At 45.8% G+C, this 51,825-nt stretch overlaps 1 protein-coding gene and 1 pseudogene across 1 annotated transcript; both read right to left on the reverse strand.

Moving 5' to 3' along the window:
- Nucleotides 1-2,158: 2,158 nt before the first annotated feature.
- TECTB (tectorin beta) lies at nt 2,159-17,961 on the reverse strand. The gene is made up of 10 exons (XM_062215029.1): nt 17,886-17,961; nt 17,046-17,236; nt 15,248-15,390; nt 15,071-15,143; nt 10,079-10,182; nt 9,861-9,944; nt 6,578-6,740; nt 4,460-4,532; nt 3,310-3,342; nt 2,159-2,208 (listed from the first exon to the last, which is right to left on the reverse strand). Exons 1-10 carry the CDS (start codon nt 17,959-17,961, stop codon nt 2,159-2,161), a joined length of 990 nt encoding a protein of 329 aa, XP_062071013.1.
- A 10,109-nt stretch (nt 17,962-28,070) lies between these two features.
- LOC133776350 (large ribosomal subunit protein eL8-like) lies at nt 28,071-29,126 on the reverse strand (annotated as a pseudogene).
- Nucleotides 29,127-51,825: the final 22,699 nt, after the last annotated feature.

The raw sequence follows: 51,825 nt of genomic DNA on the forward strand, positions 1-51,825 counted from the left end.
ATATACACACAGGAACACATATACAACACACACATACTGAGTATACACACACATATCTGGAGAGAGAGAAAGAGAACAAGACAGAGAAGTTTCAGGGATCATAACCATGGATTTTGGTGGAAGCAGTTTCCTACAGTCCATGTCCTGTTTTTTTTCTGTGTCCACCGTGAACACAAGGAAGATTGTTTTGAAAGTATTTTCTCTTCGTTCCTTAATACAGAAGTTTAGAGAAAGAAGGCATCCGAACATCGTGGGGCTAGTGGTTAACATTAACCATTGCTGGCAAGAGACCTGACAGCCTTAGAGACAGGGCTGACCGGAGACACCTTCTCCTCCAGGTGTTACACATGTGGAATGGCTTGGCCTTCCTGGGTGGGAGATCCAGTCCTGGAGCACTTGAGACATTGCAGTAGGATGGGAAGGCTGCGAGTCAGTGGTCTACATGAGCGTCTAAGAAGCTCTACTCGGAAAAGCTCCTGGGGGAGTTGAGGAATTGACTTTCAGCATGATATATTAGCGCTGTAAACTGTAGTCATAGGTTATTTATTTTAAGGCTTTTTATTTATTCCATAGCACCAGGTAGACACAAGATCATAAAACATGTTGACAAAATAAAGCCAAACTAACACAACATTGTTTTACTGTGACAGCCAAGGATTTATGAATATGGCTAGGAATAGGCTATTTAAGAGTTTTGGACTAGAACCAATAAAATATGTTTTCTGTCTTCCTTGACTACAGAAGACGCTGCATTCACAGAAAGCGGGGATCTCAGACTGGTTGGAAAACCAGCTTCGAGAGCAAGTTTAGGCTACGCAAACTATCGCTAAGCCTATCGCTAAGCAAACATGTACTTCATTTCTCCAGACTTGACTAGTAGTTTAATTTCTGAGTTCACTAACCCAAGTTGTAAAAGAACCATGGAACTGCAGATCTTGCAATTTCTCAACACTTTAGAGAGACAGACTGATATGCATTAAAATAAAAAACCCATTAATGAAGTCTAAGACAAGAACTTCTAACTCAGGCCTATTGTCCTGTAGCCAATTCTCCTGCAGGATTGCTTCATTCAATTTTTAGTTTGTTGACAATGCATATTATTGATGTCAGGATATTCTGCATCCCTGGGGTCACCATGATACGAGGAAAGGTTACCATGTGATTTGCATTTGTGCTTCTGAATTTTGGTTGGTTCCATTCTCATGTTTGCAGTAAGTTAATGAGATAAAAACAGATATGGGCTGGGATGTTTAAGTAAAGGCTAGCTGAGGTCGGATCATTTCACACAAATGAAGATCTCACAGCAGAGCAAATGAAGAAGAGCAGTGAGTGCATCAGTCTTAAGATGCGTATGGTAGGGTCAGGTCACTGAATTCAGAGCACTTGGTTGTGGGAGTCCCTCCCTTGTCATGTTGCAAGCAGCGGTCTCATGTAGGCAATGCTACATTATGAGAATTACATGAAAGAACGGTGAGTTTTACTCTTTTTATAGTTTTATTCCTATTACATTTGCAATTTTCTTTTGATTTTAGGAGTACGTATCAACTCTAAAAATAAAAAGCCTATACATATCTAAAGTATGTATATATTTAAGAAACTATAATAAAAAACAGATTAGGTCAGTACTAGGGGCTCTCAAGAATCCATTTCTTTTCTATTAATTAGGTTTGCACAAACTATGGTGTCCTACTCTGATTCCACATCCTGATTTGAAAGATTGGAACCCAGCGGGCTCAGCTCTGGTCCTTAGGTAGAATAGTGCAGCCCCGATGACAAAACCCCTTTTTGGGAAAGTTGCTTATTCTTGTGCATTCTGTATTTAGCATAGACTTTGAGCTTCTGTCCTACATTCTCCCCAGAATGCTTGGGTGGATGTGTTAGTGTTTTAAGACTAGAATAGCTTTCAAAGGAGTCCTGACTTAAGTGTAGGAAAGGGGAGGGACTTGCAGGATCTAAGAGCCACAGGAAGTAACAAGAGAAAGTGGGACAGTACAGCGAAAACCATCAATGAAGTCACAAAAATGACTGGAACATGCAGCTGGCAGGCAACCAGTCTCTGCTTCTCAACAGCGTGGGCTTCTGCTTGCTCTTTTTGGCAGTGAATAGACGTGAGTTGTCATCTGCTGAGGTGGAGGAGCTGCAGTGGCCTGGCTAACTCCTATAACACGGCACAGATCGCCAGCATCGTGACCAGGTGGCAGAGAACAGCTGTGAACCAGAGCAGGCAGAGACGGCACTCAGACACGGTTCTACAAGGGCAAGGCCAACTCCGTGTGAATGAACCAGTCAACTCTAGGGACTTAAGTAACTTTCCATAGACTGTGCCTTTCCTACAAAGTCAGTTTTGGGTCTCTCTGAGGGGTTCTGTAGTTCACACGTATCAGTAAAAAGAGCCTGGTGATAGATTTAGGTTATGGGTCTCTGATGATAAATGGGAATCTGTACTTTCACAATGTAGCGATGGCACATTTCACTGTAGGGCGGTCACTGCAGAGTTTCCTTTAAAAAGGGAAATCTAGGATTGGACTTTTCAAAAGTTAATTTCACGATTTTCCTGGATGATGACAAAGTCTATATCTGTGAGTTTACTGATATGTGGGGCCGTCCTACCCTAGCTCTTCGCATGGTGGCTTCCTTCTCATTATTCTAGTGAAACCTTAGAGGAACTTTTTGTTCCTCTAAGGGGTTCCTTGGCTGCTCTTTAAATCCTGTCACGTCTTCCCCTCATATCTCACACACAGCCGGATGCACAGGGGCCTTGCCTGCTTTGTTGGCTACAGTTGGTACAGTGCCCCAAACAGCACCAGGGACAGTCACCAAAACTGCGGTTGATCCTTAATGGATGTTTGCTCTTAGCTGTAAATAGATAATTCGTACAATAGCCAGATACTAGAGGGGCCGTGATCAGCCCAGTTTTGTAGAGGGATGATGTCATTGCCCAAGGTACTTCAAGTACAGTGAGGGGCAGAGCCACCACAGGGACTCAGATATTTGTTAAATGAACACATCATTGAAAGCCACGTTTCCTAACACAGGAACCCAAGTGAAGAGACCTGGTGATGGCTCTGCTGAGACTTGGGGGGCCGGGGTCCAGTTATGCTTCATCGAGTTGACCCCTAGCTCTTCCCCCCCTCCAGAGCCCAGGGGAGAGACTTCTCTACCCTGGCCCACCTCCTCCCCACCCCAGCTGTGCTTCAAAATGTAGTTTTCAATTTAGCTGGGGCTAAAGTTAAGCTTTTTTTTTTTTAAATGTTGGTCTTGTAAAAGCATTGCGCCATGACATTTTTCAAAGGTGTCTCTTTTCCTTACCTGAGAAGCTATACAGACTCGAAAATCCCCCGCCTGTAGTGAGTGAAGAGAGAGAATGCGGAAGGTTTAAGGACAGCCATGGGAGGAGAAACCCGAGGGCTGTTTCTAAAACACTTCCTCCCCCATCTCCCCCCAAACACCCATCACCCCCACGGACAAGGTCTGTGCCCGGCTTTACAAAGGCTTCATCTCCCACAGTTTTCCCCTTGACTCTCTACAGCTGGGTTGGGAACCTTGCTGGAAAGAATCAGATAGCAAATATTTTCAGCTGTGAGGGCCACAGGGTCTGTCATCCACCCCCCCCCCCCCCCATCCACTAGCCTCTGCGGCGTGAGTCGATGATAACTACACGAATGTCTCTGTGTTCTAAAAACACCTATCATAGGCCCTGGAATTGGCGTTTTATATAATTTTTATGTGTCATAAAATAATGCTTCTCTTTTGTTTGGGGGCGGGGGACCATATGCAAATGGGAAAACGGTTCTTAGCTTACAGGCCATGCGAAATCAGGCGGCAGGTGGGACGGGGCATTTAGCCAGTGCTCAGTAAGGGTGGTCCAAGGTGTAGCTGCTAGAGCCCCCAGCGCCCAGCCCACCCTTAGGTCACACCATGCTTCAGGTGATACAGAGCACCCTCAGCTGATGGGTCTTCCCCAAGCCGGAGCTGTGTTGAGTCCTCTTTCCCCTCCTCCCACCGCAGGCACCCTGCCCACCCCCAGCCAATCTCCCATTCCCTTAGGTTTCGTCAGGTGCACCGTCTCTTTCCTTGCCAGGGGGCGATCTGTTTGAGACACTCCCCAGCCCAGGTCAGGCACAGCGCTAGGTGCTCAGTGATGACTCCCTGACCGGCACCTGGCATGCCCGGGGCCAGGTATCACTTTTGACGGTTATGGCTGCCTGCCTGCTGTTGGAAGCCCAGTCCCTCCTAATTCCTCGGGGACATTTGGAATTAGGGCACAGGGAACTTTTCAGAGAAGCGAACAAACCTCAACTCCTTGGATTGGCTGCTCCCCACCTGGAAGATTCGAGGAGCAGGCGAAGGTTGTGTCCACAGGCACACCTGGTTTGGCAATTCAGTCAAAATGCTCAAACCGGCCGTGCCTGTGGACGCAGCCCAGAGTGTCAGGCATTGGGAAAACAGAGAGGCTTACTCCGCAGCGAGAGCTCCACCACCAGCACGCCCCCTGTCTGCTCCCGCAGGAGGCGCTTCCGCTTGTCGCAGGTCTGCAGACCAAGTGAGTAAAGCAGGGGGAGGGAGGGAGAGGAAGAAACGAGATTCAAAACCAAGCCTGGCGGTGTGCACGCACCCACTTCCCGCAGGGGCTGTCTGGGTCCCATTACTTGCTCGGGCTCCTGAGAGACCCTGGGAGGGATGGTGATGGCTCAGGTCGTGTGGAAGACTGGCACTGAGGTCTGGGCTGCTGGCTTCAGCTTCGCCCAGGCCTGACCATTGCAGGCGTTTGGGGAGTGAACCAACAGATGGACGCTAGATCTATTTTTTTTTTCTATGTCTGATCTATATTTGTACTTCTCAATCCATCAATCAAACAGTAATCTTTTTGGGGAAAAAAAAAAAAAACCACAAAACAAAATCTGGTGCTCCAAAAACAACGGTAAGGTAACTACAGCTGGTGATAAAGAAATGGAAGGCCTAATCATGTGGTATGATTGGTTAATGCTGTGTGTATCTATTGAAATACTGCTCTGCACCCCATAAAAATGTACAGGGATTTCATGTCAATCCAGAAACTTAAAGCATATTTCTGCCAAAAAAAGATTTAAAGGTCACATTTTTAATATAAAACAAAAACAACCAAAATGTTGCAAACTGAATGGAGTCAAAATTCCCCAGGCAACAGAGTTATCTTTTATTTGTAATTTGGAGAGACATGTTTTGTTTCTTCTCCAACTTGAGACAAAGAAGGAGGCTTTGTGCTACGTCCCCGAGTTGGACGAGGCCCTGTGGAAGGAGGTCGGCCCAGGGAAGGGACCCCCAGCCCTTCTGAGGAGGCTTTTAGAGGCAGCTGTTCTCATCACCGTCAGCTGAGAAATGGATGCTCAGTCAACGAGTTCTAGTTCATTTTCTTTTCTTGCTTTTCAAAAATGTGCTGTCTACACTTCGGCTTTGATGAACCTGTCGAAGCCTCTCTCACGCCTTCCCTGGCCCTGCACCCTCCACTTCCTTCCCCCTTTTCTATTTGTGCTCATAATTGTGTTTTCTGGCCAAATGAGTCCATGAAAATAGAGATCACGACCCATTTTGTTGGGTGCTGTAGGCTATATGGGCCGATTACCTCTTTGGAAACGCTGCAGGCTCTCGTCCAGAGAGGATAACGGATTGGGGTTCAGCACTTTTAAGTCGCTCGCACGATGGTTCTTAAGCCGGGGTGTGTCAGGATCACCCAGATGGCTTGTTAAGAGCACAGCTTGAGCGGCCTTCCTCTTACACAAGTGAATCACCTTGGCCTGGTGCCAGGCATCCCTGAAGCACCTCTCTGAGGTCAGAGAGACAGACCCTCAGGCTATCCAATCAAGGCCAAAAAAACCCCACTTTTTGAGTTATTTCCAGACCTGGAAATTCCCTTGTACTTTAACTCTTTCAAAGTATTTGCATGTCTGTTGCCACTTTTTTTTTTTTTTTTTTTTTGACAGAGTGGATAGTGAGAGAGAGAGAGAGAAAGGTCTTCATTTTTGCTGTTGGTTTACCCTCCAATGGCCGCTGTGGCCGGCGCGCTGCAGCCGGCGCCTCACACTCATCTGAAGCCAGGAGCCAGGTGCTTCTCCTGGTCTCCCATGTGGGTGCAGGGCCCAAGCACTTGAGCCATCCTCCACTGCCTTCCTGGGCCATAGCAGAGAGCTGGCCTGGAAGAGGGGCAACCGGGATAGAATCTGGCGCCCCGACTGGGACTAGAACCCGGTGTGCCGGCGCCGCAAGGTGGAGGATTAGCCTGTTAAGCCACGGCGCCGGCCGCCACTTTCTTTTTATCTAACATTGCTCTCTGCAAAGGGCAGGCCATCCTCCCCTGTCACCACTCTGTTCAAAGATGAGAACACCTGGCCCCAGTGTGTCAAGTGACATGCGTCAGGTGGTGGAGGCTGTGGGTGGCGGGGCGGACAGGGCTGACTCTATGCCCAGTGCCTTTTCCTCCAGAAAACCTTCAGCGCATGTCCACATAGGCCTGGCCTGGCCACCACATCCCAGCTTAACAAAAAGCTCAAGTTCCAGTCCCCTGGGGCTACCGTTGTCCTTCCCGAGAAGGACGACTCACCACGGGGCATGAGAGCTTCTCACTGTCACAGATGAACGTCTCACAGTGCAGCCAGACCTTGGACAGTTTGGGAATGTTCTGGAACCGGAAGGCGTTGAACTGGAAGGTAGCCCTGTGGTCCTTTCCATTCTCATGCACGAAGACGGTTTCATCCGTGGGGCACCTGGTGCATATGGAGGCAGGAGAGGGAAGCGACACCTCTAGGAACTCCAGCAGGGGCTCTCGGGCACAAGGGCACCACCCCCAGCTTCTTACATGGGATGTCCTCCCTTCCTGAGCCCTTTCACCGGCAGTACTTCCCTTGGTCCTTGCAACCACAAGGTCAAGTTGAGGAACTCGAAGATGTGATGGTTGTCCCCATGCTACACATAGGATACAACAGGAGGGATTGACATGTGAGACACCTGGTCAGTCACACCTCTGTCCCGAGGGAGAAAGCTCTCCCCAGGACTGGAAGGTTAAAGACCCCCATGGTCACACAAGGTAAAGACAGGGTGCTGTGGGCTGTGTTTACCCTGTGTTGCCATAGCCACCTAAGCTTAAGTCACACCCAACACATTTTGTGTGTTATATATTGAGGTTTTGCCATTGGAAGTCTGAATTTGTCATCATATTTAAGCTATACATATTATATTCATTATTATCTTTGTAAAAAATGTGGTCACATGTTAAATATAAGCACAGACAACAATGACTGAAGGGTGTCATCGGAATGTGTACGTGTGCCAAAGTTGAGGCTGGACCTAAGGAATGCCTGCCCTGGAGTTGGGGAGGGAAATGGGCACAAAGGCCATGCCTGCGGCTCTGGACCGGGAGTCAGCAGTGGCTCATGTTCGTGGTGACCCTGAGCAGTGATGGAGCACTGGGCATTTGCCAGGTTACGAAATAGCTCTGGTGCAGGAGCGTGTGGTCAATGAACCCGAGATCCTCGCACGAACTCAAGGCATGAGACCTTAAAATAGTTCTGTGCAGCCAGAGTGCCCCAAGCCTGGTGTCAACAGTGGAAAATAGTGTAAACTGAGCTCTGTCAGGGGGCGGGGCAGAGATGAATAATGGCAGCCCGGATGCCTTGGCAGCACCGTGTCCTGGCACTGGCTGTGGCACCTGCCCCTCAGTGACTGCTACCTCTGGATAGCGGAGGCTGCCAGGAAGTTTCCACATTATCACCAAACGAATCGTGGATGCCCTTTGGGAGGGGTGCTGTATCGGGTGCACTCAGGTGCGCAGGAACATTCTAGATTACAGAAACTCTTGAATGGTGGGTTTCCCTCAAAAAGACCAGCGTGAGCTAAAGCTATCTGAGAGGCTGAGGGAGCGGACTTCCCAAGTCTCCTTTTTGGCGCTTGTCCTGGTGAGTGCATCCCTAACCAATGTGCTGTGTCAACCAGGCATAATAGAGAAACTGTTCAGGGCTTCAGAAATCTGGCTGTGCTGAAATGTGCATTCCCAGGGACTTTCTAATATGGCTCGCAGTGTGTCCCCAGAGTAACAGCTCCCATGGGTCTGAGGGTACTTCTGAAAGTTCATGGAAATGAGAAGTAAGGAAAAATTATGCATGGGTTTCAAAATGTTTTGCATCTTTTAAATTAATCTTTATGCAAACTCTTCGAGTACCTCCATCCTCTGTGTGTATTGTAGTGTTTGGGGACCTCTTGTAGACACTATGCCAAAGCCACTGGCATTCTTCCTTCTGCCATATTCCATGTGTGTCAGGAGATGCTTCCAAGGGTGACAGGTATGTGTGTACTGCCCGGCTTTGGCCTGAGAGGTTCCCCAGGGACCAGTGGCGATTGCAGGACCCTGTACATCAGTAACGTCTTTCAGAATCCCTGAAGCCATTGCATTGCACCTTTGCCAACAGAAGCCACATGAATCAAATTATCCAGGCATAGTTGTGAAGTAAGCACCCAAACTAAGCTTGTCTCTCAGCAGGGGGCTTTGTGGGTAGTTCAGGTGCAGCCCAGGAGGTCTTGTTGCCTGAGTTTGAAGCCCAGAGCTTCCTTTCGTTAGTTCCAGACTTTGGGCGTGTTTCTGTCTATGCGTCAGTCTTCTCATCTCTAAAATCATGATTGTTACACTACTTTACTTGTGATTTAATGAAATTTAAATAAAATGATGCTTGCCAAGTACCTACCTAGAGCAATGACTGGAATGATAAGTCCGCACGAATGCTTGTTAAATAAAAACGAAGGTTCACAATGACCCCACTTTTGTGATCTCTGTCCCTGGCCCCCATTTCCGCTTGGCCTGATGGGTTCTGGTGTTAACAGGAGCACAGTGGTGTCCTTGGTTGGTGAATGGCCTCCTCGTCGCTGACTGTGAATCGTGTGGATAATGCCACACCCTGCCTCTACATCTACTTTTACCTCTTTCCTAAAGTTACAGTTCCAAGTACCTGTGGACAATCAGCATCTTGCACGTCCGTCCACTCCTGAACTTGGGAGGCTACATATTCTCTTATCCAGAATCCCTCTGCACCAGCGGTCAACAACAAATACTGTTCCCCACCATCCAGAGCACACAGGTGCCACATGCGAAGTCATCCTTGTCAAGTGTTATACACACTTCTTGTGCTTTCCTGCCCTCCGTGCCATACCCAATTAATTCCTGAAATTTTCTCTCTCCTATAGAAGCTTCTTCCTTTTATGACCACTTGGCTACAGTCTCAGTTCAGGTCTTTTCACCTTTGTTGCAACAGCTGTTACAGCTTCCAACCTGGACTTCTACCTCCTGTACACTGTTTGACCTGTAGAATTGCCTTTATGTGGTACAATTCCAATATTTCCATTTTCTACCTGGAATTTTAAGAGCTTTTCTTTATGTCTTGAGTTAATAATAAAAGTAATGATTTTATTTAAATTTACTGGATACTGACTAGGTACTATTTATTAACCTTTTCATATAGATTGTCTAATTTAGAATCCACTGTAGTTCTGGTGTCAGACTGATTGGATTTGAACCCAGTCAGCCTACTGTGAGACCTTACTGAACCTCAGCTGTGCCTGTTTTCTCATCTGTGAAGTGGGGATGATGGTAATGCCTCCTATCTTGTTGTAAGACTTAAAGGAGTTAATATATGATAAGACTCTCAGGATACTAGCTGGTATGCAGAAGCACTATATATTTTTAGTAATGGTTCCTAGCCTGGAGACACAGAGGACATCACTGATATAACCCCAAAGGTCGCCATCTCTCCCTCTCGAGCTATCCCAAGCCACAGCAAAGTCACCCCAGAAATATCTGGCCCCATTGTTCAGCCCCAGCTCCGGAGGGTGGTACCTACCCCTTATTGATCAGCTGCCACTGCAGAGGATACATGAAGTCAGCTGAGGGTGTGGCCCAACAGCTGTTCAAGACCACTTTAAACCTGAGAATGAAAGAAAATGCATTATTTTGAACCCAAAAGTCTCGTGTCTAGAAATATCTTGTTTAGAAAAAAGACTCTTGGCCAGCTTTCCCCCCTTATATTTAAAAATATAAACACAGAGGACATCTACTCACCTAATGCTTAACCCTTTGGCTTCTACTCCTGCAAACAGATCTGAACCGATTTCTGATGCTTCCAGGACAAAGGGGGCTTCTTTCTTGGTGGAGAACTTGGCATTCTTTGGAAGGAAATGGATAGCAGGTGATACACCTTTCAGACTGAGCAGTTGGGTCTTCCAGGAGCAGATGGATTGGGGTGGACTGGGGGTGGGAATCAGCCTCCCAAAACAGGCTTATGTGACTACAGAAAGATACCCTACGGCCAGAGAAACTGCACCTCACTGAATGTTGGGCCATCTTAGAAGGATGAGGACATGCTTTTTCTAGATTTTCTAATCATAGTGAGACACGCGCGTGCACACACACACACTGCATGTCTCATCTATGCCAACAAATTTTGACTGATGGGAAGAAAATGGAATCCAGGGATGTTGCTATGTGCATTTCACTGAATTTACTGATGTATGTGGGCACTGAACATATGTACAGCCCCTCACTGCCCTGGCTCACTTGTCCTTGTTGCCCAAGTTGCTTTAGCCTGGGTTGAGAAGTTTATCATCTGATTTCTGGTATAGTTAATAATGATGACAATAACAAGCACAATTTGTTGAGCACCTGCTATGTGTTGGGCACTGTTTTTTGTGTTTGGAATTGTCTTTATGTCTGTATATTCCATATATTGAGGTACATTGGTGAGCAAAGTAAAATCCTTCTCCAACGATCTGACATTCTGGCAGGGAAGACAGAAGACAACAGGTAAATAATACAGTATGCTAGCACAGAATATAGAATGTTGTACAGACAAGCTATAAAAATGGTAGGACAGGTTGGAGGGTGAGGGAGGCAGGTTATAATTTTAAATACAGTGGATGGAGAGGCTTCGTAAACATGTGGCATTGGAGCAAGACTTGAGAGTGATGACAGGGTCATGTGGCCATCTAGGAAGAATACTTTGGTCAGGCAAAATTCCTGAGAACAGAGTGTGGCCAGCAGGATGGTAAAAAGGCTGGTGAGCTGGCCCTAGTGAGCACAAGGGGAGCTGGAGAGTGAGAACAGGGGCAGGAGATCAGGTTAGAGCGACCGTGAGGGAATATTGAGAAGATTGCATCTTGAGCTCCCAGCATGATGGGGAGTGAGGTTTTGAGCACAGGAATGGCAGGTTCTGATCGCTGGCCTGACTATGTGGGCCTCACCTTCAGTCTTCAGCAGGAGGTTCTGGGTGAGTCATTAGGAATATCAGTAGTGGTTCCAGTTGACTTACCCAAAGGAGACCAGTTGCTGCATTCTCCAGGTCTTGGTTTCATTCAACATGGGTAACAGTCTTGTACTACTCTTGGCTTTAGCTACCCGAAACAAAAGTAGTATGGAGGAAGGACAGGGATCTAGAGCTAACCTCGGCTCCCATGGCTACTTTGGGGCATACAATAGCCAAGTCAATCTTCTGAGCCTCATTTTCTCCATATGAAAAATGGGAATAACTTTTGTGACTTTACGTAATAGAAGCATAAAGCTTAGACCAAGGTACTAATATTGGGTTTCATGGGCTTGGAGATTTGTAGACAGTGTAAGGATGAACCCATATTTAGCAATGTTATCTAGTTCCAGTGGACCTTAAACCCTGCAGGTCAAACACACCGACAGGAACTTGAGAGGACTCCATCTCTTTCATCGTCTAAAGCCTCTCCCATTATTTTACTGATTGCAAACACTGTCGGGGTTATAACAGATAAAATGTTAATTTTGGCATCCTGAGAATCATAGACATTACTACACAAGCTACTTGTTTGTCAAACAGAATGGAAGAATACCTTGTAAAATCATGCCATCCAATCTCTTCCTCCAACCAAAAGATTGATTCAAAATTAGCTAGCCACACAAGAAGCAGAGGCACACTTGGTGTCATAGTAGGTGATGTGGAAAAATCGAGGAGTTGTGCTTGCTCACAAACTCAATGGGAGACAGTGGTGAAAGATATGTGCCCCAAAGGCATTACCCTAGGAGTCTTCCAGAACCTGGAACAGGCCATCTCTGACCGACAGGGTCCTACATTGGTCTCACAAGGTCTGGAATCTAACGTTTCAATTGTGACCTCCACTTTGTGATGGGGTCCTCACCACTAGACCATATTCAAGAGGGAGACTAGGATGGTGAATGAATTGCCAACAGCGAGAAAATGTTTAGCTAGAGGCGATAAAGGAGATAGGTGAGGCCTGTCAGCAACAGAAGTACGTGATATTGTGTCAGAAGACAGAACAGGACAAGAGGGCAAGAGTTCAGCTGTCAGGCTTCAGTTGCTGATCTAATATGGGAAGGCCCGATTCACCCTTGCTTTTCAAACAGGCGTAGAGATAACACTCCAGCGATCTGTCAGCAGTTTTGGGCGCTGGGAAGAAGGTCAAGGTCAACCACCTCTGAGGTTTACTTTGACTTTGGGCTTCTATCTCTTACCTTTGTTCAACCCCAAGCTTTTTCATTTATCTGTGTCTAACTATGAAGAATGGTCAGGGCTTCTTTGATGGCATAAATATCAACTGAACCCCACACCAGCTTTGATATTCAACCCGATCTTTATACCCATGCTAGGAGCACCCGGAGCTTCTGCTTCAAATGAGACCCAAATCTCCCATGTTGAGAATGGCCATTTCTCAGGCGCTTACTTGTCCCAGGCTCTGGGCCACACTCTTTTTAAGGTGATTTTTTTTTTAATCCTCATAACACACGTATGGTATAGGTGTCATTATCTCAGTATAACAAAGGCACATATGGAAGCCCAGAAAGGTTAACTAACTTGTTCAAGGTCACACAACTAGTTAGTGGTGGAACTAGGGTTCAAACCGGTGGTCAGATGGCAAGACGAATTTTCTTACCTACAGTGCTAGGCTACTTCTGTAAGCTGAATTACCTTCCTTTATTCTGGAATGGGAGTCAAAATAACTTCCTGCTAGTAAAACTAACTATGGGTTATTGGCAAGGGTAAGTGGGAGGGGGCTGGAAAGAAGAGAGAGAGAAAGCATTCTGAGAAGAATTGGTGCTTTGGAGCACAGCGTTTGGAGCCCTTGGAATCCTAAGCAATTAGCAATGCACTGATTCCATTGTGCTATCTAGGGCACTGCTCTGTTTCTGGTAATTTGATGGAAATGTATGCAGGGAGCAGTTGCTTCAGAAACACACAAGAATGTTCTCCAAGTGGAAGAAGGGAAGAGAAGAAAAATACCAGCCCCATGGGTCAGGCATAGGAAACCGAGCCCACCGTGGGAATATCAGTCAGAGCAGAAGGCTCTGTACCAGGCAGCCCCCTCTTTGCTGAGGTCCCTTTGTCCTCAAGGGCTCTTGGAAGGCGCCTGGGGTAGACTTAGCCTCATTTCTACCATAGATCAAGGAGGCGCCTTGTTCATATAGCTCAGAGCATTGCTCGAGTGGTGCTGAGGGTATGCCTCTTCAGGTTTAGAATAAAAGTTTAAAAAGGAGATAAGATGCTCCTGGTTCTAAGGTTTCATAGGTATGTCTGCAACTCTGTCCAACATGCCTGATGGTGGTAAAGTTTTTGACAGTCTTGGTGTCTTCTCCATTTGCTCACTGTGCAAAACCTTTCAAGGGTTGTATCTATAACTTTATCTGGTAGAAATAACAATTATTCACTTCCGGACAGGAACTCGGGTGAAGCTAGCCTGTCATTAGGCTGTCCCCTGCGGCTGCTGTCCATGCTGGAAGTGTGTTTTGCCTTCTGGACTGCCCTCATTAGCGACCCCAGTGGTTTTGCTGTTTTTTCATCACCCTGGCGTCTCACACTAATTTATCACCCTGATGAGAGCTCAAGAAGCCAGAGGAGATTCTTTTCTCAGCACCCAACCTGTCGTGGTGTCACCTGGGGCAGGGGAAGATTTTGTGAGATCTCAAATCTTAGACAATTTGGAATTATTTTTTAAATCTAAATCAGATGCAGGGACTTGAAAGGGGCCTGTGCAGATTGAGGACTTTTGAAACAGAAGCTGCACACCCTTCGTGGTAAGCACCTTGCAAAGACCGAGGTTAGGAGTTCTAGACCGGGTGCTGCTCCGAACTGCCTATGGGATCTCTTGGCAAATCGCTTCCTCCCCCTGGGCTTCAGAGCCTCATGTATAAAATGGGCTGGGTTGTTCTAGGATCCCTCCAGTTCCTGTCTGCTGACTTCATGGGGTTAAAAGCTTGCAGCAGATAAAGCAAGCTCAAAGATTTCAGTCAGTGGGGTTCCAGGTAGGATAGTTTTTCCTTTGTAAAATGAGTGGGTCAGGTATGATGCCCTCTAAGGATGTCTTCTGGTTCGTATGTTCTATAAAGGTCTGTATTTCTGTTGGCATCTTCCTCTAGCCAACTGGGCCAGTGTCTCTGTGTGCTTAAGCCCTCGCTGGAAGCTGCAGCCTTTAGAAGCATGAGGGCAGCTGGCCTGGTGGCCAGTGCATGTTTAATTTTGCTGGGATGCTTCATTTTGGTTGTGCCTTTAAATTTGATGCCAAGGTGGGCCACATGTTCCAGTCTGGCAGCAAGGAAAGACACTGACTGGAGGGCTTCAGAGATCGAAGAGTGGGGCAGCAGAAGCCAGTCCCGACCCTTCTCAGCTCTGGTTCAGGCACACTGCTCAATGCTGTGCCACGTGCTTTACTAAGAGCTGGGTTCTAAATGCAAACAAATTTCTGGAGTGAGTTGGAGTGAAACTAATCTTAAGAGTCAGTCGGTGACTGTCTTACTGTCTATTGACCTTGCCACAGTGTAAAGTGCCACATCTGTAAAGTGGGATGGTTGGCCTGAGATCTTTGTGCCACCGTGTAGCTCTCCTATCCAGTCTACGAATTTGACATTTTCTGCATCTGGTCTTTAAAGAGGTTTAAAGGGAAACCAAATCTTATGTCTCAGCTCGAATTCAAGAATAGGGTGCATCATGGAGCTTGGAAAAGAGTGAATTTTCAGGAAGCATCCCATCAACTCCTAGGAAGGACACAGGGCAGTAGAGGGAACCTGGAGACCACTTACAGTGTAGAAGTTGAGAGACAATTGGCTTTCAAATGTGCCCATGCTCCCGTTCTTCACGTGAACAGTGGCCACTCTGAAAAGGGGAGAGAATTTTGCATAAGGACTGAAACACGCCTGGTTGATAGGGACTGTTGCACACACACAAGGCAGCCACCCCTCCACTCCAGAGCAGCTTACCTCTGGTCAAAGGCAGCCTGGTTCACTAAGTAGGTGGAGTGATAGGTGCAGGAGAAGGAGTAGTTCACAGGCTGGTTCTTGATGATCACGGTGCTGTCATTGGAAACGATGTGGCTGTAGAAGTGGTAGATGGGGGGCTTGTACTGGAGGAAGGAGAAGGTAGTTAGGGTGGTCCTGAGTCTGTGATGGGAAGGGAAGGTTTTGAGGAAAGTGGGTGAAGATGGCCAAGAGAAAAGTCCAGTGAGGAAGGCATGAATACCTTGCCATTGACAGTAGCACCTGTTCTTTCTGCCTAGGGGTGATGTAACGATTTTTGTGAGAGTTCTTCAGTACCCTCAGTTAAGATTAGGTACAATAATCTGGGTTTTGTTGTAGGCATAAAGACGTCAGTGGGCTCGCTGGGAACTGACTCAAGGAATCTGCATCTCCCAACGTCATCTTTTTATCCATCCCCTCAGTCTAAGTATCCTCAGTGAACGCCTTTGCCCAGCTCCCGTTTCTAGACTTGCTCTTTGCTCTTTCCTGTTCTGTAAGCACTCTCTCTGAGACTCTTCCTCTGGCTGTTGGGTTCTAACATCACAGACCATTGGAGCTGGAAGGGATCTGGAGTGTCCACTTGAGAAGTGACCATCCTGAGACCACACACATGATTTCTAGTTCCCCTACCTGTGTACACTCAGGGGCATGGTTCTTTGTTAACACAAAAAGTCACTGAATTCTCACAAAATCACTGAATCCTTGTGAGATCTTTAGGAAGAAAAGTTGGCCCCAGAAGCTCTTAAATTTCATCTTCTGAGACACACAATTGTACAGTCTTCTGACAACCAAGGCAATAGGAACATTGCACCATATGGGAGAGTCAGAAGACCTGGCCTCCCTTTCTGACCACAACCCCACTGGTCCTGTGACCCTGAGCTAGTTTTCTTTTGTTATAGATGGGTGTTGGCAAGAGGGTGTCTTTAGTTTTTTTTTTTTTTTATTTTTTATTTTTATTCTATAGTTTTCCATCATAGATACTTCGGAAGACCCAGCTAAAAATTGTGCTATACTGTGGTCACTCTTCCAAATAAACTTTATTAACATTGCAAAGTCTTAGGCAGAAGATGGCCCACTCATCTGCCTTCCCAACCCGGGAAGGGTGGTAGCTCATGAACTCAGAAATTAAACTGAGTTGGAGATAGAAATAGGCTTTGTCCTCTTCATAAAAGGTGGTCTTGCTGGCTCAAGCAATAAATTAGGAGAACAAAAGTCAAGTCAAAGAGTGATCTAAACTAGACAAGAGAGAAGATTTTGAAGCAGCACCAATGTCCCAGAAAGTTTGAGAATCAGGGTTGAGCTTTGAAAGGAATCTGGTGAGTTCAGAATCTTTTTTTTTTTTTTTTTGACAGGCAGGGTGGACAGTGCGAGAGAGACAGAGAAAGGTCTTCCTTTTGCCATTGGTTCACCCTCCAATGGCCGCCGCAGTAGGCGCGCTGCGGCCGCGCACCGTGCTGGTCCGATGGCAGGAGCCAGGTACTTATCCTGGTCTCCCATGGGGTGCAGGGCCCAAGGACTTGGGCCATCCTCCACTGCACTCCCTGGCCACAGCAGAGAGCTGGCCTGGAAGAGGGGCAACCGGGACAGGATTGGCGCCCCGACCGGGACTAGAACCCAGTGTGCCGGCGCCGCAAGGCAGAGGATTAGCCTAGTGAGCCGCGGCGCCGGCCCAGAATCTTTCTAAGGGTAGATAGTAGATGTCTTCTTCCTGGGCCCACATATCTTATCTTAAGTGACTCTCCACTATGTGATCTGGCCTTACCTCAGACTGGGTTCCACAATAGGACTTGTTTTTAGGTGACAAATCTGGGATGACAAACTGGTAGTAACCTCCTTCGTGGACCCCATTGTAACACATCCCTCCAAGGGCCAGCTGATGCACTTCCCATCCATAGGGACACTCAGGGATTTTGGTGATGATGGTTTTGGGATAGCAAAACACGAGAATGACATCTGGAAAGAACACAGACTTGGTAAAATCAGGTACAATTAGCACATTAATCTACATCAATGGTGGTGGATTCCAACCATACCTGAAGATGCAAAGCAGGTGGCTAAACATACCTTCCCTGCCACACATCTGTGATGTGTTTCCCCTGTTGAAAGTTTTGCTACATCTATTTACTAACTGCACTAACCATGCATTTAAAATGGGTCTATTTGTAAACCCAACTCTATTTGAAGAAATCTGTGACACTGCAGATTGAATATATATATAAGCATGTAGTTTAACATTTTTAAAAATCTCCATTTCATACACAATATTGTAAAACACTGATGAATGGCTCAAGACAGAAATTATATAGTCAAATAAAAAAAGATGGAGGTGCTTTATACATATTTATGTACACACACACACACACATATGGAGGGAGGCAGAGAGAGAGAGAAAGAGACAGCAATGAGAGAGAGCCTTCTCTAACTTTAAAAATGTCCAAGTTTATCCCGCACACTTTTGTGCGGGAGAGTCTCATCGTCTCTGGGGGCTTACTTGCCTCTCCTGGGCTACAGCATTGCATTTTCATAACCAGCTCACAGAGCGTTGCCAAGGGAAATCTCAGGAAACCTTCCTTTGCAGGAACAGGGCAGGCACTGTGCATACCTGCTTTGTTGGGAGTGCATGATCTCGCAGAAGCGTGCGCAAACATGGCCAGCAGGACAAAGGCCTTCACCACCATTGCTTCTCAGAGCCTGGTCTTCACCAGGTGGCCAAACCAAGCTTGGCCAAATGTTTAGGGTCCTTCCAGGATCAGGATCTCGATCATTCTGGGTCAGAAACATGAAGAAGAAGTTACAATGAAGGGCAAGGACAAAGCAGCCAGCACAGTCTCAGGGGAACTTCCCAGGGGAGATCAATGCCAGCATCCCCTGTTCTTAATTGATCCACGTTAGTGCTGAGAAGCAAGAAATGGAACTCCTACCACTGGGAGAGTCAATGGCACACGCAGTCGCTCAAGTTCCCAGCTGTTTCATCCTCTCCCGACTGTGGATGCTGCCTCCCAGATGCTCCTCAAATCCCCAGCCCTAGTCCTGGTTCGACTTTATATAGCCTGATGGTGTAAGAGAACCCGGCTCCAGATAAGTCACAAAGAACAGGGGGAGGGGATAAAAGGAGACTTTGCACAGTAATCCAAGGGGAAGCTCACTTACCTCTCGAATCTCATTTCTTTTACTTCACAGAGTTGGAAAACCTTTTTTCAGAAACTTTTTCAACCAAGACTGAAATACAAAGTTGAGTTTTTCTCCCCTTGTACAAAAAATAACTCTGAAGGCACACAGTTTCAGGTGACAAATTTCCTGTTTTATGTCTGGCTTTCTTTGTTTTTGTGTAGCCGAACTAAACTTTGAAGTGCGGAAGACTTAAGTACAGTGCTATTGTATTCGATAAACAAAATATGAGTTATTTGTGCAAATGTAAGCATTTTAAAGGATTTTTCCTCTACTATTTGTAGATGCACTCTGGCCTCTCGAATTTCATCCTGAAATACAACTTTTAATTGGACACTCTCTAGGCATGCAGCTTTATTGGTCTCTTAGGGCAATGATGCTGGAAGAAGGAACTTAGGCTCTCCTATAATTCAATCCTTAATTACCCAACACGATCTCAAGGAAAGCAACAGAGAGAATGTGGTTCCAAGACTATTATTGGAATGCATGTAATTCAGTGTTTCGGAAACACTGGGCTGTGTCTTAGAAGCAGCAGGCATTGATAACAGGATGGTGTTTCCTCATTTCCACAAAACCTGTTCTTACATGGATGGCATGTGTTATAATAATGATGTCAAAGAATTAAGGAAATAGCCAGATAGCAAGCCATTAAAACTGTCTCTGACTCTGTTTCCTCCTCTGTAAACCTGGGCTGACTCACAGGGCAAGAGAGCGAGTGGAGAAGGCTGTAGGAAGCTGGAGATAAATACGTGGATTTTCATGAAAAGACAACTGGTGATCTCCAGTAGCATGGACGTGTGTGTGTGTTGCATGAGATACTCTTCTGTCACTTAGAAGTGCCACACTCAGTGTAGATTGGTGATTGCTGTAACATGAGGCGCAACTGTGTTGTGTGACATATATGTCATGTATATTATGGACAAAGACCGAATAGGCTGAATGGGGGGGAGGGAAGATCCTGAAAAAATGATAAAGGGAATATATTACAAAACTTGAATGCTGAGATGTAGTTTAGTGTGTCCTGGAAACATCAGTATATTCATACTATTCATTGGAGTTCATTCCCAAGTAGAAAGACCCTGAATCTCACAAGTGGGTATGAATTCTGAGCTTCTCTTTCCTAGGGCTTAGCCCTGACTCTCCATGTTTCTTCTTTTCTCTTCTTGTTCAACATTCATTTTATTTTTTTCTTTGTAATTAATTTTTATTTTTTTAACTTTTATTTAATATAAATTTCCAAAGTACAGCTTTTGGATTACAGTGGCTCCCCCTCCCCCATAACTTCCCTCCCATCCACAACCCTCCCATCTCCTGCTCCCTCTCCCATTCCATTCACATTAAGATTAATTTTCAATTATCTTTATATACAGAAGATCAGTTTAGTATATATTAAGTAAAGATTTCAACAGTTTGCACCCACACAGAAACACAAAGTGTAAAGCACTGTTTGAGTACTGGTTATAGCATTAGTTCACATTGTACAGCACATTAAGGACAGAGATCCTCCATGGGGAGTAAGTGCACAGTGGCTCCTGTTGTGTTCAACATTTATTGAGCCCCTGTGGTGTACCAGGCACTGGACTAGGCCCTGAGAAGACACAGGTAGTTCAGTGGTGGTTTCTTTAGGAACAAGCAGAGAGAGACTGGAAGCACAGTGCTAGGGGTGATGGGAGCCCGCCCTGGGAATGCGGGGTGAGAAGAGGGAAGGCAACATATATGCTCAATAAGGACAGTGGCAAACAAGCTAGGTCCCAGAAGCCAGGAGCAGCCCAGCTGCAGCAGGACTGGGCCTCTGATTTCATGTAAATGACTAGTCCCTGCCGACAATTCGCTATTGCTTTCCTGAGCTGATCTATTTCCAGGGGATTCTCTTCATTCAAACACGTTCTTCTTTCCTGGCAATTGTGACCTGGACAGGTCAACAATATCATCTTATCTCATCTACAAGGGCAGAGTTCACTCATGGAGAACATAGAAGTGGAACTGTCTGGAACATGGTGAGAGATGCTTACTGTACGGTGAGGTTGAGCTGTCTGTAGCCGACTGGAATCTGAAGCCCACGTAGCCACTCAATAGCTATATGTTTTAGGGGCAGCTTGCTTAGCTTCTTTGAGGCTCGATTTTCTCATCTCCTAAAAGATAGGACAATATTCAGAATATTCGATGAGACATGTGGCTGTAGGTATGCATATGGCTTATTTCCTTTATCGGAGCAAGGTGCCAAGAAAGGCTTTCACTCCTATGGTTCATTCTACTTGCTAAGGTCAAAGAGGGGGAGGCTATGAGGAGCAGGTTACTACTAGGTGGCATACATCAGTGTCACTGGTGCTGGATTATGTCACATGTCACCATGGAGCACAGGTTCTGGAATTAGAGATCATGGCTCTGTCACATTTCCAACTGTGTGATCCCGGACAAACATCTTGACCTTTCTGAGCCTCAGTTTCCAATTCTGTAAAGTGGGGCCTCCCATCTGCTGTGGTGGTTGTGAGGACATAATGATGTACGATCTATATAATGCTTAGGGATGGCTCAGCACAGTGCCTCGTACACAGGATGCAACCAGTAGAGATTTGCTGCCATGAAGAGTATTGTTCTGAGGTTGGAAGGACACATGAACAGTGTTCCCGTATGAACTCTGGGTGCTTTCTAATGGTAATACTTCTCTCTTTAGAAACTCACCTTAACAAAAGAGCAGGTGCTTTTGATTGCTAGAGAATTCTGATAACAATAAGATCCCAAGACAGAAAAACAGGTCTCTCCTACAATTTCTTGGAGCAGGATCCAGCTAACAATGAGGTACATGATACCCCTTTCAAAGTGCAAGTTGAATGAAGTTGGGCAAGTGGATTCAACTTTTGTGGCAGGCTGGTCTCTAGATGTTTAATTTGCATAAGAAACAGAATGGGACAAAATGTACTTACACCAAACAGTATTTGATACTTGCTCTGATAACAGGCAGGAGTCTCCTATTTTTCCTGCTAATTATCCAACATTCTGATGCCCCTCCCCCTCTCTGCTTTCCAACACTCCTCTCTCTTCCTGAGATGAAGACTGAGTAGAAGTGGCATCACTGGGGGATGAGAAACAAAAGCAAATTCTTCCTTTGAGACCACGGCTGTTTCTTCCAACACACAGCGGCATAAAACTGATTGGAAGGTCTGAACACTCCCAAGATCTTGAAAGAGCTCAGTAAAGAGGGTGTTATGGCAGGCTCCTATGAAAGATGAGCTTGTCATTTGTGCAGCTTGGTTTTGTGAATTGCCAGGCAATAGAAGGCACCTGCTCTACTGCCAGACAACGGGGAGTCCTAAACAATTTGTGAACACTGGCCTAGACACAGAAGGCTGCCATTTGCAGAAGTCCCATCAGCAGTTCCGTTTCTAACTCAGAAATCATAGATAATGAACGCCAGGTCTGGTGACTGAGGTAGGACTTTCAGAGAAAAGCTGCCTGCAATAAAGGTACGAAGCTGCCTTATTAACTTATTTTCTAAAGCACACTGGGTTTAGTTCACGAACTATTGGATTCGGTAAATGGACTCTATTGTCTCCTTTAAGCTCTGAATCAAGGCCTCTTCCACTTTGTGGGAGGCTCTGTTAGCCAGGTTGCAAATGAGTGGGTGTCCCCATTCAGTTTCAATGGCTCAGAGCACTCTCTAGCAATTAACAATTCTCCAGAGAAAGTGGTAGAATACACACCTTAGAAAGGAGAATAGAGGAGGGAGAACTGATCCTTGGCCCTTAGTGCATCAGAAATTCAGAGCAGCCCAGCCTCCCCCACCCCGCAGCTGACCCTTGAAGGCATCAGCCCCAGACAGACACTGGCCTAGGCAAGTGAATTGGCCCCTTCAGGAGACTTCCCTGGCTCATCTCTAAGCAATTCTTGGCTTTTTTCCTGGAAGCGTAGGACCCATAGTCCTGTGTCTTACTATCCTATCAATCCCTTACCTGGACCCTCACCTCCATCCTCGCCTCCACTGGCAATCATAAGATTGGAGAACTAAAAATGGCTTCTTCAAATACCAAGATCAGAGATCTTGGGCCAGTATTGCGGCATGGCAGGCTAAACCACCACCTGCTATATTGTCATCTGGCGTGTGTGTCAACAACTTTACTTCTGATCCAGCTCCCTGCTAATGACCTGAGAAAGCAGCAGATGGCCCACATACTTGTGCCCCTGCAAACACATGGCACACCTAGATGAAGCTCCTAGCTCCTGGTTCAGCCTGGCTCAGCCCTGGGTGTTGTGGCCATTTGAGGAGTGAACCAGCAGATGAAAAAAACAGATCAGAGCTCTTACTGCTGGTCTAATATACCCCAGGCAAATAAGTTATTCTATATCCAAATTCCCCAGCAACTCATTCATGTATTCCTTCATTCATTCACCTAATTTTCCACATGTTGGGAAAAATGTACAATAAAATAAACTTATACTTGGCATTCCATTTTTCATAAACTTTTTTGAAGTTCCCATGTATTGTTTTCAATGTGAGGTAAATGTAAAGCTGTTGAGGGTGAAAAGGCAGAACAAGATTTTAGAATAAAAGAAGCGAGAAGCAGCATCTACTTGAGAGAGCCTGGTCGAGACAAGCTCTTGGGAGAGAAACTTCTGATGGGTCCTGAAGGGTGAGAGGAGTTGGTGTGAGAGGGGATGGCGTGTGTGCTCTGTGCATGTGTATATATGCAGGTGTTTGTGTGAGAATGCGTGGGGACGGGTGTGTAGAGACGGAATACTTCAGGGATGTGATATGGCATTCAAGGGCTTTCTGGCGTAGGATGGGTACTCTGTATCCACAAATACTCTCATACCAGTTTGTTGAAAAGCTCTTCTTGGTGTTCAGTTTTCCATACAGTCCAACAGTTTTTCCTGTTTGAACTGAAGCACACAACTTTCTGCTTGACCTTCTGTACCATGAGGATTCCATCATTTATGGACAATGCCATTCTGGGTTTTCTTTTACTTTTTGACATGTTAGGGTCACTTTGGTTATAGATGTATAATTTTTATTTTTTTTAAAGGTTTATTTATTTTGAAAGATTGAATTACAGAGAGAAGGAGAGGGAGAGAGAAAAGAAAGAGAATCTTCCATCTGCTGGTTCACTCTGCAAATGGCTGCAGTGGTCAGAGCTGGGCCAAGCCAATGCCAGGAGCCAGGAGCTTCTGCTGGGTCTCCCACATGGGAAGCCAGGACCAGAGTACTTGGGCCATCTTCTGGTGCTTGTCCCAGGCCATTAGCAGGGAACTGGATTGAAAGTAGAGTGCAGACTTGAACTGCAGCCCGTATGGGAGGCTGGCATTGCAGGCCTTAACCCACTATGCTGCAATATCAGCCCCTAGCTATATAATTTTTTTTAAAAAAATTATTGATTTATTTGAGAGAGATTGATAGAGTGAACGAACACTCCCATCCACTCATTCATTTCCAAATGCCCGCAATTGTAGGGACTGGGCGGAGGCTGAAGTCAGAAGTTGGAAACTCAAGCCAGATCTCTCATGTGGGTGTCAGGAACCCAGTTACTGGAGTCATCAACACTGCCTTCCAGGGTCCACATTATCAGGAACCAGGGTCAGGAGCTGGAGCTGTGAATGAAACCCAGGCACTCTGCTCTGGGAAACAGACATCTTAAACAGCTAGGCTGAACGCCTGCTCCCTAGATTTATATTCAAGATAAGAGCAATTGTCTCATAGATCTGTATAAATGAGAAATAACAGACTAGCCCTCTAAGTCTCAAATTTGTTTTGGTTGACTGCTTTTCTCCCTGGGAACTTCATGGGAAGCTGTTTTTCACCCAATGAGCTACTCTTGGCTTCTTCCTCATGCTGTCAAAGTCTAACCAACTCAGATACCTTTGTAATTATGCCAGACGTGCAGTGATTTTCAATTCCTCTCATGCCTGTGCCAATGTATTACAGATTATGGTTAGGACACAGATAGCTAGTAACAGGTAGAAGGAAGAAGCAGCAGCAGCAAAGAACCCACACACTCACCAGGTGTACTGCCTCTCAATGACTTGCACAATTGGCCACACTCCTCTTGACTTGGTTTTCAATTGCACTTCCCCTTTCTGTGTCTGGACCACACATCACTAACCAAGACATTCTTCTTCTCTGATCTCCATCAGGACTTCAGCAGCATTCTCATCCCTATACTGCAGATACTGTTAATCGACTGGAATTAGTATATGGATTGAAACCCATTTGCTAGCCCTAGTATAAACAACTCTACTGCTTCCAGAGCTGCTAAGGACACCCTTGAAGCGTCACACCCTCTTCTTCATAGCATGTATGGTAGCTGTGCTGGTTGTAACTTTGTTACATGAGCTTTCCTCCACTAGTTGGAAAACTCCTTCCAGGCAAGAATTGCATCTAGGTCTTTGCTGAACATCAAATCCTTAGCTCCTGAAACAGTGCCTAGCACATAGTTGATTGAGAAAATGATTTGCTGAGTGCATGAATGACACAAAATTGTTCTTTGGAACAAATCAAAGTAATTTTCAAACTGGGACACAACCATCACTGACAACAGGCTTTGGTCAAGGGTATTTGGTATTCTGGATTTTTTAGTCGAGCCAATTAGATTTTGGCCAGTTAATGTGTGCACACCCAGAAAGACCCAATTTGAAGTCGCTCTGATTCTTCTTCGGTCAACTCTTTGCGGTGACTACTAATGATCAGTACTAGTTTTGATGACTATACCTTCTGTGGGCTCCATTGTTTAAATGCTTCTGACAAGAAGGTCATTTCCACGTTGTATCAGAGGGCGTCTACAATTGTGGTGCACATATCTGCCAACCGTACCCTTTGCTCTAAGAACCCGATTTCATCTTGAGAGATGGGAGCTTCATCCATATTTTCCCTACAAAACATGCTCTTGACACTGTGATCAGATGATTTTTAAATTGTCTCATGTGGGAAATCTTGAGTAGTCCTATTTTTCTGTTCTAACCCTGCATAGGTAAACTTGATTTGTTTAATAACGGGCAGCATAATGTGAGGCCCTTTTAAGTCTATCTCCCATGTGCAGTTTTGACTCTGGAGAATTATAATGCCTGTGAGAAGCATTTTGGGGAAAGTTGAAAACTGGAGAAGTTACAAAAGTAGATTATACAATTCCTGTAAAGCAGGCATTCCAGCTGTTTCTGAAGACAAATGGGCAATAGTTTTTAGATCACTGAATGGAAAAGTAAGTTATAAATCATAGCTGAATTTGTCACATCATCTATAATACATTATTTAGAGGAGGGAAATAGGAGTAGCAAGTTTATGTCGCAAGCATTCTTCCCATGGTAATGATTAAAATACAAAGCCCTTCCGGTGTATTGATCAGACTTTTGATTTCTGAAATGAAGCCCTTTGCTTATATTGTCATGATGTTTAATTAGAGGGAAATGGTAATTTAAATAGGTTAGTTGATCAGTGGCTGAAAATGCTGGAGTAATATAAATACACAGTCATGGTCTTATGGACCAGCTTTTTTTTTTATTTTTATTTTTTTGACAGGCAGAGTGGACAGTGAGAGAGAGAGACAGAGAGAAAGGTCTTCCTTTTGCCGTTGGTTCACCCTCCAATGGCCGCTGCGGTAGGCGCGCTGCGGCCGGCGCACCGCGCCGATCTGATGGCAGGAGCATCTCCTGGTCTCCCATGGGGTGCAGGGCAAAGGACCTGGGCCATCCTCCACTGTACTCCCTAGCCACAGCAGAGAGCTGGCCTGGAAGAGGGGCAACCGGGACAGGATTGGTGCCCCGACCGGGACTAGAACCCGGTGTACTGGCGCCGCAAGGCGGAGAATTAGCCTAGTGAGCCGCGGCGCCGGCCTGGACCAGCTTTTTAAAGCCACACACCCAGGGCTTCAATGGTCCCAAGGAGTATATAAAGATATAAAAAATTCTGAAGCTGAATGTTCTTCCTTTCTTGGGGTAGAGATTCTGGAAAAGTGGAGAAACATTGGGTGGCTTCCAAAGGTTACAGATGTTTAAAGGCCATTGCATGGAAGCCAGTGACCATACCATGTTGGAAATCATTGGCAGAAGACAAGAGCAATGGAGAACCATCAGGCAAGAGCCAAACTGTTCTACAGACTATGGGGATGGATACCAGATGACGGAGGTACTTTCTGTTAATGCTTTTAAATGTTGATGAGTCAGTGGTATCTCTATTATTTAGTCAATTCATACCCATTCTTCAAAGCCAAGTTCAAGACTATCTCCTGTGGAAAGCCACCTCAGATCCCTTTATGCTATGGTACTTTGAAGTTTTTTAAACTTCGTTGTGTGTACTTTGTATATGGCTGCTATGGATATGTCTTCTTAATTAAACTAAGAACATGTATGGTTCTGCATTTCTCATGACCCTAAAAATGTTACACTGATCATTTATTGAGGGATTAGTATGTCAGATTCTTTGTAAGGATGCATGTAGATAGATAGATAGATAGATAGATAGATGGAAGACAAACATAAAGCCTCTAATTTCAGTAGGTTAATATTTCTCACACATATGAAGATGAAAACAAGTGCTCACAATTTGTAGGTGATCTTGTGGCCACTGTGAGACTTGAGCTTCTTGCATCTCATGGTTCTGTGCTCCTCTGGGTCCCCAGAGATTTCTGTATCAAATTGGTGGGTTGGGAAAGAGCAGGAAGTATTCCCAATGGGGACTCTGAAAAGACCAGGCTTGAAAGTGGCACAGATCAATTCCACTCAGAGTTCATTGGCTGGAACTCAGTTACAGGGTGACATCTATCTTCAGTTGTCTGCTTACTGAGAAGAAAAATTGGGTTTTGGTGAACAGATGGCAGTCTAATACATAAGGCTATTTTTTGGGAAATTTCTTTTTCTCTTCCTTTCTCTCTTCCTTCCTCCCTCCCTCCCTCTCTCTCTCTCTCTTTCTTTCTTTCTTTTTTTTTTTTTAAAAAAACTTTTATTTAATAAAATAAATTTCCAAAGTACAGCTTTTGGATTACAGTTGCTTTTCCCCCCATAACCTCCCTCCCACCTGCAACCATCCCATCTCCCGCTCCCTCTCCCATCCCATTCACATCAAGATTCATTTCAATTATCTTTATATACAGAAGATCAATTTAGTATATACTAAGTAAAGATTTCAACAGTTTGAACCCACACAGAAACATAAAGTGTAAAGTACTGTTTGAGTACTAGTTATACTATTAATTCACATAGTACAACACATTAAGGACAGAGATCCTACATGGTAAGTGCATAGTGACTCCTGTTGTTGATTTAACAATTGGCACTCGTGTTTATGGCATCAGTAATCCCCCGAGGCTCTTGTCATGAGTTGCCAAGGCGATGGAAGCCTTTTGAGTTTGCCAACTCTGATCTTATTTAGACAAGGCCATAGTCAAAGTGGAAGTTCTCTCCTCCCTTCAGAGAAAGGTACCTACTTCTTTCTGCTGGGATCTCACTCGCAGAAATCTTTCATTTAGGTCATTTTTTTTTTCCCCACAGTGTCTTGGCTTTCCATGCCTGAAATACTCTCATGGGCTTTTTAACCGGATCTGAATGCCTTAAGGGCTGATTCTGAGAACCATTTAAATTTAGAACAGATATATAATCAAATGTATGGTACCGAAATCTTTCACCTCTACTTTATCCTTTCTTTGTTCTTCGCTGCATGAGAGTTGGTTAGGAGCTCTATTTTAGTGCAAATTTCTTTTTTGTTTTTTGAGGAGAACCTTTATTATTGTGTACGGGGAATTCAATAGTGTACATCTATCTTAGCTTTGTGGCTAATTCTTTAGCCTTGGCCTTTTCTTTGATAATGACAGCCACGGATTTAGGACCCATAACGTCTCCCCAGTGGCAGCACACCTCATCATATCTTTTTTTTAAAAAAGATTTATTTATTTATTTGAAAGTCCGAGTGTCACAGAGAGAGAAGGAGAGGCAGAGAGAGAGAGAGAGAGAGGTCTTCCATCTGATAGTTAACTCCCCAGATGGCTGCAACAGCTGGAGCTGCGCCGATCCGAAGCCAGGAGCCAGGAGCCAGGAGCTTCCTCCGGGTTTCCCACATGGGTGCAGAGCCCAAGGACTTGGGCCATCTTCCACAGCTTTCTCAGGCCATAGCAGAGAGCTGGATCAGAAGTGGAGCAGCTGGGTCTTGAACCGGCGCCCATATGGGATGCCAGCACTGCAAGCAGCAGCTTTACCCGCTAGGCCACAGCGTCGGCCCTCATCATATCTATCTTTGTAGTTGGCCCTGATGGCTTCCACCAGCTTAGCCAGAGCTCCTCTGTCTTCCTAGTTCACCAGCGTGGATGTGGCAGTGGTGAAGTCTTCCTGTGGACCAGGTGCCCCAGGCAGGCCTTTACCTTGATGATGCAGTAAGGGATCCCCATTTTATGAAACAGGGCAGGCAAGAAGACAATCAACCCGGGGAATCCACGTCATGTGTAATCACCACCAGCTGAGCCTTCCTATTCTCCACCAAGGTAGCGACAGTGTTGACGCCTGCCCAGAGGACAGGTGGTCTCTTGGTAGGGACGTCCCCTTTGCCAGCCGCCTTTTTCTCAGCCTGGACCAACAGCCTCGGCTTCTTCTCTTGTTTTATCTCTGGCCTGTTCTTGTGGGCCAGTTTCAGCAGTTGAGTAGCTGTCTGGGGCCCTGGACCCCAGACAGCTTTCTTTCTTTCTTTCATCAACCATATATCCATCTATCTATTGAGAGTAGGTTTTATTACTCCCATTTTACAGACAATAAAACTGAAATTTGGAAAATTCAGTCACTTGCTGGGGTGCTAGTGCTCGAGTTGGATGGTTGTCTGGTTCTCAAGCTACCACACAGTGTTTGTGTATTAACTTGGCTTCTTCACACTATTGCATTATTTTGGGTTTTACCCTGTCACCATTCTTATTCAGGCCTCACATTGTCCTTACTTGTCTGCTGCAGTAGCCCCAGCTTGCTCTCCTTCGTGTCAGTTGACCAGACAAATTGTTGACAGATCAATCTAATTGAAAGACAGCTCTGACCTTATTAATTCACAGCCTGAAAACCTTTAGTAGGTGTGCAGGAAATGTTTGACCCTCTAATGAATGGAAAATAAAGATCCTGGCCTGCATTCAAGGACCAGAGAGAGAATTATTTGGAAACAGTCTGACATTATACGCTGGGTCCTCACATGTCCTAACACTCTGGTTTATCCCTCTAGAAGACTGTACTCAGAAACTTTGCTTTTTAAAAAAGATTTATTTATTTGTTTCTTTGAAAGGCAGAGCAGGAGAGAGAGAGAGAGAGAGAGAGAGAGAGAGAGAGAGAATATCTTCCATCTGCTGTTTCACTTCCCGAATGTGTGGAACAGCTAGGTCTGGGCCAGGAACTCTGTCCTGGTCTCTCATGTAGGGAGCAGGGTAGTCTCAAGTGCTTGGGCCATCCTCTGCTGTCTTTCCTGGCACATTAGCATGGATCTGGAGCTGAAGTGGAGCAACCAGGACTCAAAGCAGCACTCCCATGTGTCATGCTGGTCTTGCAAGCAGAGGCTTAACCTGTTCTGCCTTGGCATCAGCCTGTACAGTCAGAAACTCTAATCCTGGTTGTTAAGGAATGACTTCTTTCCTGATTCATTCTAGGAATGGGTAGGTATTTTGATCTTGGGAAGTCTGTAGGTTTAGCTATGCAGGCTTTCTGTCTTCAGCAGACAGAGAACAAACAGCCCTTTGAAGTGCCAATCCGTTCTGAAACCCATTCAGACTTGGTGGAATAACAGTCTCTACACTCGTTTTGGGCAAGGAAATGGTCACAGAGGATTCCTGAGCTGGTATAAAGTCTCTGATTAATATGTCCAGTGATTTCGCTGGAAAAACCAGTATATGTACAGCGGTGGTAGCAGCTGTTCTCTACGAATGGGTTTTAAGGCAACGATCTAGTCGGCAAATGGGGCGTTTGAGAGATTAAGGGCACTTTACCTAAGATTGAACCTGATCTTAATTGTTCAGCCCGAAGACTGAAATGGTTAACGAGGATTATTGACAGCTGAGGTTTCCCCAGCCCCTCCCCCGCTTCTCGATCTGCTGTTCAGGAAGGACTTCTTAGCAGAGCTGAGGGCTGGGCCTCGTTTTCATCACCAGGTGCCCCCACCTCTGCCTCCTCTGGTCTGCTTCTCAATCCCAGCTGCTGGAGATGTAGCCAGTGGTAGCCACCTCCTAGGTCTGGGCTCAGCAGAGAATGTGATTGCTTCATTGTGGTAGCTGACTGTGTGGGAAAAATATCAATCTTAAAGCACAGAGAGCCCCCTCCCCCTCCTCCACTGCCCAGTACACCCTGACAGATAGTGTGGGCAGGGTCCAGTAAGGGGACTGAAGCCCACATTGCAGTGTGGCTGGGCCTTCTGACCCAACGCTGGCCACCTCAGGTCTCAGGATGCATGGCTCTAGATTTGGGGGGTGAGGGGGATGCAGAAGAACCTGGGATTCTGGGATAGATGTGTCAGTGGTTGTCAGAACTGGCCAGGACTTGAGCGATGATCTAGTCAGAAACAGGGCCGCTCGGTTCAAAGCTGTTGCATGCCCTCCTCGTGGCCACAGCAGAAATCCTGCCCACTCTACCACTTGCCAAGTTCTTTTGTTGATTGCTCCTCCAGCTCCAAGAGAAAATCTGGTTGAGTCGCTAGCACATTATTTGTAGTTCTCTTTTGCCAGGTTAGCTACCTTGAGAGATGCTAACCAACCAATGGTAGACTAATCAGCTGAGATCAGAGAGTCAAGTTCAAGTTGGATAAAGTGTGATGATCAGCAACAAGAGAATTTTTATTTCCACTTCCTTCAGAGAAGAAAGTATGGCAGGTCCTTAGAGTGGTATGCTTAGGACATCCAGACACACTGCTTAATGATTTATTTGCTCACCTGCAAAGTGAAATATCATCATACAAGCATTTTCAAAGTTGAATTGCTCTTATGGATAGAAAGCTATTTTGCAATATTGCAATTCCGGCTGGTTGTTACCCAACCTTTGCTATGCTGGCACTACTATAGGCACTTTTTATGTGTTGACAAATTTATTCTTTGCAGCAGCCCTACAAGGTGAGTATGTATGATTATCTTCAAAATACAGTTGAGGGCATTGAGACATAGAAGGGTAAAAAATCTTGCTTATATCACCTCACTAGTAAGTGGAACCCTAACTGTGACCCCAAGCTGTATGTGTGGCTCTAGGTCAGCCTTAATTCAAGTTATTATTGATTCAATGCAATTTGCAAAGTGAAAAGAGAAACAAATGGTTTTTAGGTCTTATTAGTAGAAATACAAACTTATAATATATTAGTAAAGGATCTGGCAGATAGTAAATAATTGCTTAATTAATGAAATTTAAAAATGATCAAAAATATAGATTTCTTGGATTGACAACACCTATGTATTTGGGTGATTATTCACTCTTGTTAACCTTGTTACAGATTCCCGAGATCTAAGTTAGTAGAACTTCTTTAAGTTTTCAGTCTCAGGGCTGCTGTATGCTCTTAAGCATTGTTGAAGAGCTTTGATTTAGTAGGATATGTCCATTGATATTTAACCCTATTAGAAATGAAAGTTGATTGGCCAGCGCTGCAGCTCACTTGGCTAATCCTCCGCTTGTGGCGCTGGCACCCCAGGGTTCTAGTCCTGGTTGGGGCACCGGATTCTGTCCCATTTGCTCCTCTTCCAGTCCAGCTCTCTGCTGTGGCCCGGGAGTGCAGTGGAGGATGGCCCAAGTACTTGGGCCCTGCACCCGCATGGGAGACCAGGAGAAGCACCTGGCTCCTGGTTTCGGATCGGTGCAGCACGCCAGCTGTGGCAGCCATTTGGGGGTGAACCAATGGAAGGAAGACCTTTCTCTCTCTCTCTCTGTCTAAACTCTGCCTGTCAAAAAAAAAAAGTTGAGAAATTAAAAAAATTAATTTATTTGAACACAACACTAAATCCATTTAATGCTAAAATGAATAATGTATTTTTGGTGCAAACTGTATTTTCTGAAACAGCAAAAAAATTTCATGAGTACCACAGTTGTAAATTTTTAATATCTATAACATCTAGCAAAATAGGTGGTAGCTAGATTCTCACATTTGCTTTTGCAACCAATTTTTTGTGATATGTTGTTTCAGTTGAAGTATATAAAAAATCTGACTTAAACAGACTTATAATTAGAAAAGAGGTGTTCTTTCTTGATGGCTACACCAAAACTCAGCAAGCAGTTTCCCATAGATCAGTAGCCATGTAGAATCTGAAACCCTATCAGATCTTCTTGTACTATGTAACACTAAAATTTGTTGCTTTATCTTGTGCTGTAATGGATCTTTTACTCATGCATGATTTATAACACCAAGCATTGGTATTTCGGGAATAGTTTGCTGAGTTACACAGATTTTTCAAATGTTGACAGATTTCATTATAAATATTAAAAATTCACATTCCTTAATGCCAAAATCTCATTGGAAAATTCAGTGGGTATTGAGAAACCATAAAGATCTTTGTGGTGGACCCTTGATTTTGGAAATTCCACCTTTCTAGTGGAAGTTCAACTTTCATCATCAGCATCAGATGTCATCATTTGCTTTTTTGTAATGACAAACTCACCTTGTTTATTTTAGAGATTTTTTATTTATTTGGAAGGCAGAGTTAGGGAGAGAGAGATAAAGAGAGAGATAGAGATAGAGATAGAAAGAGAGAGAGAGAGAGAGAGCGAGCTTCCATTTGCTGGTTCACTCCCTAAATGGCTGCAACAGCCAGGGCTGGGCCAGCCAGGAGCCAGGAGCCAGAATCCTAGAACTCCATCTATGTCTCCAGTGTAGGTGGCAGGGGCTCAAGCACTTGGGTCATCTTTCACTGCTTTCCCAGATACATTAGCAAGGACCTGGTTTGGAAGTGGAGCAGTTGGAACTTGAACCAGTGCTCATATGGGATGTCAGTATCACAGCTGGTGGTTAACCCGGTTAACCCATGGTGCTACGGTGCTATCCCTGATTACTATTACAGTTTGGTGCCACTATCTTGACACAGCTAAGATGCCAGCAATTTTACCCACCACTGCTTTTGTCCTGTTAGTGCCAACGGCAGTCTAGTTAAAAAGGCAAACAATATCTTTTTACTTCATAAAATAGAATTGATTATTGATCATTACGGTTTTGATCTTTGATCTTTCCTGAAAGGATCTTTGGGTCACAAAGAGACCTGCAGACCGTATTTTGAGAATTGCTTGTCTGAGTTAATTATAGTAAACCTCTTGCAATACCATTTTCTAAACACTTGGAGGCCATCAACTTTCTGTTGACAGTCACATTATTATTCTTGTTTGATTCTTGTCTCCCTTGGCTATGAGTCATGGCATGAGAGTGACCGACCATCTGCTTGTCTGTGGATAAGGAATTTACCCTTTAAACACCATTAAAACCATTTAAATGGCATCTTTCACCTGAGCCCTTCAGATTTCCGCTGGGTGGGCTGTCGGGGACACGCTGTGCATGGGAGCTGGGGTCTCACGTTTTCACACTCTCAACACTTCCTTTCAACAGTCTGGGTGCTTCAAGAATCTCGAGGCGTTTCTGGCCCTGTGGCACAGTCCTTCTGACACTAACTTAGCTTTTAAGACACATCCTATGGAACCGGCTCTGTCTCATCAGCCTGTGCTCACTCGTGTATTGGTAAATCAAGTCAAACTAGAAGTACATACAAGACCCGAGCTTGCAGGAGCACCTGCAGCATTGGGATGCAAGTGAGGTGTCTTTAATGCTTGCACTCCCACTTGCTTTTATGTTTTATTTGCTTTTTATGTTAATTGTTTATATTTTATTTGTTTTTATGTTAATTGACTCTGTCTTTACGGAGCTGATTATTTTGATGATTTTGTGCTTACTGAATGTGTCCCTTCTTATTAACAATTCACATTGAAGGGCTTTATCTGGCAGTGACCTAGTGAGTCAATAGGTTGGTCAAATAAGAGAGTGATATTTGTGAATCAGCCAGACTGTGGTCATGTATGCACAGCTGTGGAATCCCTTGTGGGAGAACATCGCGCAATGTGTTGTGTTTTGTTTTGAAAGAAAAAGAAGGAAAAAGTAACCCAGTACGTTGCATTTGGACAACTGGAGAGCTTCATGATCAGAACTGTGATTTTTCCGAGTATTGCAAATGCTGGGTAGTTCTGTGGTCTCCTGCCCGAACTTTGTGCTTGTGAACTTCACCCAGTAGTTCATATCATTCACAGTACTTTGGCTTCTGGTTTGAAACCAACTCTCCATTCTCTTCCAGTTGGACTAAAATCCTATGGAAATTAATTCTCCTCTGTGGATTTAAAAGATGGTTCAGACCCACACAGGGATCTGTGCGCACCTCCAAGATAAGCAACGTGCAGCATGCTCTTCCCTGGGAGAGGCAGAGGAGCCTCTGAAAAAGGATGTGGGTTTGGGAAGCTCCTAGATCTCTTCCAGTTCTGTTTCTGCCCTTAACATACTGCACCATCTCGGGCAAATGGCTCCATTTCTTTGGGCATTCACTTCCAGCAAACTCTGTCGGATTGTGCTGAAGGTCAGAAGAGATGTTCAAAAACTGTTTTAAAAATTATATTTAGAAATTATATATCAGAGTGTTACATACAAGGAATTATGCAGCTCTTTATCTACCACCTCTTGTTGCTAAGCACAGAGATGGACAGACACACAGAGCAGTTTGAATTGTTGAAGTGTTTTCTCCAGAAGGTCAAATGCATGTGAGGCATTATTAGAAATCAGCACTTGTGGTAGAGATGACGGCCTTGTGGCTGGTGGCTGGTAGTGTTTTTGTCTTGACTATTATGTGGACTACAATTTATTAGATGGGCCTTGAGTAGTGACTCTGAGCTGTGGTTTGCATGGCCAGGGTTAGGCTGAGCTATTCCCTTACGCAGTTACCACCCTCCACCAGTCTCTGACAGTCCCATTTCTTGTCCTTATTTTCCATCAGCTTTTGTGTTTTTATTCTTATTTAGAAGTAATCAATTTCTGATCAATCCAGAAATGTTTAGAAAGTATATAAAATATTAAAGGGATAGAGAAAAGTACAGGATTCTATATCCTTGAGGTAACCTCTGTTAAGAGTTTGACCTGGTTCCTTCCTTTGGTTGTTGCTGTTACTATTCCTAACTCTGAATTTCTAAGACATCATCTGTAGCCTGCTGCGTATACAATTTTGGAATCCTCTACACCATCAGTTCTGGTTACAGCAGAGTACAGGGGACTCTTGAACTCAGGAAACTTCTTGAACTCAGGGAACTCAGGAACTTCTTGAATCCTCATATTTGCAAATACGGTATTGAGTTATCATTTCCTCCCCATATATCCTCTCTTCCTTCTACTACTTCTTTTCACTCATTCGACTGTTCAGGGTCACTTCCCACCACTTCCCACAAGCTAGGACGTGGATGATAACTGTGTGGTGGCCCATTGACTGGGTCCCACCACTGTGGAACAGGATCCCAGAATTTACCTTCGGCTGCTTGGACATCAAATCCACATGATCAGAAAGAACGAATAACCCACGTCTTAGGATTTTAGAATCACTTGTGAGTAGATTAAGACTCAATTATTCAACTGTGGTGGGTGTGGGTGCCCTGGCCTCCTCACTGTTGAGTAGGATGGAGAGTTCAGGATTGTCTCCCCTGTTCTACTTGATCCTCTCCCAGGAATGGGATGTTGGAGCCTCAAGGAATCACCTTATTTGGCCTCATTTCTATCCACAACAAAAAGCTTTGTTTTCAGTTGGTGAAAGGGATGCAGGTGGTGTTCATAGCAACATGACACATACACTGCCCACCAGAAAGAGTCTCATCAGGGCAGAGCAGAGGTCTCCTATCAAATGGCCACTGAAAAAATGCAAATATTGACCTCTCCACTCTGTTCTTGAGCTTATCCTGAGTGGAATCAGAATTTTCTCCTCCCCATCACTCAAGCCCATGACCTGCTGCCAGGGCCTCCTTTTCTGCACTCAGAAACCATTATCCTCTTGGGCAATCCCTATTTTTCTACCCTTGTGATTTCAAGGGGGTTGATAGTGTCCCCCATGGGGTAGGATTCATTATCACAGGACTTTGGGAGCCTATATTGAGTGACTTCAAGGTGGCCCGTTAGGGGTGGCTTACACATTACCAGTGAGAGAATGACAAGAGTGGCTTTGGGAAAAAAGAACAAAGTGAAGTCAGCAGATCAGTTGAGCTGCTGTGGGCTCAGGTTTCAGCTGACCCAATATCCAGAAGGGCTGTGGTCCTCTTCAGCTCTTCCACCGACTGCAGTCCACCAGTTTAATTACAGAGGAAAGAGGCGTTCATACTTTAGGAAAGAGATTCTAGGGGAGGTTTGCTTTGCACAACCAATTTGCAGCTGAGTATCAGCCATCCCCTTGCTCAAACATGTTCAATAGCTCCCTGTTATTTCCAGAATAAAATCAAGTCCTCAGATCCTCACATTTGGATCTCCCAATGGGCTCCTGAGTTTATGCTCCCAGGGTTATTTCTTTCCTTTCCACCCTTTAACTGGAGTAACAGTCGTCTCTCCGTTGTGTTCTGTTGAGTAACACCTTTGACTTGTGCTCAAGTGTTTCCACTCAGCTGGTAATGACTTCCTCCTCCTTCCTTCCTTCCTTCTCAGGGTCACTTCCCACTACTTAGCTAATTTGTCAGTGTTTACAAGAGCACATTCCTTTAACTTGGAGGTCATGAACTGGCAGGTCAAGGGTTGATTCATCCCATTTTAGGGTTTTATGTATTTGAGCCAATATTTAAAAATTGGGAAATCCTGCAGAGCAACTTAATTATTAAGCTGACCTGGAGGGTGAAAAGATCTGCCAGGACTGTGCCCACATTTCTGCATAGAAGTAGCAGTGGTTGCCAGGCAGCTCCTATCTCTGCACACAGGTCACAAAATCCCCAGTTACCACTGTCCCTCCCTCCCTCTGAGAGTTGATATATGTGATTGCACCTGCTTCAGCTTCTCACACTCATGCTGGGACTTTGTAGGCATTTTTGTTTGCAACTGCTGTTTTACACAAAATAGTATTTTATAAATAATAAGCTAATAATTAAAGCACTCATGCACACAAACCCCTCTAAAGAATCCATAAAACAAATGAAATGCTGCCTACAGCAAGGCACTGCTGAGGGGCAGTGATGTTTGAGCTGTGAACGCCTACAGAAAAACCTAAATATCCTGCCTGGTTGACATCATGGGCTGACAGTTATGAATGAGATGAGGGGTGTGAAAGAGAGGAAACAAGGGTGGTGCCCACATTCTCATTCTGAAATTAAGAGAATGGAGTTACCAGTTATTGGTATAGGGAAAATGGTATGGGCTGGTTGAAAAGGAGTTCATACCTTAGTTGTAAGCCTGTTAAGTTTGATGTTCCTATTAGACATGTTTATGAGTTGAAGTCAGCTTCAGAATATGTTGAAATGCTAATTCCCAGTACCTTAGAATGTGATCTTCTTTGGAATACAGTCCTGGAAGATATAAAATGGGGGTCACATTGCAGCAGGCACTGGGGTCCTAGTAAAAGAGGAAACACAGACATATGAGAAAATGGCCGTGTGATGGCAGAAACAGAGGTTGGAATGATGCAGCCACAACCCCAGGAACTCCAAGGACGGCAGGCAACCAGCAGAAGCTTGAAGAGGCAAGGCAAGACTCTGCCATGCGGGTTGCAGAGGGAGCATAGCCCTGCCGACACCTTGACCTTGGGCTTCCAGACCTCAGAACTGCAAGAAAGTAAATTTCTGTTGTTTTAAGCAACACAGTTTGTGAGAGTTTGTCACGGCAGCTCTAGGAGACTAATGCAACATCCAAGTGCAAATGTTGAACATGATCTAGGATATGCAAATCTGGAGTTCAGTTCTGTTGTTTTATTCTTCATGGTAGACATGAGACTTTTATGCCCAATTGTGTCAGTCCAGAGCTCTGAATATGAGGGCACAGTCAGATCAGGAATTAATAGTACAAGATCTGCTTTCCAGATGTAAACAAGTGTAGGGAAACTTTAAAGCAGAATGCAGGACCTGCCGGGTGGCACACACCCAGCTTACAGTGGCGCCTGGAGGGATGGAGGGACCAGATGAGCAGGGGAATTAAATACCCCAACCTCACTCTCCTCCCTGCAGTTGGGTGGTGGTCTCTCCATCGGTTGACCCAGTGGGGAGCCAGAGGATCAGAGAGCTTGTGGATGTGGTTCAGAGGTCACACTCTGGGGGCAGAGAGCAGGATGGAACAAGACCTGGGAGGACTAGCAGATTTCCATCCAGCACACATGGAGACTGACTTCCAGGCCTGTTTCCATGTGATTGATTGATGGAAGGGCCAGCCTGAGGGAGCTTCGAGCCTGGATTCGTAACCACTGCATGACGTGGCTTCCCTGATGGCTCACAGCCCCTGGGACGTGAAGAATGCCTCCCTAGCTGTGGAAATCAGATACTGAGATGAATTAGGGGAGGAGGAGATCATTTAGAGGTCCATCAGAACTTACATTGATGGAGGTCAGTGCTATGGTATAGTAGGCTAAGCCTCTGCCTGTGGCGCCAGCATCCCATATGGGCAGCTGGTACTAGTCCTGGCTGCTCCTTTTCCAATCCAGCTCTTTGATAATGGCCTAGGAAATCAGTGGAGGATGGCCCAGGTCCTTGGGCCCCTGCACTCACATGGGGGAATCCAGAAGAAGCTTCTAGTTCCTGGCTTAGGATGGGCCCAGTTTGCAGCCATTTGGGGAGTGAACCAGTGGGTGGAAGACCTCTCTCTCTGCCTGTAACTCTGCCTCTCAAATAAATAAATAAATAAATCTTTTTAAAAATCCTTACCTTGTCATAAAGATGACAGAGGCACCAGTCTGAGCAGAGAGGAATTTTCTAACAGGGCCATCACCACTGTAATACAACCAGCACAAAAAATATTCATTCAGTTTGGAAAGAAAGAGAACTAGTGCAGGGGCCTAGGCACTATGGTTTGTTCTAACATGTAAAAACATTGCACTTCAATGGGGGAGACATGGGAAACTAGATCTAAGTGCCTCTTACATCATAGCCTGGGAAACAAGAAATGCAAATGGTGATATGGGGTCTCATGACTGATCCAAAGAAAAATGAAATTAGAGGTGAAGTAACTAGGCAAGGCACACTCTTGTTCTTCCAGCATTGGGGCAAGAATAGAGGTAGCAAATAGGCTTTATCTCCAGTACTGACCCTGACCAATTGAGGTGGTTGTCTGGAAAACTGTGTTGAGAACGATTCTCAGATCAGAGTCTCTGATTAGTGGAAAAAATACTGTGATTGATTAGTGATGTCTGCTGTGAGCAGTGAATATGGAGTAGCAAAATACACAACATATGTTTGTATCTTCAGGTGAGCACATTTGGTTATCAGCAAAGCACTTCATGACCTCTATGGAGATCATAACATTTTACTGTAGAAATGTGATTCCTCTGCACATTTTGTAATTCTTTGTTTTTGTTGTTTTCCTTCAGCATTCTATAGATTTTTGTTTATTTAAAAATTATTATTTTATTTATTGAATGACAAATAGGGGGAGAGAGAGGTAGATAAATATATAGATACATAGATAGAAGACAGATCTTTCATGGGTTGCTCATTCCCCAAATGCCCACAACAGTTGAGATTGGGCCAGTCCAGGACTCCTTGTGGGTTTCCCATACTGATTGCAAGAACCCATATACTTGGGCTATCATCTGTTGCCTCCCAGGCACATTAGCAGGAAGCTGGGTTGGAAGAAGTGGCAGGACTGAAACCATGCACTCTGATATGGGATGTGAGTATCCTAAGTGGCTGCTTAACCTGCTATGCTACAATGCCGGCCCCTGTTAATTTAAGGGACATGCTTCTTATCTTAGCTGTGCTAAACGGAACTGAAGAGAAGCCTATAGACCACTCTTGGCCAGAGTGTTGAGGGTGGAAGCCTGCGCCTGGAGTTGGGGCATGACTGACACAAGAATTAGGAACCTAGGGCTGTGGCCAGGGTGTCTTACGTAGCTGGACCCTCCTCCTCACCTCTCACTCAGGCCAGCACGTTGCTGGTTTTCATTTAAAGATCACTGCCCTTTTATCCAACACGTGTCAGCCAAAAGCTTGTCTGTGTTTTGAGCTTCTCATGTTTTCCCCTTTCTCTGAATCCACTCCCATCTTCATGAAAGTTCAAGTTCAAAGGCTCCAGTTCTTGAATCTCAAAGACAGCTCTGGCTGAGACCCTGAACAGTGGTCTTGTTTGGGTCGGGCTAGAGGGTTAGTAGGCTGTGACTTGGCCAAATGTAACCAGCTAATGACCGTGACAGCCTTCAAGAGGGCTTTTCAGTCATTCTCCTGGGTCAGTTTAGCTGGTGGTTTTGTTTACAAGAGGCCTTGGGTACGACACCAGGAGAAGGGAGGGAGGGAGGAAAGGATGAGGCGGTGGGTGTACTGCTGAGTCTTCTCGTGGGAGAAGGGGTTTTCTGTGTTGGAACTTCAGGAGGCTCAGAGTGGGAGGGTGGGGAAGAGTCCCTGTAAGTTTGGGGGATGCCCTCTGGCTCCACCCCCCACGCTCAGTGATGAGACTGGAGGGGCTCCCCAGCAGCTGGGCCTTTTAGTTTCTCTCTCTTGAGTCCAAAAGTTCTGCCCAGAGTCCTTTCTTCACAATCATTCCAGTTCTTACCCTTTCAACGATACTTGTGTCCATGGGGGCAGGTATTCTACCCAAATGCCTGGGGTTGGAGGTGGACACCACACTCACATCCAGGATCTGAGTCCTGTCTCTGCTCTCTGGTAATTTAAGTCTTGTGTTCAGTTCCCTCACCTGCTCAGTGCTAAGTGATTTTGACATTGCCTTCCTCTCTCTCTCTCTCTCTCTCTCTCTCTCTCCCCCTCTCCCTCTCTTTCTCTCTCTCTCTCTGTGTAGAATTACTGTTAACCCTTTCCCAGCAGGGCCATCAGGGGAAATCCCTGTTTTTCCTTCTCTTGCTGTTCCCTAGCTTCCAGCACTTTCCACAGTTGACAGTCAGTGGGAGTGTGAAGCCTCTCGAAGGAGGAAGAGGTCACAGAAAGTCACTATGCTGCCCAAGCGGGTTGTGAATCTGTTTTGGGGAGGGAGCAGGTTTGACTTAGGAGTTGGGGCCTGGGAGTGTTGAGGAACAAGGCTGCAGGGCCCTAACCCCAAGAATCTTGTGCTGCTTTCTCTCCTATTGTTGATTCAAAAGTTCAAACCCTACATGGCAACATGGGCGTCAGGAATCCAACATAGTTCTGGATTTGTAATGTTCTTTTGGAAATATAAAATAGCAACTAGTTAAACATTCTTTTTGTCTTTCTTAGGGCGTGGAGTGGTGGTGGGGACACCTGTGCTTTGCTGGTGTCATTGTCACAGCTCCAGCTGTGGGAATTTCTTCCTTGACTGTAGGAGCCCAGCTGCCTTCCCTGGTCACCGTATCCTTGCCTGACCCAGGCTTCACTTCACCTGGGTCTCAGGGGTGTCATTTGCCAAATGAAGATTGTGGTATAAACGATCTCTAAGGACACCTCTTAGTGTTGATCTTATTACGTTATAAATAGAGTTGATGCTTCATTAAAAAATAATTTCTATGTCCAGGAGTCTGTGTTATTTCTTGTTGAAGAAGCTATCAAATGCCAGCTAGACACGCTGTAGCATTTTGCATGGGAAACAATTAGTTCTCTGTGCCTGTCTAATCTGCCAGCTCGGTGGATGGAGGGAGAGGAAGTGTAGCCTGGAGACTGAACCATAATGCTCTTGGGAATTTTTTTTCCCCTATGAAGGGATACACTTCTAGGAGGAAAATGTGTGAGAACGTACGGAACATTCCATTCCAGTATCATCTGGCGCCTGTCCCACCATTGTTAGGGGAATCTTGCAACAGGGAAATCTTTGTTCCTGGAGGCGTTTCATGGCTCTCTTCTCCCTTTCAGAAAGCCCCCTTTAATGCTCAGCAGGAAAGGTCCCTGAGGTCCCCCGTTTCTCCACAGCCAATCCTTCTCCCCTCTTCTCAAGGCCCACAGAGAGAAAGGTCTGCTCTGGCTTCCGACAGAAAAGCTCTTTTCAGGGCTGGGTGGGAGGGCAAGGGAAGTTCATGGTGCAAGTGGCAGCTTTCCAACTTCTGAAACAGCCTCTTGTGTGGGAAAAAAATACAAGAAACGGGAAGGGAAAAAAATGCAGCCTCTATCGGATCTGTAGGAGGGTGGCAGGGGGCAGAAGCAGGGATCGTGGCGGAGCTGAGTATTTCCTATTGGCTGTTTTAGACCCTGCTGCGCCTGGCTGCTTCCACATCTTCAGGGAGGTGGGGGGGCTGGATTCAAAGCAGCAGCAAGTTGGTGAGTTGGTTCAGCAACCAGTGCCTCATCTTCTCGGTTCACCTGTTGAGTGGCAAGAAGGAAACCTTCTCATATTTCTTACATGTGACACATCTGAGATACCATCTGCTTGAACCCCGTGGCTGCCTAGTGGAGACTGTGGGAGCTTTTGGGATAGTAAATTCTGAGGGTTTGAAAACACACAGAGAAACAAAAGTCTGTCTTTCTCTTACTGGTTAGGAAGAAAGTCAAACCGTTCCTAGCAGGATACAGCTGCATATTCTTGGGGACCATTGAGAAGGTACGGATCATGATTGGCACCTGCTTGTCCCTAGCCCCATGCCCCTGCCCCAGGAGCACCACCCTGGCCTCCTTGCCTTCTGGGGACCCTATGCAAGGACTGAAGGGCTTCACCCTGGATCTGGCCTGGAGAGGCCAGGTCTTCTGTTGGGTGTGTGACTGAGCAGACCTGGGCTCAGGGAGCTCAGGGAACTCAACCCCATCAGCACCAGTATTGAGGGAAGCCCTTGGATGTCAGCTTTGGCCTGAAACTTCCTGTGAAATCCATCCTGAGATCTCAACCAGTAAGTGATGGTCTGCATGTGAGATTCCTGGTTTGACGTGGATGGTGCTACAGTCCATTCTCACCTTCTAGAATAACAGAATTTTCTTTTTCTTTTTTTAAATTCAGAGTTACACAGAGAGAGGGACCGACAGATCTTCTTCCTAAATGGCTGCAAAGGTCAGGGCTTGGTCAGGCTGAAGCCAGGAGCCAGGAACTTCATCTGGGTCTCCCATGTGGGTACAGGGACCCAAACACCCTGGCCATTTTTCTGTTACTTTTCCTAGGCCATTAGGGAGCTGGATCAGAAGTGGAGCAGCTGGGACACAAACCGGCACCCATATGGGCTGCCAGCACTGCAGGTGGTGGCTTTACCTGCTACACCACAGTGCTGGCCCTGTTAAGGGCCTTATTGATTACCACTGCCTTACTAGGGAAACTTTGAGGCTAAGCTGGCAAAATGCTTCCAGTATAGTCACTTCTCAGTGTTAGATGCTTCCACTTAAAGTCATTTCTAAGTGTTACCAAATGTGGGGCATTGTTTGAAGCACTTGACAAACATCATACCAGTTATATCTTGAAGCAATCCTGTGAAGTAGGCAATGATAGCATCCACATTTATCAGATGAGGAAACCAAGGCTTTTGAGTTCAGGCTGATAAGTAGTTGCATCAGGTTTAGGAGCTTAGAGAAATCTAGCTTAAGTGCCTCTGCCTTGATGCCATTGTATCTTTCTTAGCAATGAAATGGAATTGACTGGAAGGTGGAGTTGGGAGGGACTTTAGTTTTTATTGGTGAAGAAACTGAGACTCAGATTTCACAGTGGGTACGAGGTCACCCTATCATGATATCATGGGGCAGAAGTAGGCATCATGGCAGAGCTGAGCATTCCCTGTTGGCTGTCTTGACCCTGCTACATACTGGCTGCTTCTATGTCTTCAGGGAGGTGGAGGGGCACTGATGGTAGTAACCCTATCCATGTCCTAATGGTGCTAGCTCAGTGACTTTGGGCAATGTTGGAGTTTGGATGCCCCCAATGGCCTGAGTATTGGGAGCTTGCTCTCCAAAGCCTTATCTTAATGGTTAATGGATGAAAGGTGACATGATCTAATTAAGGCACCTGGGATGTGGGCGCAGTGGGAGGTCTTTCTGTGTCTGAGTTTTTGCCCTGTGGAGACTGTTCTGCAGGGAGGGTGGTTATGTAAGCCAAGCAAGCTTCCTGTCTCCCTCTGCTTCCTGGCTCACCTGCTATCTTCCCTTCACCATGCTGCAGCCTTGGCCAATGCTTGAACTCATGGGGCCATCTGACCTTGGACTGTGAACCTCCAAACTGGGAGCCAAAATAAACCTTCTCTCTCCTAAGAAGCTCCTCTCAGGCATTTTGGTTACAGTAACAAAAAGCTGAGTAATACAGGCACGTTACTTAACTTCTCTCTGCCTGTGTTTTCTCAGCTTAAACAGGAATGACAACAATATTCACCCCGTGGCATTCTTGTGAAACTTAAATGAGATAATCCTTATAAAATGCTCAACACAATAAACATTAGTTATTTTGTGGTTATTGTTTATAATAGTAAAAAATCAGAAATTTCCAGGAGTGAGCATCCGGCCCAGTGGTTAAGGTACTGCTTGTGAGGCCTGTATCCCGTGTTAAAGTCCCGACTCCACTCCAGATTCTAGCTTGCTGCTAGTGCCGGCTTTGGGAGACAGTGATGGTGGCTCAAGTAGTTGGGTCCCTGCCACATCTGTGGGAGATTCAGGTTGAGTTCCTGGCTCCTGGCTTTGGCCTGGCCGATACTGGTAGCTGTGGGCATCCGGGGAGTGGACAGCAGATGGGAGACCTGTCTCTGTCTGTTTCTGCCTCTTTTCAAATAAATAAATTTTTAAAAAGATGAGGTTAAATAGAAATTAGGCTAAAAAGACATTGGTTAAATAAACAAGCATATGTAAATACACTGACATACATATGTGTTGAAATGTATATATGACTGCATAATTGAATCAGCTATAGCTCATTATATATACAATATATATAAGATGCAATGCAACGAATACAATAAGGTGCTATAAGCCATAATTTGGCAAGATAAATACATGGGAAAATGCTCATAATTTAATATTTGGAGAAAGAAATAGGTCACAAAACATTGTAGATAGTATGATTCAAAATTTAAATTACACCCCATATACATTTCTATCTATCAATCTAAAACTATATCAAAATACTAATAATTATTCAGTTAATATCTTCTGGAGAGAGATTTATGGGTAGTTTTTACTTCTGGTTTATATTTTCCCTCACAACTCCAATTTTCTGCAATAAATGAATACTTTCAAAGGTAAGCAGTGCCTAGAAATAAGAGTTTTGTCACACCCGGTGTTTCCTTGATTTGTGACCTTTATTTCTGCGGGGACATTTATGGCTCTGAGTTCCCTTTCACACGCCCATTCCCTATCTGCCAGCCCCGTCACAAGGGTGCCTGCTCAGGCCTGGAGATGTCCTTGAAGGCCTTCTGTCCTGGGCACGAGGTGGACATGCTCTCCCAGGACCATGTGGCCCTGCAGCCTGGCGCCAGGGAGCACTCGGTTTGTCGGCTGGCCCTGTCCTGCTTGTTTTTTGATTTAATTACTTTCAAGGTGAACTCAAGTGTTCTCCCCTAGTTTTGTATTTTAATTCGGTTATTTGTTCTTGGTCCTGACAATCTTGTCTGGAGAGGCAAGCCCAGAGCTGGCGCAGGTGCACAACCACAGGAGGTTTCAGGAAAGTGGCCCTGCCCCGAGAGTCTTAGGCAGATCTACCCTACCACGTGGTGTGGGAGTGGGTTATGCTCCCTCCCCAAACTGACCTTAAAATTCATAAAATTGTATCATCACAATACTATGTTTCAATCAAAGGAAAAATTAAAGTTTTACATCATCCTTTAGGAAACAGCAAAAAAAAAAAAAAAAAAAAGAAAAAAGAAAATTCAGCTACAAAACGGGACCTGCCCTCCTGACAGGAAACCCATGGCACTCAGTTCGAGAAGCAAGGGTCGGTGATTAGTGATGCCATGTGCAGGGTCTGGGAGGCCAGGATAGCTTTGCCCTGCACTTTCCCCATGTGCTTGCCAGAGAGGGTGAAGGCCGACCTTTCCCATCCTTCAGACAGAAGCAGCTCCAGAGAAGTTTGCCCTGGACAGTATCAGCCACTCCTTATGCAATAAATCGTGGTGCATTGTTTGCTAGCGGGATTTCTCTTTTTTCTCCAGCATATTCAAGACTGTCTTCAGAGGAGCTAGGAGGTGAGGAAAGCCAGTACTGGGTCTGCTGTCACAAATCACAGGTGTCCTTCCTATCCCAATGGCTGGAAACCTGAGGTCCAGACAGAGTCGTTAGGAGGACAGGCACTAAGCGTCGTCGTCCTGGACTGGGTGCAGTGCTATGCAGCCTTCCCACCCTGTGCCCTAATTCTTACAGCCCTGTGACGTAATGAGGATCTTCTCTGTGTTTCAGACAAGGCATTGGAGGCTCAGAGAAGTCATTTAGGCTCCAAGAGTCACACAGTCAACAGAGCAGAGACTTGCTCCCCACTCAGAGCTCAACATGACCATAAGCTAGGGATCTCTCTCTCCATATTGTGGTTCCTTCAATAGGCTCACAACCTCTCGGGATCTGGGACATAGGAGTTTGTAGTACCAAGTGCTTCACTCTGGGAACAATGACCTTGTAATTTTTTTTTTTAATTAAGACAGGCAGAGTTAGACAGTGAGAGAGAGAGAGACAGAGAGAAAGGTCTTCCTTCCGTTGGTTCACCCCCCAAATGGCTGCTACGGCCGGTGTGCTGCGCCGATCCGAAGCCAGGAACAAGGTGCTTCCTCCTGGTCTCCCATGCAGCTGCAGGGGCCCAAGCACTTTGGCCATCCTCCACTGACTTCCCGGGCCACAGCAGAGAGCTGGACTGGAGGAGGAGCAGCTGGGACTAGAACCTGGCACCCATATGGGGTGCCAGCGCTGCAGGCAGAGGATTAACCAAGTGAGCCATGGCACCGGCCCCGACCTTGTAATTTAAGTGAGAAGGAATTGCTTTTGCTCTCTTGCTCAGAGGCTTTCTTGGGTGGAAATGAAAGGCGGAGTATGGGTGAGTGAAGGGTGTAGGGGCTTTGAGGGAGGGAGAGTGTCGGTGTTACAGTGTTCTGGAGCATTTTGTTAGTATAGCACTTGAATTATTTTCATATTCTACTTTCCCACCTATTACAAAACAAAAAAACTAACCTATCCTCCCACGAGAAAGACTGCTGTCACTCCAGGCAGAATGCAATTCGAGAACAGCCACAAATTACCTTGCTTTCCAGAACTTGTCCAGGGCCATTCTGATGAGTAACAGCTGTGGAATCAGAATTCTGCTATCCCAGTTTTCTTTTCTTTTTTTTTTTTTTTTTAAGATTCTTTATTTGAAAGTCAGAGTTATGCAGAAAGAGAAAGAGAGGCAGAGAGAGAAAAGCTTTCCATCTGCTGGTTCACTCCCCCAATCGGCCACAAAACGGCCGGAGTTGTGCCCATCTGAAGCCAGGAGCCAGGAGCTTCGTCCAGGTCTCCCAAGTGGGTGCAGGGGCCCAAGACTTCGGCCATCTCCTACTGCTTTCCCAGGCCATAGCAGAGAGCTGGATTGGAAGTAGAGCAACCAGGACCCGAACTGGCTCCCATTTGGGATGCCGGCACTGCAGGCAGTGGCCTTACCTGCTATGCCACAGCACTGTCCTCCCCCCACCTCCCAGTTTTCAGTTCCAAATTGTGTATCATTGCCATTTTTTTTTTTTTTTTTGGACAGGCAGAGTGGACAGAGAAAGAGAGAGACAGAGAGAAAGGTCTTCCTTTGCCATTGGTTCACCCTTCACTGGCTGCCGCAGCCGGCGCGCTGCAGCTGGCGCATCGCGCTGATCCGAAGCCAGGAGCCAGGTGCTTCTCCTGGTCTCCCATAGGGTGCAGGGCCCAACCACTTGGGCCATCTTCCACTGCACTCCCGGGCCACAGCAGAGAGCTGGCCTGGAAGAGGGGCAACCGGGACAGAATCCGGCACCCCGACCGGGACTAGAACCTGGTGTGCCGGCGCCGCAGGCAGAGGATTAGCCTATTAAGCTGCGGTGCCAGCCTCATTGCCACTTTTAAGATCTGGCCTTTGAGTATTGATTCAAAGGGGAGTCCAGCTGGGAAGAAGGACTTGAGCCCCTAAGAAAAACCCAAAGATGTTAGACCAAGGAGATGAGTAGACCCAGGCTTCAAAGTCTGCACCCAGCACACTTCCTTCCCTTCCTTCGTAAAACCATAGAGCAGATGGTTGTCCAGGAGGTGCTCGCTCAGCACTGGTTTCTGTGTGAGTGAGCTTCTACAATATGCTTGGGGAGTGGGTCTTAACACTGAGAATCTGCTGAGAGCTGGGGTCTCTGTGGCAGACAAATGAGCAAACGGCCTCCAAAACACTTACATGTACCTTGAGGGGCTGTTGGGGCTGTTGTGATCATCGAAGTCATGGGCCCAGGGGAAGGGCCTCCAAGCAGACAGTAGAGCTCTTGTTGTCATGTTGCTCACAGCCTACTTGCTGCTTAACCCTTCCATGTCACAGCCCCTTTCATTTAAAGACTGACAGAGGTGTTAGTGAAATACAGTGTGCTTCTTAGTACAATGCAGAGGTCTCAAAGATACACTTAGCACAAGCTCGGTCCCCCTTGTGGCCTTTGTCCAGGAGCAAGTGCAGATACTCATACAAAATATGGCAATTTCAAGACCCCTGTGAGTGGGATAGCTGAGGAGGATCATGGGTATTTGGGGCAGGGAGGACACCTGGCGGGCTCAGGGAGTGCTCGGGTGGAAGGAGGTGGGGGCTGAGGCTGACTTCCTGCTGTTGGCTTCTGTGACCAGGATGCAGATGGAGTAAGCAGGACCCTGAGCAGGGTATGGTACAGGCAGTTGAATCTCTCCCCCTAGCACCCAAAAACCAACATCACTGGAAGGAATTGCAGAGTAGGGAGGGGCTACGGACGCAGAGGGACCTGGTAGGAACCTTGGCTGTACCAGTCACTGCCTGGCTGTCTTCAGGTCAGTTCCTTAATCTCCCTGGGCCCCTGTTTCCCCAAAGAGCTGTCAGAAAAATTAGAAACAAGATGAAATACAGTGTCCATGTGGGTGCTTAACAGTTAAGTCCTGCTAATTATTACCTCTTTAAGGAGAAGATACGTTAAAGGCCAGGGCAATGTTAGCTCCTCCAGCCTGGCCCATGTCTGCCCCACATGCTCAGGGCAGTGACTCATTCCTTCAAGTCCATTGCACCAAACAATTCTTGGAAGGGTGAAAGGGCAGTGCACCTGAAAACGTGAACTGTCCTTTTCCTCACCAGCAGGGGAGTCGGCTTGAGCAAACTACTTAACGCCTGTTCCTCAGTTTCCTCTGCATGATGGGGGAAGATACAAGTTAGCTGTGGGGATAGTGAAACACGGAGAAACAGACAGCCATTGTGAGTGATCCACAACGTGCCTGTTGACATCGTGGTGAGCGGACCGAGCTGGATAGAAGCATGTGGAGCAAGGCCAGGCAGCCTGGAGGTCCTCTCTGAAGGTAGAGATAGTGCATGAGAAGAGGTGGTCAGAGCAGACGATTTCCTATCATCTCTGTCCCTGGGCTCACTGGTGTGAAGGGAGAAGGTGAATGTCAACCCAGAGCCTGCTGGTTTCATCCTCACACAGCCCCGGGTGGTCTGTACATTTATTCCAGTTCAGAGCTGATCAGACTGAAGCACAGGAGAGCTCCTCCAGACCCTCACAGTCAGGTCTGTCCTGGGAGGTGACAGTAGGAGGCTTTATACAGGAAGTAGACAGAGAAGGCAGGTCAAGTGGGGGAGAGAAGGCAGCTCAGAGCTATTCCAGCATCCTGCTTGCAGAGACTTAGCCTTTCATGGAGCTCTGATAGTCCAGAGCAAGAAAGGGGTACACAGAGATGGTCTAGATTGAGTTCTCTTTCAGGGTGGGTGGGAGTTTGATACAGCAGTGAAGTTGCTGCTTGGGATACCTGCATCCCATATCAGAGTGCCAGGGTTTAAGTCTCAGCTCCTCCACTTCCAATCTAACTTCCTGCTCATGCACACACCCTGGGTACAGCAGGTGTTAGCTCAAGTGCTTGGGTCCCTGCCACCTATGTGGGAAACCCAGATTGAGTTCCTGGCTCTTACCTTCAGCATGGCTGGAGCCAGGAAGTTGCAGGAATTTTGAGTAGTAAACCAGTGGATGGAACATCTATCTCTCTCTGTCGCTCTGCCATTCAAATGAAAATGAAAATAAATAAAGAATTTTAATTTCTCTTTTAAAATGAAGAAATGGAGGCTTATATAGTCCAAGACTCAACTAAACTCATGGCTACAAAGTGAAGGGGATAGGCTAGGATCGAGCTCTCTGAACCCTAGGCTAGCCTGGCCTTTTACACCATAATTCCATGTAACTGTGTGTGCCTGTGTGTCTGACAAGGAAAGAGGAAAATCACTTTTGAGTTCATCACTCAACTGAGAGGCTCAAAGGCCATGGAAAACATGCTGGAATTTTGAATGTCTCTGGAATGATCTTTGTGTAACACTGATAGGTTGCCTTAATTGCCAGGACGTGGGTGGTGCTTGGGGAACAGAGTCAGGCCAGCTACAGAAAGCTTGATTTTCACATGAGCCCAGGATGTGTTGCTGCAACTGAACTTTGCCACTTGTGTGTCATCAGTTTTGACAGATGCCACCAGCCCTCAGAGCCCGAGTGAAACTTGGAACTGAAGCTGTGTCCTGAGAGGTCAGGGGAGTAAAGTGCAATGCACGTACACGGTGCTGTGGTGTGAGTTATGCCAAGCATTCATTCGGTGAACACCTGTACAGTGTCTCCTCTTCCTCCGGGTTGGGCTCTGTCAGAGACCTGCCTATTGGAGGGAGATGGACCCCAACATTAGGAACTGTAGAGAAAAGCAAAGCAGTGGGATGTCCCAGTGAGTTCCAAGAGTGGGAAGTAGAGTTCAGAGTAGGCCCCACTGGGAAGATACACAAGGGTCTGCAAAAGTTCATGGAAAATGCTTATTATAAAAAAAAAACTATGCCTGGATTCCATTTTTAACACCCAAATAAATTGTCTTTTAATTCTACTTTCCATGAACTTTTTGAAGCATTCTTTATCTATGAACACATACAATATGAGCTCTGTCTTCATAACAAGTTTTGGTTTTTTTTTGACAGTTTTATGAAAAATTCAAATATCTCCCACTGAAGGCAAAATTACCAATGTTAACTTCAACAATGTAAGTAATAGTTTTACAGTGTGGAGAGAGAGCATATGTGATTTTTGTCTTGTTAGGAGTTAGCAGGAAGGCTAGCGATTCTGAAGGATGTCAGCCAGAATTACAATGTGTTGGGTCTTAGTCCACCCGTACAAGGATGGACTGGGTCCGAGGAAAGGTAAGTGTGCCGCTCGCCCGTTCCCCAGCCTCCCGGTCCCAGAGACAATCAGACGCAGCGGGGAGCCAAGTCTAGCAAGGAC

Source organism: Lepus europaeus, chromosome 17 (assembly GCF_033115175.1).
Source record: "Lepus europaeus isolate LE1 chromosome 17, mLepTim1.pri, whole genome shotgun sequence".
In the NCBI taxonomy this organism is placed as follows: domain Eukaryota; kingdom Metazoa; phylum Chordata; class Mammalia; order Lagomorpha; family Leporidae; genus Lepus; species Lepus europaeus.

Coding starts and splice junctions, on each gene's coding strand:
- TECTB (XM_062215029.1), bottom strand. CDS start 17,961: ATGGTGGTGAAGGCCTTTGTCCTGCTGGCCATGTTTGCGCACGCTTCT. Junction 15,144..15,247: donor CAGGCTGCCTTTGACCAGAG/GTAAGCTGCTCT, acceptor TCCCCTTTTCAG/AGTGGCCACTGTTCACGTGA. Junction 4,533..6,577: donor AGAAGCTCTCATGCCCCGTG/GTGAGTCGTCCT, acceptor CTTGGTCTGCAG/ACCTGCGACAAGCGGAAGCG.